This window comes from Danio rerio, chromosome 8, assembly GCF_049306965.1.
Source record: "Danio rerio strain Tuebingen ecotype United States chromosome 8, GRCz12tu, whole genome shotgun sequence".
NCBI lineage: Eukaryota > Metazoa > Chordata > Actinopteri > Cypriniformes > Danionidae > Danio > Danio rerio.
In genome coordinates this window covers 62267880-62339968 of record NC_133183.1, presented here as the reverse complement: position 1 = coordinate 62339968, position 72089 = coordinate 62267880, and the positions used below count along the sequence as shown (strand labels likewise).

The 72089-nt window shown below is 37.0% G+C and overlaps 3 protein-coding genes across 3 annotated transcripts; 1 reads left to right on the top strand and 2 right to left on the bottom strand.

The window, feature by feature from the left end:
- Window positions 1-14574: 14574 nt before the first annotated feature.
- polr3d (polymerase (RNA) III (DNA directed) polypeptide D) lies at window positions 14575-26691 on the bottom strand. Its single transcript, NM_200287.1, is given in 9 exon segments — window positions 14575-14915; window positions 16049-16201; window positions 17745-17995; window positions 18510-18666; window positions 19980-20101; window positions 21638-21792; window positions 23985-24028; window positions 25312-25469; window positions 26515-26691. Coding segments are annotated over 8 exon segments (1146 nt in total). The 5' UTR covers window positions 25459-25469; window positions 26515-26691; the 3' UTR covers window positions 14575-14798.
- Window positions 26692-35140: 8449 nt separating this feature from the next.
- On the top strand, window positions 35141-54460 carry phyhip (phytanoyl-CoA 2-hydroxylase interacting protein). Its single transcript, NM_001327968.1, has 5 exons — window positions 35141-35285; window positions 44246-44422; window positions 50683-50857; window positions 51923-52040; window positions 53739-54460. Exons 2-5 carry the CDS (start codon window positions 44249-44251, stop codon window positions 54271-54273), a joined length of 1002 nt encoding a protein of 333 aa, NP_001314897.1. The 5' UTR covers window positions 35141-35285; window positions 44246-44248; the 3' UTR covers window positions 54274-54460.
- Window positions 54461-61617: 7157 nt separating this feature from the next.
- On the bottom strand, window positions 61618-64984 carry ppp1r3c2b (protein phosphatase 1 regulatory subunit 3C2, duplicate b). The gene is given in 3 exon segments (NM_213180.1): window positions 61618-62958; window positions 64724-64821; window positions 64918-64984. Coding segments are annotated over 2 exon segments (762 nt in total). The 5' UTR covers window positions 64738-64821; window positions 64918-64984; the 3' UTR covers window positions 61618-62210.
- Window positions 64985-72089: the final 7105 nt, after the last annotated feature.

Here is a 72089-nt window from a genome sequence, read left to right as displayed (position 1 = left end):
TTTACACTGTATTTAAATGATGATGATGGTCCAGGATCAACAATAGTGAATTTACACTGTATTTAAATGATGATGATGGTCCAGGATCAACAATAGTGAATTTACACTGTATTTAAATGATGATGGTCCAGGATCAACAATAGTGAATTTACACTGTATTTAAATGATGATGATGGTCCAGGATCAACAGTAGTGAATTTACACTGTATTTAAATGATGATGGTCCAGGATCAACAATAGTGAATTTACACTGTATTTAAATGATGATGATGGTCCAGGATCAACAACAGTGAATTTACACTGTATTTAAATGATGATGGTCCAGGATCAACAATAGTGAATTTACTCTGTATTTAAATGATGATGATCCAGGATCAACAATAGTGAATTTACACTGTATTAAAATGATGATGGTCCAGGATCAACATTAGTGAATTTACACTGTATTTAAATGATGATGATCCAGGATCAACAATAGTGAATTTACTCTGTATTTAAATGATGATGATGGTCCAGGATCAACAATAGTGAATTTACACTGTATTTAAATGATGATGATGGTCCAGGATCATCAATAGTGAATTTACACTGTATTTAAATGATGATGATGGTCCAGGATCAACAATAGTGAATTTACACTGTATTTAAATGATGATGATCCAGGATCATCAATAGTGAATTTACACTGTATTTAAATGATGATGATGGTCCAGGATCAACAATAGTGAATTTACACTGTATTTAAATGATGATGATGGTCCAGGATCATCAATAGTGAATTTACACTGTATTTAAATGATGATGATCCAGGATCAACAATAGTGAATTTACACTGTATTTAAATGATGATGATCCAGGATCAACAATAGTGAATTTACACTGTATTTAAATGATGATGATGGTCCAGGATCAACTATAGTGAATTTACACTGTATATAAATGAGGATGATCCAGGATCAACAATAGTGAATATTCACTGTATTTAAATGATGATGATCCAGGATCAACAATAGTGAATTTACACTGTATATAAATGAGGATGATCCAGGATCAACAATAGTGAATATTCACTGTATTTAAATGATGATGATGATCCAGGATCAACAATAGTGAATATTCACTGTATTTAAATGATGATGATGGTCCAGGATCAACAATAGTGAATTTACACTGTATGTAAATGATGATGATGATCCAGGATCAACAATAGTGAATTTACACTGTATTTAAATGATGATGATCCAGGATCAACAATAGTGAATTTACACTGTATTTAAATGATGATGATGGTCCAGGATCAACAATAGTGAATTTACACTGTATTTAAATGATGATGATCCAGGATCAACAATAGTGAATTTACACTGTATATAAATGATGATGATCCAGGATCAACAATAGTGAATTTACACTGTATTTAAATGATGATGATGATCCAGGATCAACAATAGTGAATTTACACTGTATTTAAATGATGATGGTCCAGGATCAACATTAGTGAATTTACACTGTATTTAAATGATGATGATGGTCCAGGATCAACAATAGTGAATTTACTCTGTATTTAAATGATGATGATGGTCCAGGATCAACAATAGTGAATTTACACTGTATTTAAATGATGATGATCCAGGATCAACAATAGTGAATTTACACTGTATTAAAATGATGATGATGATCCAGGATCAACAATAGTGAATATTCACTGTATTTAAATGATGATGATGGTCCAGGATCAACAATAGTGAATTTACACTGTATGTAAATGATGATGATGATCCAGGATCAACAATAGTGAATTTACACTGTATTTAAATGATGATGATCCAGGATCAACAATAGTGAATTTACACTGTATTTAAATGATGATGATCCAGGATCAACAATAGTGAATTTGCACTGTATTTAAATGATGATGATGGTCCAGGATCAACAATAGTGAATTTACACTGTATTTAAATGATGATGATCCAGGATCAACAATAGTGAATTTACACTGTATGTAAATGATGATGATCCAGGATCAACAATAGTGAATTTACACTGTATTTAAATGATGATGATGGTCCAGGATCAACAGTAGTGAATTTACACTGTATTTAAATGATGATGATGATCCAGGATCAACAATAGTGAATTTACACTGTAATTAAATGATGATGATCCAGGATCAACAATAGTGAATTTACACTGTATTTAAATGATGATGATGGTCCAGGATCAACAATAGTGAATTTACACTGTATTTAAATGATGATGATCCAGGATCAACAATAGTGAATTTACACTGTATTTAAATGATGATGATCAAGGATCAACAATAGTGAATTTACACTGTATTTAAATGATGATGATCCAGGATCAACAATAGTGAATTTACACTGCATTTAAATGATGATGATGGTCCAGGATCAACAATAGTGAATATTCACTGTATTTAAATGATGATGATGGTCCAGGATCAACAATAGTGAATTTACACTGTATTTAAATGATGATGGTCCAGGATCAACAATAGTGAATTTACACTGTATTAAAATGATGATGATGGTCCAGGATCAACAATAGTGAATTTACACTGTAATTAAATGATGATGATGGTCCAGGATCAACATTAGTGAATTTACACTGTATTTAAATGATGATGATGGTCCAGGATCAACAATAGTGAATTTACTCTGTATTTAAATGATGATGATGGTCCAGGATCAACAATAGTGAATTTACACTGTATTTAAATGATGATGATGGTCCAGGATCAACAATAGTGAATTTACACTGTATTACATGATGATGATGGTCCAGGATCAACAATAGTGAATTTACACTGTATTTAAATGATGATGATGGTCCAGGATCAACAATAGTGAATTTACACTGTATTTAAATGATGATGATGGTCCAGCATCAACAATAGTGAATTTACACTGTATTTAAATGATGATGATGGTCCAGGATCAACAATAGTGAATTTACACTGTATTTAAATGATGATGATAGTCCAGGATCAACAATAGTGAATTTACACTGTATTTAAATGATGATGGTCCAGGATCAACAATAGTGAATTTACACTGTATTTAAATGATGATGGTCCAGGATCAACAATAGTGAATTTACACTGTATTTAAATAATGATGATCCAGGATCAACAATAGTGAATTTACACTGTATTAAAATGATGATGATGGTCCAGGATCAACAATAGTGAATTTACACTGTATTTAAATGATGATGATAGTCTAGGATCAACAATAGTGAATTTACACCGTATTTAAATGATGATGGTCCAGGATCAACAATAGTGAATTTACACTGTATTTAAATGATGATGGTCCAGGATCAACAATAGTGAATTTACACTGTATTTAAATGATGATGATCCAGGATCAACAATAGTGAATTTACACTGTAATTAAATGATGATGGTCCAGGATCAACAATAGTGAATTTACACTGTATTTAAATGATGATGATAGTCCAGGATCAACAATAGTGAATTTACACCGTATTTAAATGATGATGGTCCAGGATCAACAATAGTGAATTTACACTGTATTTAAATGATGATGATCCAGGATCAACAATAGTGAATTTACACTGTATTTAAATGATGATGATCCAGGATCAACAATAGTGAATTTACACCGTATTTAAATGATGATGGTCCAGGATCAACAATAGTGAATTTACACTGTATTTAAATGATGATGATGATCCAGGATCAACAATAGTGAATTTACACTGTATTTAAATGATGATGATCCAGGATCAACAATAGTGAATTTACACTGTATATAAATGATGATGATCCAGGATCAACAATAGTGAATTTACACTGTATTTAAATGATGATGATGATCCAGGATCAACAATAGTGAATTTACACTGTATTTAAATGATGATGGTCCAGGATCAACATTAGTGAATTTACACTGTATTTAAATGATGATGATGGTCCAGGATCAACAATAGTGAATTTACTCTGTATTTAAATGATGATGATGGTCCAGGATCAACAATAGTGAATTTACACTGTATTTAAATGATGATGATGGTCCAGGATCAACAATAGTGAATTTACTCTGTATTTAAATGATGATGATCCAGGATCAACAATAGTGAATTTACACTGTATTWAAATGATGATGATGGTCCAGGATCAACAATAGTGAATTTACACTGTATTTAAATGATGATGATGGTCCAGGATCAACAATAGTGAATTTACACTGTATTTAAATGATGATGATGGTCCAGGATCAACAATAGTGAATTTACACTGTATTTAAATGATGATGATGATGGTCCAGGATCAACAATAGTGAATTTACTCTGTATTTAAATGATGATGATGGTCCAGGATCAACAATAGTGAATTTACACTGTATTTAAATGATGATGATGGTCCAGGATCAACAATAGTGAATTTACACTGTATTTAAATGATGATGATGGTCCAGGATCAACAATAGTGAATTTACACTGTATTTAAATGATGATGATGGTCCAGGATCAACAATAGTGAATTTACACTGTATTTAAATGATGATGATGGTCCAGGATCAACAATAGTGAATTTACTCTGTATTTAAATGATGATGATCCAGGATCAACAATAGTGAATTTACACTGTATTTAAATGATGATGATCCAGGATCAACAATAGTGAATTTACACTGCATTTAAATGATGATGATGGTCCAGGATCAACAATAGTGAATTTACACTGCATTTAAATGATGATGATGGTCCAGGATCAACAATAGTGAATTTACACTGTATTTAAATGATGATGATGGTCCAGGATCAACAATAGTGAATTTACACTGTATTTAAATGATGATGATCCAGGATCAACAWTAGTGAATTTACACTGTATTTAAATGATGATGATGATCCAGGATCAACAATAGTGAATTTACACTGTATTTAAATGATGATGATCCAGGATCAACAATAGTGAATTTACACTGTATTTAAATGATGATGATCCAGGATCAACATTAGTGAATTTACACTGTATTTAAATGATGATGATGATCCAGGATCAACAATAGTGAATTTACACTGTATTTAAATGATGATGATCCAGGATCAACAATAGTGAATTTACACTGTATTTAAATGATGATGATCCAGGATCAACATTAGTGAATTTACACTGTATTTAAATGATGATGATGATCCAGGATCAACAATAGTGAATTTACACTGTATTTAAATGATGATGATGATCCAGGATCAACAATAGTGAATTTACACTGCATTTAAATGATGATGATGGTCCAGGATCAACAATAGTGAATTTACACTGTATTTAAATGATGATGATGATCCAGGATCAACAATAGTGAATTTACACTGCATTTAAATGATGATGATGGTCCAGGATCAACAATAGTGAATTTACACTGTATTTAAATGATGATGATCCAGGATCAACAATAGTGAATTTACACTGTATTTAAATGATGATGATCCAGGATCAACAATAGTGAATTTACACTGTATTTAAATGATGATGATCCAGGATCAACAATAGTGAATTTACACTGTATTTAAATGATGATGATCCAGGATCAACAATAGTGAATTTACACTGTATTTAAATGATGGTGATGATCCAGGATCAACAATAGTGAATTTACACTGTATATAAATGATGATGATCCAGGATCAACAATAGTGAATTTACACTGTATTTAAATGATGATGATCCAGGATCAACAATAGTGAATTTACACTGCATTTAAATGATGATGATGGTCCAGGATCAACAATAGTGAATTTACACTGTATTTAAATGATGATGATGATCCAGGATCAACAATAGTGAATTTACACTGTATTTAAATGATGATGGTCCAGGATCAACAATAGTGAATTTACACTGTATTTAAATGATGATGATGGTCCAGGATCAACAATAGTGAATTTACACTGTATTTAAATGATGATGATGGTCCAGGATCAACAATAGTGAATTTACACTGTATTTAAATGAGGATGATCCAGGATCAACAATAGTGAATATTCACTGTATTTAAATGATGATGATCCAGGATCAACAATAGTGAATTTACACTGTATATAAATGAGGATGATCCAGGATCAACAAAAGTGAATATTCACTGTATTTAAATGATGATGATGATCCAGGATCAACAATAGTGAATATTCACTGTATTTAAATGATGATGATGGTCCAGGATCAACAATAGTGAATTTACACTGTATGTAAATGATGATGATGATCCAGGATCAACAATAGTGAATTTACACTGTATTTAAATGATGATGATCCAGGATCAACAATAGTGAATTTACACTGTATTTAAATGATGATGATGGTCCAGGATCAACAATAGTGAATTTACACTGTATTCAAATGATGATGATGGTCCAGGATCAACAATAGTGAATTTACACTGTATTTAAATGATGATGATCCAGGATCAACAATAGTGAATTTACACTGTATGTAAATGATGATGATCCAGGATCAACAATAGTGAATTTACACTGTATTTAAATGATGATGATGGTCCAGGATCAACAGTAGTGAATTTACACTGTATTTAAATGATGATGATGATCCAGGATCAACAATAGTGAATTTACACTGTAATTAAATGATGATGATCCAGGATCAACAATAGTGAATTTACACTGTATTTAAATGATGATGATGGTCCAGGATCAACAATAGTGAATTTACACTGTATTTAAATGATGATGATCCAGGATCAACAATAGTGAATTTACACTGTATTTAAATGATGATGATCCAGGATCAACAATAGTGAATTTACACTGTATTTAAATGATGATGATCCAGGATCAACAATAGTGAATTTACACTGCATTTAAATGATGATGATGGTCCAGGATCAACAATAGTGAATATTCACTGTATTTAAATGATGATGATGGTCCAGGATCAACAATAGTGAATTTACACTGTATTTAAATGATGATGGTCCAGGATCAACAATAGTGAATTTACACTGTATTAAAATGATGATGATGGTCCAGGATCAACAATAGTGAATTTACACTGTAATTAAATGATGATGATGGTCCAGGATCAACATTAGTGAATTTACACTGTATTCAAATGATGATGATGGTCCAGGATCAACAATAGTGAATTTACACTGTATTAAAATGATGATGGTCCAGGATCAACATTAGTGAATTTACACTGTATTTAAATGATGATGATGGTCCAGGATCAACAATAGTGAATTTACTCTGTATTTAAATGATGATGATGGTCCAGGATCAACAATAGTGAATTTACTCTGTATTTAAATGATGATGATGGTCCAGGATCAACAATAGTGAATTTACACTGTATTTAAATGATGATGATGGTCCAGGATCAACAATAGTGAATTTACACTGTATTACATGATGATGATGGTCCAGGATCAACAATAGTGAATTTACACTGTATTTAAATGATGATGATGGTCCAGGATCAACAATAGTGAATTTACACTGTATTACATGATGATGATGGTCCAGGATCAACAATAGTGAATTTACACTGTATTTAAATGATGATGATGGTCCAGGATCAACAATAGTGAATTTACACTGTATTACATGATGATGATGGTCCAGGATCAACAATAGTGAATTTACACTGTATTTAAATGATGATGATGGTCCAGGATCAACAATAGTGAATTTACACTGTATTTAAATGATGATGATAGTCCAGGATCAACAATAGTGAATTTACACCGTATTTAAATGATGATGGTCCAGGATCAACAATAGTGAATTTACACTGTATTTAAATGATGATGATGGTCCAGGATCAACAATAGTGAATTTACACTGTATTTAAATGATGATGATGGTCCAGGATCAACAATAGTGAATTTACACTGTATTTAAATGATGATGATCCAGGATCAACAATAGTGAATTTACACTGTATATAAATGATGATGATCCAGGATCAACAATAGTGAATTTACACTGTATTTAAATGATGATGATGATCCAGGATCAACAATAGTGAATTTACACTGTATTTAAATGATGATGGTCCAGGATCAACATTAGTGAATTTACACTGTATTTAAATGATGATGATGGTCCAGGATCAACAATAGTGAATTTACTCTGTATTTAAATGATGATGATGGTCCAGGATCAACAATAGTGAATTTACACTGTATTTAAATGATGATGATCCAGGATCAACAATAGTGAATTTACACTGTATTAAAATGATGATGATGATCCAGGATCAACAATAGTGAATATTCACTGTATTTAAATGATGATGATGGTCCAGGATCAACAATAGTGAATTTACACTGTATGTAAATGATGATGATGATCCAGGATCAACAATAGTGAATTTACACTGTATTTAAATGATGATGATCCAGGATCAACAATAGTGAATTTACACTGTATTTAAATGATGATGATCCAGGATCAACAATAGTGAATTTACACTGTATTTAAATGATGATGATGGTCCAGGATCAACAATAGTGAATTTACACTGTATTTAAATGATGATGATCCAGGATCAACAATAGTGAATTTACACTGTATGTAAATGATGATGATCCAGGATCAACAATAGTGAATTTACACTGTATTTAAATGATGATGATGGTCCAGGATCAACAGTAGTGAATTTACACTGTATTTAAATGATGATGATGATCCAGGATCAACAATAGTGAATTTACACTGTAATTAAATGATGATGATCCAGGATCAACAATAGTGAATTTACACTGTATTTAAATGATGATGATGGTCCAGGATCAACAATAGTGAATTTACACTGTATTTAAATGATGATGATCCAGGATCAACAATAGTGAATTTACACTGTATTTAAATGATGATGATCAAGGATCAACAATAGTGAATTTACACTGTATTTAAATGATGATGATCCAGGATCAACAATAGTGAATTTACACTGCATTTAAATGATGATGATGGTCCAGGATCAACAATAGTGAATATTCACTGTATTTAAATGATGATGATGGTCCAGGATCAACAATAGTGAATTTACACTGTATTTAAATGATGATGGTCCAGGATCAACAATAGTGAATTTACACTGTATTAAAATGATGATGATGGTCCAGGATCAACAATAGTGAATTTACACTGTAATTAAATGATGATGATGGTCCAGGATCAACATTAGTGAATTTACACTGTATTTAAATGATGATGATGGTCCAGGATCAACAATAGTGAATTTACTCTGTATTTAAATGATGATGATGGTCCAGGATCAACAATAGTGAATTTACACTGTATTTAAATGATGATGATGGTCCAGGATCAACAATAGTGAATTTACACTGTATTACATGATGATGATGGTCCAGGATCAACAATAGTGAATTTACACTGTATTTAAATGATGATGATGGTCCAGGATCAACAATAGTGAATTTACACTGTATTTAAATGATGATGATGGTCCAGCATCAACAATAGTGAATTTACACTGTATTTAAATGATGATGATGGTCCAGGATCAACAATAGTGAATTTACACTGTATTTAAATGATGATGATAGTCCAGGATCAACAATAGTGAATTTACACCGTATTTAAATGATGATGGTCCAGGATCAACAATAGTGAATTTACACTGTATTTAAATGATGATGGTCCAGGATCAACAATAGTGAATTTACACTGTATTTAAATAATGATGATCCAGGATCAACAATAGTGAATTTACACTGTATTAAAATGATGATGATGGTCCAGGATCAACAATAGTGAATTTACACTGTATTTAAATGATGATGATAGTCTAGGATCAACAATAGTGAATTTACACCGTATTTAAATGATGATGGTCCAGGATCAACAATAGTGAATTTACACTGTATTTAAATGATGATGGTCCAGGATCAACAATAGTGAATTTACACTGTATTTAAATGATGATGATCCAGGATCAACAATAGTGAATTTACACTGTAATTAAATGATGATGGTCCAGGATCAACAATAGTGAATTTACACTGTATTTAAATGATGATGATAGTCCAGGATCAACAATAGTGAATTTACACCGTATTTAAATGATGATGGTCCAGGATCAACAATAGTGAATTTACACTGTATTTAAATGATGATGATCCAGGATCAACAATAGTGAATTTACACTGTATTTAAATGATGATGATCCAGGATCAACAATAGTGAATTTACACCGTATTTAAATGATGATGGTCCAGGATCAACAATAGTGAATTTACACTGTATTTAAATGATGATGATGATCCAGGATCAACAATAGTGAATTTACACTGTATTTAAATGATGATGATCCAGGATCAACAATAGTGAATTTACACTGTATATAAATGATGATGATCCAGGATCAACAATAGTGAATTTACACTGTATTTAAATGATGATGATGATCCAGGATCAACAATAGTGAATTTACACTGTATTTAAATGATGATGGTCCAGGATCAACATTAGTGAATTTACACTGTATTTAAATGATGATGATGGTCCAGGATCAACAATAGTGAATTTACTCTGTATTTAAATGATGATGATGGTCCAGGATCAACAATAGTGAATTTACACTGTATTTAAATGATGATGATGGTCCAGGATCAACAATAGTGAATTTACTCTGTATTTAAATGATGATGATCCAGGATCAACAATAGTGAATTTACACTGTATTAAAATGATGATGATGGTCCAGGATCAACAATAGTGAATTTACACTGTATTTAAATGATGATGATAGTCTAGGATCAACAATAGTGAATTTACACCGTATTTAAATGATGATGGTCCAGGATCAACATTAGTGAATTTACACTGTATTTAAATGATGATGATGGTCCAGGATCAACAATAGTGAATTTACTCTGTATTTAAATGATGATGATCCAGGATCAACAATAGTGAATTTACACTGTATTAAAATGATGATGGTCCAGGATCAACATTAGTGAATTTACACTGTATTTAAATGATGATGATGGTCCAGGATCAACAATAGTGAATTTACTCTGTATTTAAATGATGATGATCCAGGATCAACAATAGTGAATTTACACTGTATTAAAATGATGATGGTCCAGGATCAACATTAGTGAATTTACACTGTATTTAAATGATGATGATGGTCCAGGATCAACAATAGTGAATTTACACTGTATTTAAATGATGATGATGGTCCAGGATCAACAATAGTGAATTTACACTGTATTTAAATGATGATGATGATGGTCCAGGATCAACAATAGTGAATTTACTCTGTATTTAAATGATGATGATGGTCCAGGATCAACAATAGTGAATTTACACTGTATTTAAATGATGATGATGGTCCAGGATCAACAATAGTGAATTTACACTGTATTTAAATGATGATGATGGTCCAGGATCAACAATAGTGAATTTACACTGTATTTAAATGATGATGATGGTCCAGGATCAACAATAGTGAATTTACACTGTATTTAAATGATGATGATGGTCCAGGATCAACAATAGTGAATTTACTCTGTATTTAAATGATGATGATCCAGGATCAACAATAGTGAATTTACACTGTATTTAAATGATGATGATCCAGGATCAACAATAGTGAATTTACACTGCATTTAAATGATGATGATGGTCCAGGATCAACAATAGTGAATTTACACTGCATTTAAATGATGATGATGGTCCAGGATCAACAATAGTGAATTTACACTGTATTTAAATGATGATGATGGTCCAGGATCAACAATAGTGAATTTACACTGTATTTAAATGATGATGATCCAGGATCAACATTAGTGAATTTACACTGTATTTAAATGATGATGATGATCCAGGATCAACAATAGTGAATTTACACTGTATTTAAATGATGATGATCCAGGATCAACAATAGTGAATTTACACTGTATTTAAATGATGATGATCCAGGATCAACATTAGTGAATTTACACTGTATTTAAATGATGATGATGATCCAGGATCAACAATAGTGAATTTACACTGTATTTAAATGATGATGATCCAGGATCAACAATAGTGAATTTACACTGTATTTAAATGATGATGATCCAGGATCAACATTAGTGAATTTACACTGTATTTAAATGATGATGATGATCCAGGATCAACAATAGTGAATTTACACTGTATTTAAATGATGATGATGATCCAGGATCAACAATAGTGAATTTACACTGCATTTAAATGATGATGATGGTCCAGGATCAACAATAGTGAATTTACACTGTATTTAAATGATGATGATGATCCAGGATCAACAATAGTGAATTTACACTGCATTTAAATGATGATGATGGTCCAGGATCAACAATAGTGAATTTACACTGTATTTAAATGATGATGATCCAGGATCAACAATAGTGAATTTACACTGTATTTAAATGATGATGATCCAGGATCAACAATAGTGAATTTACACTGTATTTAAATGATGATGATCCAGGATCAACAATAGTGAATTTACACTGTATTTAAATGATGATGATCCAGGATCAACAATAGTGAATTTACACTGTATTTAAATGATGGTGATGATCCAGGATCAACAATAGTGAATTTACACTGTATATAAATGATGATGATCCAGGATCAACAATAGTGAATTTACACTGTATTTAAATGATGATGATCCAGGATCAACAATAGTGAATTTACACTGCATTTAAATGATGATGATGGTCCAGGATCAACAATAGTGAATTTACACTGTATTTAAATGATGATGATGATCCAGGATCAACAATAGTGAATTTACACTGTATTTAAATGATGATGGTCCAGGATCAACAATAGTGAATTTACACTGTATTTAAATGATGATGATGGTCCAGGATCAACAATAGTGAATTTACACTGTATTTAAATGATGATGATGGTCCAGGATCAACAATAGTGAATTTACACTGTATTTAAATGATGATGAATTTACACTGTATTTAAATGATGATGAAAGCTAAAAAATACCAAGGAAATAAGTGTAAAGTTTTGATTGTCAATAAATTAATAAAGAAAATCTCTCTTTATTCTGGCATTTAGCAAATGTAAATCATTTAGGTAATCCTAACTGACCTAAAATAGTAAACGTTTAGTGATTTACCATCAGACATTTAAAAAATGTTGTTCCTTTTTTACAGTGTATGTACACTTCTGGTTTTAACTGTATTAACAAACCTGAACACACAACTATAACAAAGTTCTAGATTAAATGAGGAATATTTTAGCTTATTTGTCAGAATGCTTTTCCATCATGTTCATGTGTATGCGACTCAACAGCTGGATCGTGGAAGTGACTTGTTGAATGCGTAAAGGATTGAGGCAGCCTTTAAATGTTGTCAACATGCCGCAGCTGCCATCGCACACACTTATACAGTGTGTAAATCTGCTGCAGACCTGGAGCTTTCAGCATGGAGAATGAAATATTCATTCATTCATTTTCCTTTCGGCTTAGTCCCTTTAATAATCAGGGATCACCACAGCGGAATGAACCGACAACTCATCCAGTACATGTTTTACACAGCTGATGCCCTTCCAGCTGCAACCCAACACTAGGAAACACCCATACACACTCTTTTACACTCATAAACTACAGCCAATTTAGTTCATCAATTCCCCTATAGCGCATGTGTTTGGACTGTGAGGGAAACCGGAGCACCCTGAGGAAACCCACGCCAACACGGAGAGAACATGCAAATCATGATGGGGCGAAAATGAATGAATAATCATGAGCTAACTCGGTCACAAGAGCTCACATGTGAATAAAAGACAGCTTAATTACTTGTTAGTACATTTTGAAATTAATGTATTCAATAATATTTGAATTTAGGCTAATGTTTAATTGTGTCATGACTTTACTTGCAGGGGCACATCATCAACTCATCCTTAACTACTCATCATCCCCTGCGTTTAAACTGTTGATGTTGACAGAACACTTCTCTATTGTTAATCAGTGTAAACTCACTGGATGGACGTGCATAAGGAGTTTAGAATGGCCACATTGAGAGAAGTCATCTGAGGTGGCTCGGGCATCTGTTTCGGATGCCTCCTGGATGCCTACCTAGGGAGGTGTTCCAGGCGTGTCCTGCCGGGAGAAGGCCTCAGGACTATGTCTCTCAGCTGGCCTAGGAATGCCTCGTGATCCCCCCGGAGGAGCTAAAGGAAGAGTCTAGGGACAGAGAAGTCTGGGGTTCTTTCCTAAGAATGCTGTCCCCACGACCCGGCCCCGGAAAAGCAGATGAAAATGAATGAATGAATGAATCAAACATATCATGAGTTCAAGAGGGTTAAAGCCTGAACAAATGTGTTAATTAATACATTAAATAACAAATAATCATGTACTAACAAGTAATTAAGGTAACAGTTATTCACACATGAACTCATGTTGTAGTTAAAGTTCATGATTAGCACATGCATTAACTCATCATTAGTCCATAATAAAGTAATGTTAAGTGTACATCATTATTCATGTACTGTTATTGTAAAGTGTTGTAATTAAAAATGAATTTAAAAGGCAGCATGTTCATGGCACTTGTTTATTAACGTACACTCTCAAACTCTAACCCAGGTTGTCATAATGACATTATTAACTCCAACCTATAATATTTACATGTGTGATAGCGTCTTGATTGACAGTTCATAAATTCTTCAAATAAATTTCTGAGCTTATAAATAATCTTTATCTTCATGCGTCAGTGACGGCACAGAAGGCAATCTTTCCTCATGAACAGACAGAGAAATGCTCCTCAAACTCTGTTCTCAAGAAGAGCCTGAAAGTCTGGAGAGCAAACCAGCTTGTGTTTGACGTGTCCGAGCACAGACATGTCTCCTCTCCTGCCTTCTGTGTTCACCGAGACCAGCTCCTGTGAAAACACACACCAAAACATCAGTCATAACAGAAAAATACACAGAAGAGAGTCTAAAACATCAATTGAACAGATTGGGTTTCATAAAAAAAGTGGGCGTGAGTTTTGCTGTAAATTCAAATGAGATTTTAATTATACAAAAAAGGGCGGAGCTTTAAATGTCTGTGTGTTGTGTATTTATGCTGTACCCATTGGATGTCTAAATAGGAAATTACTAAGATGACTGCTTATTTATTTATTTGTTCACAGTTTAACAAGCATTTTTTACTATGTTGTAATATTACATTAAACTTAGGTTATACACTAACCGGCCACTTTATTAGGTACACCTGTCCAACTGTTTGTTAACGCAAATTTCTAATCAGCCAATCACATGGCAGCAACACAATGCTTTTAGGCTTGTAGACATGGTCAACAAACTGGAAACTGAGGCTACAATTTACACAGGCTCACTCAAACCCAGTTCTGAAGGCAAAACGGGGTCCAGCCTGGTATTAGTAAGGTGTACCTAATAAAGTGGCCGGTGAGTGTATGTTAATTTCTACCTATTCACTTAATTTTTAGCACCCATGTCTATGTCATAATCTCTATAGAGGTAATACTTCTAAAAGGTGAATATTTAAAGCTGTCTTGTTTAATAATAAATGTATATCAATGTCATTACTGTGGCCTGTGAATGCTATAAATGCTGTCATAACATCTTCACTCCAGCAGCTGGCAGTAATTCCTCAGCAAACATTCAGATTTGCATCTAAATTAATCCAGACACTTTTGTTCTTCTATTTTGTCTATCCATCAGCTTTGAGAATGTTTTGGATTTTTTTTTTAAATGGTGAGGTCAATATTATTAGCCCCCTTAAGCAATATTAGTTTTGGATTGTCTCCAGAACAAACCACTGTTATACAATGACTTGCCTAATTACCCCTAACTTTACCCTAATTACCCTAGTGAAGCCTTTACATGTCACTGTAAGCTGAATACTAGTAACTTGAAGAATATCTAGTCTAATATTATGTGCTGTCATCATGACAGAGAAAACATTTGTTATTAGAAATGAGTGAAAAAGTGTTGATGCTTGATTTTTATTGTGAATTAAATGTCAAGGCTTAATGTAAGACGTAATAGTGACCTGAAGGAAAGCGCAGGGCGTTCCCAGAGCCACATCCAGGGTGACATTTCCCAGAACAAGCTGCACTCTGCCGGACTTTCTGACCAGCATCTTCCCCACCAAACCCTCCTGCAGATCCTTCAGACAACAGGTGTTCTCTTCTGGAGACTCCTCCTGACACATACACATGAGCGCGCGCGCACACACACACACACACACGCACACGCACGCACGCACGCACGCACACACACAAACACAGACGGACAGAAAGACACGTGCAGACACACGCACACACACAAACACACACACGCACGCACGCACGCACACACAGACAGACACGCGCAGACACAGATGCACATACGCACACACACGCACGCACGCGCGCACACACACGCAGACAGAAGTTAATGATCCTTATATTTTCTCAAAAAACAAACAAAAAAACAAACAAATAAAAAACGACACCAATACAAAAACTATACAAAAATAAAAAAAACTACAGAATATACAAAGATACAAAAATATATACAAATATAAAAAACTATACAAATATAAAAAAACTACACAAATATATAAACACCAATATAAAAAACTACGCAAATATAAAAACTATACAAATATATAAAAATACGCTGATATAAAAAAACTACACACATATAAAAACTATACAACTATAAAAAACTACGCAAATATAAAAAACTATGCAGATATAAAAAATTATGCAAATATAAAAAACAATGCAGATATAAAGATTACGCAAATATAAAAAACAACACAGATATAAAACATTACGCAAATATAAAAATAACTGCACAAAAACAAAAAAAATATGCAAATATAAAAAACAACGCATATATAAAAGTTACCCAAATATAAAAAACTATTCAAATATAAAAACTACACAAATAAAAAAACTACGCAAAAATAAAAAATCTACAGATATAAAAATTACGCAAATATAAAACATTACGCAAATATAAAATACCAAACAAATACAAAACATTACGCAAATATAAAAAACAACGCAGATATATAAAAACTATGCAAATATAAAGAATTACGCAAATATAAAAAACTATGCAAATATAAAAAACTACGCAAATATAAAGAAACTACAAATATAAAAAACTATGCAAATATAAAAAACTACGCAAATATAAAAAACTACAAATATAAAAAACTATGCAAATATAAAAAACTACGCAAATATAAAAAAAACTACAAATATAAAAAACTATGCAAATATAAACAACTACAAATATAAAAAACTATGCAAATATAAAATACTACGCAAATATAAACAACTACAAATATAAAAAACTATGCAAATATAAAAAACTACGCAAATATAAAAAACTACAAATATAAAAAACTATGCAAATATAAACAACTACAAATATAAAAATCTATGCAAATATAAAAAAACTACAAATATAAAAAACTATGCAAATATAAAAAACTACGCAAATATAAAAAAAACTACAAATATAAAAAACTATGCAAATATAAACAACTACAAATATAAAAAACTATGCAAATATAAAAAACTACGCAAATATAAAAAAAACTACAAATATAAAAAACTATGCAAATATAAACAACTACACAAATGTAAAAAGAACTATGCAAATATAGAAAACTATGCAAATATAAAGCCTCCTAAAAATAAAGTCTATTTGTCGACTCCCCATTTGGAAAAAACACAGTGAGTTCTGACCTGAGTCTCGGTCTTCTGCATCATGGTCTGCCCGTCGCTCGACTGCACCTCAGTCTTGGTGGGCCGGACGTCACTGGTGGGCGGCTGTCCTGGCAGCGAATCAGGAAGCTGCATGAAGAGAAGCTCCTCCTCCTTGCAGTGATTCCACACCTCCAATAAATCAGGCAGCAAATCAGCTTTGGGCATGGGTGGCAGCTTGAAAGCAGGCTCCACCTTCTTTGGCTCAGGAACATCCAGAGGCTCCTGCTTGACTGAAGGAAGACACTCTTTAATATGCTGTAACGAATGCTTGAGGAATGTCTGTTCATGTCTACAATAACAATAACAAATTTTCATTAGAAAAGTTTCTTTTAATAAAAGAAACAAACAAACAACATTGTCTCAGAATGTACAGTTCTGAGTCAGATATATTAACTTTAAAGCTAGATACCTCATCACCTGCCATACATGTGTGTTCAGCTGTTACAGCAATAGCAATGTAGTGTTACAGAGTATACAGCAGGGTTGGGTATCGTTTTGGGTTATTTTGATACCGGTGCTAAATTGATACTTTTAAAACGGTACTGGTGCCAAAATGGAGCTTGAACCGGTACTTTCGAGCCACAAAATGATGATGGACGACTCTAGATAAATCTTTTATTTGACAAAATCTTTTAAAAAATAATTTTAATAGAACTATATAATTAAAGATTAAAGTGGTCTGTACCCCCCCTCCTTTCTGTAATATGGTGCAGTCCTACTAGTGTGTGCTGAGGATTGTGGTACCCTTGACTCCAGTGCCGTCAGTGCTGATTGGTTGAGGATCTGAAGGGCTTTTGCTCTCCTCACTGAACTCCTCTTTAAAGACCCATCCGGACACGGCCAGCGGCAGCTGAACAGGACAGCTCCCCCTCTCGCCTCTCAGATGAGGATCATCTAGAAACTACAGCACACAAAAACAGAAGCAAGTTCTAAACAAAGCATATCTGACACATTAAAGGTCCTGTGAAATAAAAATAATTCTGTTGGTATCAGTAGTCTTACGCCCCATTCACACTGGGCTTCAGAGTCAACGCTTGACTGAAGGCGTGTCTGAAGTTGGGGCTGAAGCGATCGTCATCAAAGCGTCAGCCATTCAAATTCAGTCAGCAATAGGCCACTGTCTAGCTGGTGTATTTGCATACAGCGATCTGATTGGCTGACGCTTCCGTCTCCGCTTGAAAAGTTGAGCTAGTCCCAACTTCTGCAGCGGTCACGCCTCTGAAGTGGCGCCGACGGATCCACAATGCAGTTCGGCAACGCCTGACGTCACCCATTCAAAGTAAATGGGAAGCGTTGAAGCTGACGCCCCGTGTAAATGGTGCGTAACAGACTCTATATGAACAGGAGGTCATGAGAAGAGCCATAAATATTAGTGCTGTTAATAGTACTACAATAGCACCTGACTGGGTGCTGTGTTTTATATAGTTTATATTTAGATACAATCTTATTTTGTAAACAATGTACGTTCTTAATTGTTTTATTTGTTTTACTTACTTTACTGTCTGTTTAGAGCGATGTTGTAGCACCTTTTTGCCCAAGACAAATTTCCTCTCGGGGACAAATAAAGTTTATTATATCCTATCCTATAAGTGGGCCATTTTGGATTCTCGGAAGCTATAGAAATTAAAAAAGTAAAACAGGAAATATGCTTGGACTATTGTTATTATTTATATCTCTCAAAAGGGCGAAGCAGTGGCGCAGTAGGTAGTGCTGCCGCCTCACAGCAAGTAGGCCGCTGGGTCGAGCCTCGGCTCAGTTGGCATTTCTGTGTGGAGTTTGCATGTTCTCCCTGCGTTTGCGTGGGTTTCCTCCGGGTGCTCCGGTTTCCCCCACAGTCCAAAGACATGCGGTACAGGGAGGGAGGGACTGGGCCTATAATAATCGATCAAATTTTTCCAGGACATTTTTTCTATTACATTCCCTACCGTAGGTAGAGTCACATGACCCTGCTTTGTAAAGGCTAATTAATACTTATACTATTCTGATATTATAATTCTGCCAAGCGCACGTGTACAGTCCGGCGCACCCTCTGCATTCACAGTGTTGCCAGATAGCTGACTTTTTCCAGGCAAAAGCTGTCCAAAACTCAACAAAACGCACAAAACGATAAATAAAATAATCTTTCATTAATCTTAATAGAGTTAATTTATAATAATAACAATAGTAATGATAATAATAATAATGCCCTATAATAATATACTGATGAAAGCATACGTTGTCCTTCTCCAGTTTGCGCAGGATTTCTTTGGTCTCCTCTTCAGTCTCTCTCTCCTTCTTGATGTTGATGATGGGTGTAGGGCCGGAGTTTGCTGTTTCTCTGGCGTCGTCATACACACCTAACAATCACCATGGAAAACACCAATTATTATAACATTAAACTGCAGTTTTTTTAATGCCAAAATACAAACAAACTGTTGGTGGAGTTGTAAACCCTTTGGAGTGAGCAGGGCACAGTGATGTGCCAAAGCACTTGATGTGGGCACCTTTGGCCCGTTTCCACTGAGCAACACTGAGTTGCACGTCCACCGGTTCCTGCTTCTGAATGAGTGAGTTTTAGCTACTTGTGCATGAAGGTAGCATTTAGGGAAAACAAAACACCAGCGAAGAAACCGTATCCGAAGATCCTGATACTACAATACCGAAAGTGTTATAAGAGCTGTTGATTAAGCATGGATGGAGGGCACGTGTGCCCAACAATATCCACCAACTATTGAAAAGTCCCCATCAAGAATTCAATTTACTTAAAAAAATAATAATAAAATTTGCACTATCAATATTAACCTAGACATGCATATCACATTCATAATATGAAAATAAAGGTAGCAGCTTCCAGTTCATGCAGACTTTAAATGCAGCTAATGTCCCGTTTACACTGTCGGGTCTTGATGCCCAATTCCAATTTGTTGCCTATATCTGATTTGTTTGTCTGTTTGTTTACACGTTGTTTTAATTGTGACCCATATCCAATTCATGCGTTTACACTTGTCATACAATTTACGATGTCGCGCATGCATAAAGGTGGATTCTAGCATCTGTGCCATAATGATATGTATAATCCAGCCACGATGGAAGAAATTGTCTTGTTTTTAGCTCTGCGAAATATCCGAAGTGTAGTCAAAGCAGTGAATTGTTCAGTCCAGATTTACCCCTACGCAGTTTATGTAATAGTATGGCCCTGGTGTATGTGTGTGTGCAGTTGAAGACGTAGCTTTTGCCTGTGTGCGCACTGCTGTTGGAGAGAATAAAGTTGTTCTATGTGAAGCCGCAGTGCGTGTATTAATAGCGACAAAAAGCAAAAGTTACAACACGAAGTTCGCCCAACTTTAAAATGATTTTGAGGCGGAGGTGGGAAAGGGCCGTCATCGGAACTTGCACTTATGGTTTATGTGCTGTATGATATCCTCCACCATTCAGGGGAATGTCTGTGTACGAGAGAGGTCTCAGGTCTGGCGGGAGCAAATTGGGGCGACTGACCACTTTCCTCCTCTGTGTTTCCTCTGATGTTGTTTACCGCGTCGTCATCTCCACACACGCTCTTCTTTCTGTCATTAAACCGCGGAGAAGCACCACATTGTTGCAAGTTTAATGATGTACAGAACGAAATGCCTCAATAAATCCGATCTGCCTGTTTACATGACAGTCGCATTGTCACATATCCGATCTATATCTGATTTATTCCCACATATGAAGGAGGCCTGAAACCGATCTCTGAATATCCGAATGCATGCGTTTTTTTTGTGTTTACACGGTCATAAAACAGATCCGATCTGTGTCACAAATGAGCAAAAAATCTGAATTGGGTCACATTTAACGGGGCCTAATAGACATGCTCAGGCTTAAATCTCATACTGATTACTAGGATCAGGCTTTACCTCTCCTCTTGGCCATCGTGTCTGCTGGACCCTGCTCAAAAATGGAGTGTGACTGGATGACCTCTGGGCGACCTCTGCCCCGGCCCCGCCCGTCCCGCTGCCGCCCTCGATCCACATCCCTCTTGTCCCGCCTTTTCTCCTCATCAACCTTCAATCTGCATTAGCGGTCAACAAGATCAGAGCATTGGTCAAAATACAGGGGATGAATACGACTTTCTAAAGGTTCAAGACACCCTGGAGTACTTTTTTTTTGAGATTTTAACAGATCTGTGTGTGTTGAGCATCAGTTAAGACATCATTAGCACCTGTCAGCCTTAATTGTGGGGAAAACTGGATTATTTTGAGCTTTTGTCAGATAATTTCAATCATTTTTTGGGCGAGATCAAAATCTATATAGCAAAGCTGTTGGTTTGCAGCAAGCATTTTTGTCGAGAGAGCTGTAGGAGAATTGGAGAATGCCAGACTTTGTCTTTTATCAGTTGAGTTCGTTACCATTCAGACACATCGCCTGTATCCTTGCTGCTGTGTTCGCCATGTTTGAAATCCTCCAATTACCAGCAGGGCTAAAGGTTGGAATAGACAGGGCAAGAGACCTGCTGCACTGCTGTCCACTGCTGATTCAGGAGGAGAGAAGTCCTACTCATTTATAGCGTTTACACGATTATCTTTATAATAATATAAATTGTGGTTGTGTGTGTATGAAATTACAAATAACAAACCTAGCAGGACATTAATTTACTGTTTATTTCTTTGCATTGTAACTTGGAAACTATAAAATCACGGGTCTCCTAACAGTTGTGTCTCATTTTGGGAGCCGACTGACAACAGTTGTTCACTCCCCTCTTTCTCCACTGCTCTGCTGGTCACGCCCACTCCTCCCTCTGCCCGCAGAGCTCCACGCCCACCTCAGAGCATTTTTTTTTAATTCTGAGGTAGACACTTGAACCGAAAGAGTAGGGTTTCATGGCCCTTCAATGCTTTTAAAAGAAGGCTTTTCTGCTCACCAATCTGCATTTACTTAATCAAAAACACATTTAAAATCTGAAATGTTATTTGCATTTTTGATTTTACATCGAATTAGATTTTAGATGTAATTTATTAAATGCATGATTACTAATGCTTTACTGTTACATGATCCTCTAGAGACCATTCTAATATGATGATTTGATGATCAATAAATATTTATAATTATCAGTGCTGAAAGCTGTCCACAATGACAAAAGAATAATTTTTTTTAAATAATATAAATTATATATAAAGTATAAAATATTATATATACAGTAGCTGATAAGGAAACTATTTTAACTAACAATAATAATAATAATGATAATAATAAAATTGTGATTGTCACATTTTAATCAATTAATCAATGCTGTTATTTTAAATAAATAAACATGAAAAAATCAAATGTATCAAATTTTCCACAAAACTATGAGGAAGGGAAATTCATCCGATTGATAATTATTGTAATTATCAATTTCAGCTTTAAATCACAGTGGAGTAAATTTATTTTAAACCACTATCAATAATTTTATATTGTAATAATATTCAACAATTTTACAGTTTTTACAAAGATAAAAGATGACAGTACATAATATTTTACTACTTATAATGCAAGACACTGGTATTCAGCAAAAAGAGTGAATATTTCTTAAGAGGGCGAATAATATTGAGCATAAAAATCTTTCAAACTGCTTTTCTTCCAGCCAAACAAACAAACAAACAAATAAAAAAGACTTTCTCCAGAAGTAAAATGAAAATAAATGAGAAAATCTGTGAAATTGTCCTTAGTCTGTTAAACAGAACTTGGTGATGATGATAAGTTCCTTAATGAATATACAATTAAATACAACAAAGAAATGAATACAGAAATTAGAGAAGAGTGTTAATGCAAAAAAAAAACTATTTCCTAGTAACACTTTGTTGAATAAACAGCACTTGATAAATATATACATATTTTTTTAAATTCACAGAAGTGTGAATAATTTTGACTTCAACTATATGTCTTGTCAAGCATTAGTAAACTAATTACTAGGCCCACACGGAATCTGCGCGCGCAGAATTCCGCAGATATGCTGCAGATTTTTAGCCCATCATTAATTCTGTTTATTTACTTGAGTAAATGTGTAAATGTGAGTTTATTCAGTTTTTATTCAGTAATTAATACATTTTTATTTCATATGTTAAGGTTTCAGTTTTGATATTCCGCTGGATACTCCCAAAAAAATTCAGCAGAAATCCGCAGATTTTTACGAAAATTCTCAGCAGAAATAGCAAAAAACGTCCACAGATTCCGTCTGGCCCTGCTAATTACTGATGAATAGTGTACAGAGACTCTGTCACTTACTCCTCTTTGGATTTTCGACCAATAATGTTGGGGGTGAAGGTTTTCTGCAGGACGAAGGACAAGAAGAGATTTTAATTAGTGGGAAAACACATCTGATACTGCAGTTAGTGGCGTCCATTAGGGCTGCACAATACATGATTTCAGCATCGATATCGCAATGTGTGTATACTGTATGCGCAATAGTCACATAGCAAAAAGAAATTAAGTTTATATGTTGGGATTATGGGTGCAACGATTATAGATTTTGGTTGTGCGATTATAGTCTGAGGAATAATCATGGTTATCACGATTATTGTGCAGTCATTAATTTCAAAACACTGCTAGTTTAGAAAATTCACAAAAAAAGTCCTTATTGTTTATTGCTGCTCAGTAATCAAATAATATGACACAAAAGAATAATAAAAAAAACAAACAATAGTCCATTTTTCTTTAAACTTAATTGAAAAAAGTTTTGGCATTTAAAGATAAGTAATAATTTTACACAAAAAATAAATGTCAATAAATACAATTTAAAAAAATAAAAATTAATTAATTAAATGTAAATACATTAAAAATATATAAATAAAAAATTGTAAGTAAATGAACTTAAAATAAATGATTATATTAATTTAAATAATTTTTTTAAATAAATTTAATTATTTAATTTTATTTATTTATTTTAATCTATTAAAAATAATTTTAAATTTATTTCATAATTTATTTTAAATTCATTTATTTACAATTTTTTATTTCGATATTTTCATTTATTTTTAATGTATTTACATTTAATTAATTTATTTTAATTAATTAAAATGTATAATAATTTATTTACATTTTATTTATTGTAATTATTTGTATGTAATTTATTTAAAATGTATAATTTTTTTTATTTTAAATATATTTATTTAAATTTTATTTATTGACATTTATTTTCAGTGTAAAATTGTTACTTATGTTTAAATGACAAAACTTTTTTTCCCTATTAAGTCCAAAGGGAAATGGACGATTGTTTGTTTTTATTATTATTTTGTGTCATATTATTTGGTTACAGAGCAGCAATAAACAACACTTAAAAATATAATGTCATTTGGGGGATTTTTCTAAACTAGCAGTGTTTAGAAATTAATGAATGCATAATAATCGTGATAACCGTGATTATCTCTCAGACTATAATCGCACAACCAAAATCCATAATCATTGCATCCACAATTAACATCAAAAATATAACAAGATTCAGGCCAAACCATATGTTTTTGAACCACTATCATTGTTGTGCTGTCGCATATAGCCACTTGTGGTTTTTTCCAATATCGTGCAATCCTAGTGTCCATGTTCATCTGCGTTTTACCTTTTTGACTCCTCCGAGCGTCAGGTCTCTGGAGCGCATGGCGGGCAGGCGTCCCGCAGAGATGGAGGAGGGCAGACGGCGACCCATCGGCAGACCCCCGACATTAGGCGTCCGTGGAGGAGCCCTGGAGTCACCGGAGCCGTCCATTGACAATGACACTTAAACAAATAACCATAAGGAAAGCAGCTAAAATCGAAGATCTTCATTAAATACATATATAACATGGCTCTGGACAATATTTCAGGAACCTTAGGGTATATTTATTCTTAGTAATATGAAGTGATTTTAGGAGGGAGCTCAATTCTATTCTAAAACGAGCAAAGGATGGGTAGTTATTAGCGAATTTGGAAATATAAGATATAAGAAAAAATGTATGTTTTCCGGGCTGCACGGTGGCACAGTGGGTAGTACGTTCCCCTCACAGCCAAAAGGTTGCTGGTTCAAGTCTCATCTTGTGCTGGTTCAAGCACTCTTTTGGTGCTCCGGTTTCCCCCACGAGTCCAAAGATTTGCAGTACGGGTGAATTGGGTAAGTGTATGAGTGTGAATGAGTGTGTATGGGTGTTTCCCAGTGATGGATTGCAGCTGGAAGAGCATCCGCTGTGTAAAACATATGCTGGATAAGTTGGCGGTTATTCCGCTGTGGCGACCCGAGATTAATAAAGGGACTAAGCTGAAAAGACAATGAATGAATGTTATATATATATATATATATATATATATATATATATATATATATATATATATATATATATATAAAATGTGTTGTGTTACCATAGCAACTTTAAAATCACCACAACATATAAATTCAAGTAGTTTACTATAGTAAAGTTCAAAAACACTATAGTATTTACTGCAGTATTTTAATTATGTGGGTTTTATTTATTAAAACAGACGTGATTACATTAATTAACAGGGTAATCTCTCATTAAATTGCTCCTGGTAACCTGTAGAGGCGGAGTTTTAGCTCCTAATATTAGAGTACTGCAGAAATTCCCATCTCTCCGGAGTGTTTCCATGTTATGACAATTCTGAACAGCGGTGTATTATATTTAACTGCGATGCTGACAGAACACTCTGGTCGTTTAATCGTATATACTAATAATATAGATGTTAAATAAATGGTTTATTCACCGGTACTCGAGTCTCCTGCACGCTTCTGAACACATGGCGACACAAACACACACACTGACTCAACACTCACCAGTGCGTCCCTCAAGTGCAGATTCCTCAACACAGCGGCTTACAGAACTCTTCAAAATATCGAGAAGTTAGAATTAAAGCTGTAGTTTACGTATAACAATGATGATGATATCTCGTGTAAGTTTGTACAGGGCGGAGTTTTGTGCGCAGTGTGGCACTTTGACCCGAGTGACGATGTGCTTGGTGAACGTCAACTCTGCACCAGTCTGCGCAGACATTAAAGGCACAACACTGAAGATGTTCATTTCGACAAACATGGGATGAAGTTTCATGTAACGTGTATGAAGTGTTAGTTTGGATACTACAAAATATATCCCTGCTGAAAAATCCAGATTAAACCAGATTAATCCAGATGGTTTTAGCTGGTCAGACTGGAAAATGACCAGCTAAATCCAGCTAAAACCAGCTTGACCAGCCTGGTTTAAGCTGGACATAGCTGGTTTTGGCTGGTCAAGCTGGTTTTAGCTGGTCATCTCCCAGCCTGACCAGCTAAGACCAGGCTGGAAATGGCCAAAACCCCTCTAAAACCAGCCTGGTCGACCAGCCTAGGCTGGTTTTAGCTGTTTTTTCAGCAAGACTTATCTTCTCATGGAAAATTATTCAGTTTGGCGTAATACTTCAGGGCAGGAAGATATCTTCTAATGAATAATTTTTTGCTATTATTAAAATTTTTGATTCATAAATATACATTTTTCTAAATTCCCCCAAGACTAGTGGTGTTTAAAGAAGAATTTGTGATATATTTGAAGACATTAAGAGAAATGAAAAACATGTAAAGACATTCATTCTTAGAGGATTTTGTTATTTGTTATTTTATTTATTTATATATGATGTTTTATTAATGCGGATGGAAAGATTGTTAGTGTGAATTGATTGTTATCTCAGTCTTTTGTGTAATTTTAAATAGTATTAATGCCTTTCTGTTATTGTTTAATCATTAATTTAAAAAAGAAACATTCTTTCGTTTATTTTTGACCAAATTTGGAAATAAACCTAATAATTTATTTTAATGATAATATCCAGCAAGAAGTCTCAATTACTTTTAAACAGATTATTTTTGGACATTATGAGTCTGTCTCTAGTAAAAAGGAATGCTTGTTTTGTTGTAGATTACATTCAATTTAATTACTGTGTCAATTCTATATACACAAATGTGGAATGACTAATTTTACCAATTGTATATTTATTTATTCACTAAATAAAATGCACTATTTAGTTGTCAGAAAACTTTTATTTTGAAATTATTTGAATACAAATTCATTTGTTCATTTTCTTTTCGACTTAGTTCCTTTATTCGTCAGAACTCGCCACAGCGGAATGAACCACCAACTTCTCCAGCATATATTTTTCATAGCAGGTGCCCTTCCAGCCAATCGTCTGTGGACTGTGGGGTAAACCGGAACACCCGGAGGAAACCCAAGCCAACACGGGAAGGAACATGCAAACTCCACACAGAACTGCCAATTTAGCCAGCTGAGGCTCGAACCAGCAACCTTTTTGAAAGGCTACATTAAACAGATGCTGGATAAGTTGGCGGTTCATTCCACTGTAGTGACCCCTGATGAATAAAGGGACTAAGCCAAAAATAAATTTTGAATAATAATAATAATAAAACAGACATTATAATAGACATAAAAATTTTTGATTAGGCTACATGCTAACTTAATTGAGTAGCCTAAATGATTGATCAGTTGTATGATACGATATTTCTCCTGCACATGCGTGAGCAAATAAATATCAGTCACGTCTGCTAATCAGAAGAGCAGCTCCACAGACAGATATCCCAATGCGTGCACCTTGAAGGATTTTTGTCCTTGCACGGCTGTCAGGGTCTATTGAGTTTTAATCATCCGCTGTCCTTTAATTACACTCCATCCAGAGAGGACAGGCCATCTTCAGAAGCAGCCGAGTGTAGAGAGGAGTCCCGGTGTCGGTAATAATTCACAGACATCCGCATCACATCAGTCACATCGAGCTCCAGCACCCATAAAAATATCCCATCACTCTACAAAACACCACATTTATCTCTAATCAGATTCAACCCAGTGTATGATTTAACCCAGCGGGCATCTTGATGTTAAAATTACATTATATTGACAAGACACCAAAATACGCATCAACAATGCAAATCGATTTGATGTCAAGACCTGTTGTATTAAGTTGGGTTCCTCTTATGTTATTTTATGTTATGAAATGTTATTTTGTTGGGTTGTTGTGTCATGTTGTTATGTTATGTTATGTTATGAAATGTTATGTTGTTGGGTTGTTGTGTCATGTTGTTATGTTATGTTATGTTATGAAATGTTATGTTGTTGGGTTGTTGTGTCATGTTGTTATGTTATGTTATGTTATGAAATGTTATGTTGTTGGGTTGTTGTGTCATGTTGTTATGTTATGTTATGAAATGTTATGTTGTTGGGTTGTTGTGTCATGTTGTTATGTTATGTTATGTTATGTTATGAAATGTTATGTTGTTGGGTTGTTGTGTCATGTTGTTATGTTATGAAATGTTATGTTGTTGGGTTGTTGTGTCATGATGTTATGTTATGTTATGTTATGAAAAGTTATGTTGTTGGGTTGTTGTGTCATGTTGTTATGTTATGTTATGTTATGAAAAGTTATGTTGTTGGGTTGTTGTGTCATGTTGTTATGTTATGTTATGAAATGTTATGTTGTTGGGTTGTTGTGTCATGTTGTTATGTTATGTTATGTTATGAAATGTTATGTTGTTGGGTTGTTGTGTCATGTTGTTATGTTATGTTATGTTATGAAATGTTATGTTGTTGGGTTGTTGTGTCATGTTGTTATGTTATGTTATGAAATGTTATGTTGTTGGGTTGTTGTGTCATGTTGTTATGTTATGTTATGTTATGTTATGAAATGTTATGTTGTTGGGTTGTTGTGTCATGTTGTTATGTTATGAAATGTTATGTTGTTGGGTTGTTGTGTCATGATGTTATGTTATGTTATGAAATGTTATGTTGTTGGGTTGTTGTGTCATGTTGTTATGTTATGTTATGTTATGAAAAGTTATGTTGTTGGGTTGTTGTGTCATGTTGTTATGTTATGTTATGAAATGTTATGTTGTTGGGTTGTTGTGTCATGTTGTTATGTTATGTTATGTTATGTTATGTTATGAAATGTTATGTTGTTGGGTTGTTGTGTCATGTTGTTATGTTATGTTATGAAATGTTATGTTGTTGGGTTGTTGTGTCATGTTGTTATGTTATGTTATGTTATGAAATGTTATGTTGTTGGGTTGTTGTGTCATGTTGTTATGTTATGTTATGTTATGTTATGAAATGTTATGTTGTTGGGTTGTTGTGTCATGTTGTTATGTTATGTTATGTTATGAAATGTTATGTTGTTGGGTTGTTGTGTCATGATGTTATGTTATGTTATGAAATGTTATGTTGTTGGGTTGTTGTGTCATGTTGTTATGTTATGTTATGTTATGAAATGTTATGTTGTTGGGTTGTTGTGTCATGTTGTTGTGTCATGTTGTTATGTTATGTTATGTTATGTTGTTGGGTTGTTGTGTCATGTTGTTATGTTATGTTAGAAAATGTTATGTTGTTGGGTTGATGTGTCATGTTGTTATGTTATGTTATGAAATGTCATGTTGTTGGGTTGTTGTGTCATGTTGTTATGTTATGTTATGTTATGAAATGTTATGTTGTTGGGTTGTTGTGTCATGTTGTTATGTTATGTTAGAAAATGTTATGTTGTTGGGTTGATGTGTCATGTTGTTATGTTATGTTACGCTATGTAACATAACATGTATGTTATGTTATGGTGATGGGTTGTTGTGTCATGTTGTTATGGTTAGTTATGTTGTGTTATGAAATGTTGTGATATGTTATGTTGTTGGGTTGTTGTGTCATGTTGTTGTGTTGTGTTAGAAAATGTTATGTTGTTGGGTTGTGTCATGTTATGTTACGCTATGAAATGTTATGTTATGGGGATGGGTTGTTGTGTCATGTTGTTATGTTAAGTTATGTTGTGTTATGAAATGTTGTGATATGTTATTGGGTTGTTGTGTCATGTTGTTATGTTGTGTTATGTTATGAAATGTTTTGCTATGTTGCTGGGTTGTTTGTTGATGTTCTCGTTGTGTTGTGCAATGTTGTTGTGTTATGTGGTGTCATGTTATGTTATGAAATGTTATATCTTATGTTGTTGGGTTGTTGTGTTATGCTATTTTATGTTATGTTATGCTGGGTTGTTGTGCTGGGTTATTGTGTCATGTTATGTTGTGTTATGAAATGTTATAATACTGTATGTTATGTTGCTGTGTTGGGTTATTGTGTCATGTTATGTTGTGTTATGAAATGTTATAATACTGTATGTTATGTTGCTGTGTTGGGTTATTGTGTCATGTTATGTTGTGTTATGAAATGTTATAATACTGTATGTTATGTTGCTGTGTTGGGTTATTGTGTCATGTTATGTTGTGTTATGAAATTTTATAATACTGTATGTTATGTTGCTGTGTTGGGTTGTTGTGTCATGTTATGTTGTGTTATGACATTTTATAATACTGTATGTTATGTTGTTGGGTTGGTGTGTTATGTTATGAAATGTTATGAAATGTTATGTTATGAAATGTTATAATATGTTATGTTGTTGGGTTGTTGTGTTGGGTTGTTGTGCCATGTTATTAAAGGTTATGATATCTTATGTTGTTGGGTTGTTGGTTTGGGTTGTTGTGTCATGTTATGTTATGAAATGTTATGATATGTTATGTTGTTGTGTTGGGCTGTTATGTTATGAAATTTAATGATATGCTATGTTGTTGGGTTGTTGTTTCATGTTATGAAATCTTATGATATCTTATGTTGTTGTGGCATGTTATTATGTTATGTTAAGTTATGTTGTGTTATGAAATGTTATAATATGTTATCTTGTTGGGTTGTTGTGTCATGTTGTTATGTTATTTCAGGTTATAATATATTATGTTGGGTTGTTGTGTTGGGTTGTTGTGTCATGTTATGTTATGAAATGGTATGATATCTTAGGTTGTTGGGTTGTTATCTTGGGTTATTGTGTTATGTTATGAAATGTTATGATATCTTATGTTGTTGGGTTGGGTTGTTGTGTAATGTTGTTATGTTATGTTAAGTTATGTTGTGTTATGAAATGTTATAATATGTTATCTTGTTGGGCTGTTGTGTCATGTTATGTTATGAAATTTCATAATACTGTATGTTATGTTGTTGGGTTGGGTTGTGATGTCTTGTTGTTATGTTATTTTATTTTATGAAATGTTATAATATGTTATGTTGTTGGGTTGTTTTTTGGGTTGTTGCGTTGTGTTATGTTGTGTTATGTTATGATATCTTATGTTGCTGGGTAGTTGTGTTAGGTTGTTATATTATGTTATGCAATCTTATAATATGTTGTGTTGTTGGGTTGTTGTGTCATGGTATGTTGTGTTATGTTATGAAATGTTATGATATCCTATGTTGTTGGGTTGTTGTTGATGTTCTTGTTGTGTTGTGTTATGTTGTTGTGTTAAATGGTAGTTGTGTTATGTTATGTTGTTGTTGTGTAATGTTATTTGTTGTGTTGGGCTGTTGTTCTTGTTGTGTTTTTGTTGTCTTGTGTTGTGCCATGTTGTGTTGCCGTTGTGTTGTATGATGTTGTGTTGTTCTTGTTGTTGTGTTTTGTTATATTGTGTTGAGTTCTTGTTCTTGGGTTGGTTTGTTGTGTCATGTTATGTAGTGTTATATGTTATGTTGGGTTGTTGTGTCATGTTGTTATGTCATGAAATGTTATGTTGTTGGGTTGTCGTTTCATGTTGGGTTATTTTATGTTATGCTGGGTTGTTGTGTTGGGTTATTGTGTCATGTTATTTTATGAAATGTTATGAAGTGTTATGATATGTTATGTTGCTAAGTTGGGTTGTTGAGTCATGTTATGTTATATTGGGTTGTTGAGTTGGGTTATTGTGTCATGTTGTTATGTTATAAAATGTTATAATATGTTATGTTGTTCGTTGTTTTGTTGGGTTGTTGTGTCATGTTGTTATGTTGTGTTACGCTATGAAATGTTATGGTGATAGGTTGTTGTGTCATGTTGTTATGTTATGTTGTGTTATGAAATGTTGTGGTATGTTATGTTGTTGGTTGTTTTGTTAGGTTGTTTTGTCATGTTGTAATGTTGTGTTATGTTATAAAATGTTTTGCTATGTTGTTGGGTTGTTTGTTGATGTTCTTGTTGTGTTGTGCAATGTTGTTGTGTTATGTGGTGGTTGTGTTATGTTGTTGTTGTGTTATGTTGTTGTGTTGTTGTTGTTTTGTCTTGTGATCTGCTGGCTCTGCTCTACTTAATGACCATATGGTGCAGCATTGAAGCATCTGAACGTGCTGTTCATTATGCACGAGTGGACCTGATATCAGATCCAGGGAAGCATTGAGTTATTGTGCCATCAGTGGTGTCTCGCTTATAATCTCCAGTCATTTCACTGTAGTCAGCTTCATTTCTGTGTGCATGTGGATTTTCCTGCAGAGTCGATCTCACTGTTAGGTTTGGAAACCCAACATTGAGTCTGACTGTGACAATTCTGCTACTTTGGTCTTGTTTATTCTTGGTTTTGTGACACTCATTTGCGCTTGTCTTTCTGTGTGCGTTTGTTTTTGTTGTCTATTTATGTTGTATGTACAAAACTTATTGCTTGGATTTCATTGCATGAAACTAGCTGAACAAATTCCTTGCAAAGAGGGTTTAAAATCGACAAAACTAAACAAATTAAAGCTAGTTAAGATCGAGTCTGTTTTATAAGCTGATTAACCAGGTAATTTTCAGTTTAGTTTGAACCAGTCATTTAGGTACCACGGAGGTAGCTAAGCTTTAATAATCACTCGTTGTTGCCATGGTAACTTACCCTTCATGGCTAACCTGCTTTGAACTAAGTTGTGTTCTGGTTTAGAGATCACAAACACACTTTGACCATAGTGACAAAGCTCTAATTTTTTTAAACTAATCCTGAGTTTTGTTCAGCCACCATCATGGTACAGGGTCAAGGTTATATAACTTGATATAATTGTTGATGAGAAGCCTGACAAGAGGTTGATCCATTGATTCCACCATGTTTCTCTTTGACACACACCAACTCAGAAACTCTTTAGTTGTTTCCCTATTAACAATAATACATTTGTGTTGGTGTTTATGTGCATTCGAATAGGATTTATCAATCATAACCTGAACTCCCATTAGTTAACTGGTGTAACAAGCCATGTTACTACTAATGTTACAACTAACTCACAAGTCATGTTAAGTCAGGTCACATCAAGTCAAGTCAAGTCAAGTCAAGTCAGGTGATTTGAGGTGAGGTGAGGTAAGGTCAAGTCAAAGTCAAGAGCAGATCAGGTCAGGTCAGGTCAGGTCAAGTCAAGTCAAGTCAAGTCAAGTCAAGTCAAGTCCAAGTCAGGTGAAGTCAAGTCCAAGTTCAAGTCAGGTGATTTGAGGTGAGGTGAGGTGAGGTCAAGTCCAAGTCCAAGTCACGTAACATCAAGTCAAGTCAAGTCAAGTCAAGACAAGTCAAGTACAAGTACAATTCCAAGTCAGGTCAGGTCAGGTCAATTCAAGTCAAGTCAAGTCAAGTCATGTAACGTCACAAGTCAAGTTAAGCCACAAGTCAAGTTAAATCAAAGTCACAAGACAAGTCAAGTCAAAATGTCAAGTCAAGTACAATTCCAAGTCAGATCAGGTCAGGTCAGGTCAGTTCAGGTCAAGTCACAAGTCAGGTCAAGTCAAGACAAGACAAGGCAAGACAAGACAAGACAAGACAAGACAAGACAAGACAAGTCACAAGTCAAGTCAAGTCAAAGTCACAAGTCAAGACAAGACAAATCAAGGCAAGTCAAGACAAGACAAGACAAGACGACAAGACAAGCAAAGTCAAGTCAAAGTCACAAGTCAAGTAAAGTTACAAGTCACAAGTCATAAGTCACAAGTCAAGTCAAGTCAAGTCAAGTCAAGTCAAATTAGGACAACCCAAGTCAGGTCAAAGTCACAAGTCTAGTCAAGTCAAGTCACAAGTCAAGTCACAAGTCAAGTCACAAGTCAAGTCACAAGTCAAGTCAAATCATGTCATGTCAAGTCAAGTCAAGTCAAGTCAAGTCAAGTCAAGTCACAAGTCAAGTCAAGTCAAGTCACAAGTCACAAGTCACAAGTCAAGTCAAGTCAAGTCAAGTCAAGTCAAGTCAAGTCAAGTCAAGTCAAGACAAGACAAGACAAAGCCAAGTCAAAATCAATAAAAAAATAAAGGATTTTAAAGTTGTATTGATTCAATGCTTGATAACTGATAATTTTTTTTATCAGCTTTGTTGTAACTGATCGCAGTTACACTTCCATAGCTTGTTTGTGCCCAAAGAAATCTCTCTTAATTTGCAGTTTAGTTGTAAAATTGAAACTCCTATTTGTCTGTCAGAGCAAGAGTCGTGGTCTTCCTTGATTGTCTGTGTGTGCGCACGCGTGTGTGTGTGATCTGGATCAGGCACGAGTGGGCAGCTTATATCACTTTTATGGTTGGTTGATGCTGCACTTTCTCATGGCTGTTCATTCCCCTTTGGCATCCAGCTGTAGAAAACAGAGAGAGAAAGAGAGTGAGAGAGAGAGAGAAGCGAGAATCCTTGGCTCTCAGTTTTCCTCCTCATTTAAGGAATTGGCAGCAGTGAAGGAGAGAAAAGACGGAGCCGCAGAGCCGCGTTCATTCACTCATCGTCTGAACACTGTTTTCCTCCAGCAGAGACACTGCTGAACACTGAGGTACGACTCTCTGCTTTACCATTCAAACACGTGTAGAGCTAACATTAAATACCAAAATACGTTTTCCTGCCTTAATGAGAACAAGTTGAAATAATAGAAATTATATTACAATCATTGCATGAACAATGACAATTGCATTAATAATATTAATATTAACATTAATATATATTAATAATACTAATATATTAATAAAATTGCATGTAAAATGTCTGAATGCCTTGTGATAATGATACAAATAATGCCACTATGCAAAAACAATTGATAGTGCTTGAATATGTTTTATTTCCTCTATGCAAACGGCTTACAATGTGACCCGAGCACTTCTTTGGATTATTCACCTGCCTCTTGTAAAGAATTAATTTCTACAGATTGCATTGTTTTTTATTAATCACAACTATAATATAAAACAATTTAGATTGCCCACTTCACAATAACATCCATCTACATATTACATAACAATACACCACTTGCTTTATTAATAGAACAAGCACTTTTTTTTGCATTGCTCATCATATTTAAAGGATGCTTCTCAATGTTTTGTCAGTGATGCAGTTGTCATTTTCATTCAATAGCTGCATACATATCCTTGTTGTTATTTTGTTGGTCATAGAGGGCATGAATGTGTGGATGCATTTGTTCTCCAAATCTCTTGGCTTACAGAATGTGTTGTTGTGGTATAATAGACTGTTCCTCAGATAGCTGTTTTTCTGTCAAACGCAATGGATTCAGGTCGGGACTGACTTGTAGAGTTTTACTATTCAGAGAGAGAAACACAGCGCCGGATCTCACGAGGAACGTAACTATTTGACATTTTTGTCAGTTTGTATAGAGCCAGATCAGTATTAAAAATAATACATTCACAGTTCACATTTACAAAATTTAATTAGTAAATTCCAAACGCAATTTATAAATGCGCAAATCCATTTTGTAAATTAAAAACACAATTCATAAATGTGCAAAAACAATTCGGGAATTTGAAACAATATATAAATGCCCACATTCAATTCGTAAATTCAAAACACGATTCTTAAATGCGCAAATCCAATTGGTGAATTCAAAACGCAAATGGTAAATACAGGTATTGAATTCGAAAGTTTAAAACACAATTCATAATTGGCAAACCCAAATGATAAATGCGCAAATCCAATTTGTAAATTAAAAACGCAGTTCACAAATGCGCAAATCCAATTCGTAAATTAAAATGCAATTCATAAATACACAAATCAAATTCGTAAATTCAAAACTCAATTCATGAATGGGCAAATCCAATTCGTAAATTCAAAACACAATTCATAAATGTGCAAATTAAATTCCTGAATTCAAAATGCAGTTAGTAAATACACAAATCAAATTTGTAAATTCAAAACGTAATTCATAAATGTGCAATTTTAATTAATAAATTCAAAATGCAAATCATAAATGGGCAATTCCAATTCGTAAATTTAAAATGAAATTCATAAATACACAAATTGAATTCGTAAATTCAAAACACAATTCACATATGGGCAAATCCAATTCGTAAATTTAAAACGCAATGCATAAATGCGCAAATCCAATTCGTAAAATTAAAAACACAATTCATAAATGCACAAATCTAGTTTGTAAAATTCGAAACGCAATTCATAAATGTGCAAATTTAATTTGGTAATTCAAAATGCAATTAATATATGGGCAAATTCAATTTGTAACTTTAAAACGAAACATAAATTCGCAAATCCAATTTATAAATTCAAAACACAATTCATAAATGGGCAAATCCAATTCGTTAATTTGAAACACAACACATAAATGCGCAAATCCAATTAATAAAATTCATAAATGTGCAAATCCATTTTGTGAATTCAAAATGCAATTGGTAAATACACAAATTGAATTCGTAAATTTACAACACAATTCATACATTTGCAAATCGCAGTAACGTTTTCCACAAATGAATGAGAGTAGATTAATCGGCATTTCTTTTCATGCTTACCAGCTGACCACTTACCTTCGTATGTACAACTTTCCCACCGTTACCAATTTGTCCAGTGGTGTGTCCGGCGATGTACGTCTGCGGACTTGAGACACAGAGAAGAGCTGATGGGATGCAATGATGGGGTTCGAGTCTAGCAAAAAACAATTCCATAAGCAGAAAAAGAGAAAAACAGAAGCCAAAAATTTAAATAAACAAGGAAACAACAGGGTGAGAATGTGGCAAAATCTAAAAACATGGTAAAAATCAGGCAAGGGCATTTCTTTTTCTGGATTGGTCAATCTATGCTTTTGAAAACACTATTGGTTTGGTTTAGGGAAGGTCAATCGGTCATTCAGCCAGTCAGTCGACAACGGCCTCTGGTGGATTTACGCGTGAACAGCAGCCATGAATAGAACTCGCTAGACAAATTTGAGATCTGATAAAGGATACACAGCGGCCTCTGGTGTTGATGACAAAAATTCCCCAAAAAATGTAGCTCCTGGGATGTATTTGGCGCTCTCTAGAAATATATACAGCAGTACATATCCAGAATGAGCCTGGGTTGGAAATAAATATGAAAATTAGACTTAAGTAATTCATGATAATTAAAGCTGAATGTATAATTAGGAAGGCAGAGACAGTCAAACTAGATATAATGGGGAGTCTTTAAGTGAATATGTCCAAGACAAAATCTCCCTAAATACACATACACAAACATCATCTTTAGAGAGAGCCTATTAGAATTTGTGTTACTATTCAAAGCTGTTTTATTAAAAGGTGTGTGTGTTTTTGAAAAATATTAAAGGGTTTTTCTTGGAGATGCAAAATGCTCCCGCAGATCCAGAATCAGCCAGCGAAATGTGGAGTTTCTTTATATAGTTTCACTGCCACCGACCTCAGCAGAGCTGCATTGCAGATCAATTGAAGATGAGAAATCTGAACCATGACAAACTCATTAATACTGTGAGGATCTGTGTGTGTGTGCCAGTGTTTGAGCATTAATCATGTGCAAATGTGTGTCGGTTTTGACCCAGTGAAGTGTGCTGGATGTTTATTTTTGTGCATGTGGGTCACTGAATACACTCACTGAGGTTTCATCAGAGCGCAGAAATAGAGCTGCTTCAGGTGTTTCTATTGTCAGATGCTAATTTTAAAATGTGCATGTGATTTTGGGTTTCTGTAACAATAGTTTGTTGTTGTTGCATATCTATCTCTCTGTCTCTGTTTAAACAAACATGCTCTGTGACTCCTGTCCGGGATACCCCAGAATCAATTATAATTTTTTTAACTGCCAGGTTCTGCAGGTTGCAATGTCCCGAATTTTCATTGACAATCTTAAGCCAATTGCAATGCTTTGTCTTAGTTGAAATTGGAATTTCTCCAACCAACGCAGAGCCGGGGGATCAGAGTGGGTACTCCGACATGCCGGCCCCCCCAAATTAGCATTGTGATATCTTAATGAAGGGATGACCTGGTAGCTCAGTGTTTAGCACCGTGGCCTTACAGCAAAAAGGAGTCTTGGCTGGGTCAGGTGTCATTTCTGTGTGGAGTTTGCATGTTCTCCCTCTTGGGTGCTCCGGTTTCCCCCACAGTCCAAACACATGCGCTATAGGTGAACAGATGTACTAACTTGGCTGTAGGGCATGAGTGTGTTTGGGAATAAGTGTGTATGGGTGTTTCCCAGTACTGGGTTGCAGCTGGAAAGGCATCCGCTGTGTAAAACATATGCTGGAATAGTTGGCGGTTCATTGCGACCCCTGATGAATAAAGAGATGAACGAAAAATGAACGAATAATAAATAAAACATTTACTATAATATATATATATATATATATATATATATATATATATATATATATATATATATATATATATACAACAGTTCTGAATCTGATTGGCTGATAGCTGAGTGATATTCTGCCAGTAACCGCACTCATTCCACCTCTTCACCCTTCACCCTTGTGTATTACTCCGCCCACATACAGCAACAAGTAGAGAACACTCTACAGTTTGACAAATATTGCTGATGTTGGACAACTTAATGCACTTTAGAGGCATTTTTTTGCAACAGAGAAATACTGGAAAATCTCTGAAGACTGATGGCATTTCATGCTGTTCAGCCTTACAATTTTAAAACGTGAGCAAAAAAAAACTGTTTTGTCATCACTTTAGACATTACACTAGAAAATCATTCAAACACTAGCTCTACAGTAACGTTTTGAAGTAGCAGCAGTTTCTACTGTTCTGACGTCAGCTGCAGATGTGAATGAATGGTGGAAGAAAGTAGTTCCTAATACAAAAGGGTTTTAAGACTCTCTGTGTTTGATTTTCTTTTTATACACACGAATATGCAGTTGAACGGTTGTGTAAACGCAATATCACACAAGTAGCAGTGCGATACGGCTGTATAATGGCACTGGTGGGGGGCACTAAGGCACTCGGCCAGCAGCCTCGAGTCAACGCAAGCCTTCCACCAGTGCAGATATAAATTTTTATATATATATAAAAAATTATAAAAATGTCTAGGTAAATTATGTCAATAAGATCTAGAAAAAAATTGTTTTAATAAAATATTAAGGTAAAATATTGCTAATAAAATGCAAACAAATTATGGCACTTTGATTTTTCACGCAAAAGTCTTTTGACTAAAGGATTAATGATATTCTTATTTCTTATTCTTATAATTATTTTTAACAATTGTTTCAACTTTAATTTGGACAGAGCAGTTGACGTAACTGGAATCAGACTCAGGTCATCGTGAGCCAGGCCCGTGCAGACACCTTCAAAGGGTCATGTGCAGGATAAAATTTTTTGAAGAGCTGGGGGGGGGGGGGTTGTTGTCGTGCTCTAACTGAATAAGGGGGGGGGTAAATATGTCGCGCTCGAACTGAAGAGTGAGGGGGGGGCTGGGAGGGATATGTCGCATGAAACCTGAAGGGGGGTGGGGGCTGGGAGGGATATATCGCACGAAAAATGAAGGGGTGGTGTCGCGGGAAATCTGAAGACCGTGAGCACCATGGTGCTATATGTCGTCGCATTTGATGACTACACTGTCGGCACTGACATAAAATTCCAACGCAATCTCACGGCAATACGAAACATTTTGATTTAGTGGCTAATTTGTATGAATTCGTTCAATCTAATTCGTACAATTTAGTACGATTTGCTCATCACCCAATGACGGTTGGGATTAGGGGCGTGGTTGGGTGCCACGCCTCCTTTTTAAAATCGTACAACTTTGTACGACTGAACTCGTACGAATTCGTATGAATTAGCCACTTAACTGACAAAACGTAAAATACTTACATTTTCTAATGAGATCAGGCTGAATATTTTTGTTTCTTAGTCTTTTTTGTTTGTGGCATTTTATGGTGCCACATTACAGTAAATCTCAGTTCAAAATGTTCAAAGGCTTTGCTAAAATAGTCAGAAGCAGTGCTGTGTGTGTGTGTGTGTGTATGAGTTTTGCAGCTTTGATGCGGGGTCCTGTGGGATGTTTATGATGTCCTACATTGTGAGTGAATGAGAGGCAGCAGTGGTGTGTTTTCATGGCAGTATTAGAGAGCTGCAGTTCAGCGCTGTGTGATTTCTGCAGACAAACACGCGCACAGAACGAGGAGCTGAAAACTCACAGGCTCGACATCTTCACTTAATGTGCTACACTATATGCCGACATGAGGCGAAACAGATGATCACTTCAGGCCAAACACACACTCCCACACACAAATACACATACATATACACAGACTCACACACACATACGTTGAAACAGTAAAGCATTTACCTCATTGTAATGTTGCTGTAAGACAGCAAGTGATGAAGTGTTTCAGGTGTCATTTTGTCCCATTCTTCCTGCAAACAAATTTTAAGGTGGGCAACAGTACAGGGTCTTCGTTGTCATATTTTGCACTTCAAAATGTGCCACACATTCTCTATTGGAGACAGGTCAGGGCTGCAGGCAGTCCAGTCTAGTTTCTGTATCCTCTTACTTCGCAGGAGGACTCTGTAATGTGTGCAGAATGTATTGCATTGTCTTGTTGAAATATGCATGGGAGTCCCTGAAAAATAAGGCAGAATATTATACTCCAAAATCTCTCTGTACTCTTCAGCATTAATGCAGCATCACAGAAGAGCAAGTTCTGACACAACCCCATACCATGGCAGAGCCTGGCTTTTGGATTTGTTGCTGGTAACAGTCCGGATGATCCTCTTCTTCTTTTGTCCGGAGAACACGGCGTCCATTTCTCCCCCAAATATACCTGTAATACTGATTCATCTGACTTTTAATTTTAAAAATCATATTATGTTTGGTTTGTCACATATAGTTAATTATTTATGTGCTGTGGGTCAAAGGTGTGTTTTAATCGGCCACCACCGCAAGTATATTTCAAACCTGTGGGAAGCACTGGACGGAGTTGTCTTTTTGTGTGTGTGAACTGTTTCTTTTTGTCAGCGTTCACTTCACACTTCAGTTTATTCTATCAAAGTGTATCATATCTATATGAAGTGCGCGCTCCTTTAATTAAATTGTAGTTGTTTTCCGCAAGGGATGCCATCTGTCAGAGCCAGAGCAGTCATGTGTGAAGTACTTGCTGTAAAGCATATTCTCATTTTCTGGCAAACACACACACACACACACACACACACACAGCGTTTTTCGATGCCAGTCTACTGTTGGCACTGCGCTGTCTCAGCATATGAAGGATTTATCCCAGAACAGGACACAATCGTGTCACATACAGTTGAAGTCAGAATTATTAGCCCCCCTGTTTATTTCTTTCCCCAATTTCTGTTTAACAGAGAGCAGATTTCTTCAACACATTTCTAATCATAATAGTTTTAATAACTCATTTCTAATAACTGATTTATTTTATCTTTGTCATGATGACAGAAAATAATATTTGACTAGATATTCTTCAAGACACTTCTATACAGCTTAAAGTGACATTTAAAGGCTTAACTAGGTTAATTAGGTTAACTAGGCAGGTTAGGATAATTAGGCAAGCTATTGTATAATTATGGTTTGTATTTATGACCACTGAAAAAATATATAGCTTAAAGGGGCTAATAATATTGTCCTTAAAATGGTGTTTAAAAAATTAACAACTGCTTTTATTCTATCAGAAATAAAACAAATAAGACTTTCTCCAGAAGAAAAAATATTATCAGACATACTGTGAATATTTCCTTGCTCTGTTAAACATCATTTAAAAATAATTTTAAAAAGAAAAGAAATTCAAAGAGGGGCTAATAATTCTGACTTCAACTGTATTTGACCCCTACAAGTATATGGAAACTTAAAAATAAGACGTGTATAAACTAAGAAATACAGGTCACACTTTAAATAATATGGCTTTAACTGATATGTGCATACACTGAAATTATTTGTTCGTTACAATGTACTTAATGTGTAAACACACGTTTTTACTTTGTACTTATGATTGATTAAATACAGCAGGGGAAATAAGTATTGAACGTGCCCCATTTTCCTCAGAAAACATATTTATGAAGGTGCTGTTGACATGAAATTGTCCCCAGATGTTGGTAACAACTAAATCCATATATGCAAAGAAAACTAATTAGTTTACAAAGGAAGTTATGTATAATAAAAAAACACAAGGAAAACGAATTGAACACATGATGAAAGAGAAAGGCAGTGAAAGCCCAGACAGTAATATTTATCACAATACCAATTTAAAATAAGTTATTATGCAAATTAAATTGTTACATTTGCATTTTGAATATACAATTAAGAATAAAATAAGATAGTAAAAGGATATTGTCCCAAAGAGGTATTGCATCTATAGGCTACTGCGTAATATTGATGTTGGTTGCACATATGACATGAAAGAGTGGGAGTGCATTATGAACAGAATGCAGACTACTTTAATATGCACTAAACATAGACAAATACATTTTAATATATTGCACTGGACATATTATTCTCTAAAAAAAACGTCATATGTTTAATTCTAATACATAATATATATATGAATATATATATATATATATATATATATATATATATATATATATATATATGTGTGTGTGTGTGTGTGTGTGTGTGTGTGTGTGTGTGTGTATTTATATATTATAATTAATTTATTCATTCATTCAATTTCTTTTCGGCTTAGTCCCTTTATTAATCTGGGGTCGCCACAGTGGAATGAACCGCCAACTTATCCAAAATATGTTTTACGCAGCGGATGCCCCTTCCAGCTGCAACCCATTACTGAAAAACATCCATACACACTCAATCACACACATATGCTACAGACAAATTAGCTTAACCAATTCCCCTATAGCACATCTCTTTGGACTGTGGGGGAAACCGGAGCACCCAGAGGAAGCCCACGGCAACACAGGATGAGAACATGCAAACTCCACACAGAAATGCCAACTGACCCAACCGAGGCTCGAACCAGTGACCTTCTTGTTGTGACCTTTTGCCCACTGCGCCACCGCATCACCCAATATTAATCTTGATCACGTCCCTTTTTAAAGAACCACATATTAGTTCAATTAAAAATATACACTAAATACAAATGTTGCTGTTCCAAATATATCAAAGTGCACGTATCCCTTTGGCTGCAGGTACAGTGAAGTGTGTCCAAACTCAATATACTGGGCATACAATTTATTATTCTCCACTGTGGCTGTGAGTAATGTGAGGGCAGTGAAAAGGGGAACGAGAGAGAAAGGAGCTCATAAATCACACACACACACACACACACACACACACACACACACACACACAGAGACACCCTCATTCACTGTTATGGCCGTTTCTCTGAGCACAAGGACAGATTAGAGATGGCTTGAATTCACTTTACTGAGGGGTCAGAGGTCGCAGGACAGATAAATCAAACACAGGGCTTCACTAACAAACATGTGTAGAGTGATATCAGTGTTCTCCAACTGAAGAATCCTCCATTCACAGCTTGATTAGACGTCAGCGGGTTGTTTTTTCCTCTTATTCACACGTCCCTCATTGTGTTTTCTGCAGGTAATGGCTGAGATGGAGCTGCTCTCCACACCCTGTAACATCCAGATCAGCGACGTGACCTGCGACTCTTTCCGGATCACCTGGGAAATGAACCGGGACGAGTCGGCTCGCATCACACACTACTTCATCGATCTGAGCCGGAAAGAGGGCAGTGAACAAAACCGCTTCAAGCACAGGGTCAGTACTGGTGCGACTATACATCAGTAGTATGGATCAATAAATCCATCAGATGACTATTGAGAGGATGTATTGATTAGATATCGCCATAAAGACTTTTATTTTGACACTCTCCATATTGACGCAACAACAAAACAGCAGTTCCTTAAGACACATTAAGATTATTAGGCTGGCTTGTCAAAGCCAGACTACTGAAATGCTATTTAAACTTATTATTATTTTTCTTCTGAGACTAAAAATTTTAATCTATCTCCTCCTAGAGCTTTCGAGCTATGACCACCAAACTCACACCAGACCTCCAAACTATTCTGACTCGGGTTGCTATATCTCCTCAGACTGATCCGACTTACGGTTTTCCGAAAAACATCCTGGGACTGTCGGAAAAATCCCGTAGACTTAACATTGGACCAAACTTTGTGACCTTGTAACTCTGCGTCAGACTGTCTCACAGAACTCTAACTGAGCTCATTTAACTCAGACTATCAAGCTGCCAATAACTGATCACCTTTAAACTTTCTAGCCACGCCCTAGCAACCACTTTTGGACCCTAGAGACTGTCCCGTAGACTTCCATTCAAAAGACTCTCATTGACTTAACATGGGATTAAACTTTATGAGCTCATAACTCTGCATCAGACTGTCCTACAGACTAATGGCTGAGCTCATTTAACTCCGACTACCAAACTACCAATAACTGATGAGCTTTTAACTTTCTAGCCACACCCCTAACTACCACATACTGCACCCTAGCAACTCTCCTATAGGCTGTAATTAGCTGTGCAATAAAATGCTAATAATTCTAACATGCTAATGACATGCCAATCATGCTTGCAACATGCTACTTATATGCTAATCATGCTAATGACATGCTAATTCATACTGGAAACATGCTAATAACATGCTAATTCATGCTAGAATCATGCTAATAACATGCTAATTCATACTAGAATAATGCTAGTAACATGCTAATTCATACTAAAATCATGCTAATAACATGCTGAATCATGCTAGTAACATGCTAATTCAGACTAGATTCATGCTAATAACATGCTAATTCATGCTAGAATCATGCTAGTAACAAACTAATTCATACTAGAATCATGCTAATAACATGCTAATTCATACTAGAATCATGCTAATACCATGCTAATTCATACTGGAATCATGCTAATAACATGCTAATTCTTGCTAGAATCATGCTAATAGCATGCTAATTCCTACTGGAATCATGCTAGTAACATGCTAATTCATGCTAGAATCATGCTAGTAACAAACTAATTCATACTAGAATCATGCTAATAACATGCTAATTCATACTAGAATCATGCTAATAACATGCTAATTCTTGCTGGAATCATGCTAGTAACATGCTAATTCAGACTAGATTCATGCTAATAACATGCTAATTCATGCTAGAATCATTCTAGTAACATGCTATTTATACTTTTTCAAACTGTTCTTAAACTAAATAAACTATTACCAACAGGCTTTGTCAAGCCAGCCTTAAAGTTTGTCTCGACGAACTTTACTGTCTAGTTGTCATGTGCTACTTTACAAAAACTCCTTTTATTATGGAAAATATTTCGTCTATCACGTGACAATGCTTTAATTTAGTACACGACTTAATTAAATCAGCCTTTAGGCTTGATAGTCAGGCACATCGCTGTTGATGTCCTCAATCTGGCAACCTGCACCTGCGTTTGTTTTGAACCAGGAGTGCAATACCTAGTCCAACCACTGGGTGTCACACTTAAAATACTGCACCTTTAACCATCAAAAAAGTGTGTCAGATTGATGCAAAATCTTTCAATCATAATTTTATTTGTGTTCGTGGCGTACTTCTGGGCATCCCTGCTTTTTGTGAAGGGCGAATGAAGGGCAGGTGTGGAGGCAGATGGTGTACAGTAATGCAGGGTGAGAGGTGGCTGTAGGTGTGTTGGTAATGAGCACATCTGACAGGCCAGGAGCTGAACAGAGCCTTCAGGCCCTCCGTGATGCTCACGTCACATCTAATACTGAAGCTGGAAAAACTCCAGCAAAACGGCCGCGAGCGGATCATGACTCACCAGGACACACTTCCTCCCGAATACACACTCTAAGATCACAAGCCGAAAACTATCCTTACTAAAGCATACACTCTGAAAAATGCTGGATTTTTATGGATAAACCCAACCATTGGGGTAAAAAGTGTTATTTAGGGTGCTTTCACACCTTCCCTGTTTAGTTGGGTTGAATTGCACTAGAGTTGGTTTTCCCCCTTGGTGCGGTTGGTTTGGGCAGGTGAGAATGCAGCAGTTGTACTCGAGTGCGCACCAAAGGCGGACCAAATAGGTGTACCGAGACCTGCGTGAAGTGGTGGTCTCGGTACGCTTTCAAACAAACCCTGGAGTGGTTCGTTTGTGGTGAGAATATGATCTGTGCTAAAACAGGTCCAACCGCAAAAAGTACTGCGCCTTTTTGGACTAATCCAGCTGCTGTAGGCTGATGCGATGTGCATTATGGGATATGGAGGAAAAATATTTGTTGACAGCGCTTTACCAACAGAGAGAGAGAGGGGCAGGGACGCACTGGGATAAAAATTCAGCCCACATTACCCCACCGACACAGCCCCACCCACAGACACACACATTCACTATACTATACTATACTATACTATACTATACTATACTGTAACATTCTAGCCAGGTTTTGATTATGTCCGGGTAACCTTGGATTGGGTCGACCCATCTTGAAACCAGGCGGCAGTTGCCGATTGGACCAAATGCTTAACATTTATTATTATTATTTTTATTATCATCATCATAATATCACATCTAGCAAGAGATAAAAGCTGTCTGCACTTAAAAACAATACATATTTAAAAAAAACTGACCGGGCCACATTTAAAAATTGGTCCGGCCCTTCTGGCATTGGCCAGAATTGCCAGATGGCCAGTCCGCCCCTGGAGAGGAAAACATTACCTGATGGATCGTTGGTAATATTTCCGCAAGATGAGCATGTCGCAGTTTAGCTAAATTAATTCACGCCTCCTCCTGAAGTGACGAGCGATGCATTAAACACTGTTTTCCAGCCGCGGCTCATTCTCGAAATGTAGAGTTTGTCTAAAGCAGGGATACAATCAGTCAGCGCAGTCGTCCCTTCATAGTAAAAAGCAACATTTTGTGTCTGCCAGTTTTGTTTACTTGTGGGAGTTCATTGGCATTTTCCCATACGTGAATTCTGACCAATCAATAAGCAGTTTAGGAACTATGTTCAACAACATCTGGCCAATGAGAGATGTGGATTTTGTCAGATGACTGCATTTTGGTTCGTTTCAACTGGTTCGGACCAAAGCCAGCAGTGTGCCCTGCTAAAAAATCCTGCTTAAACCAGCCTAGGCTGGTTGGCTGGTTTTAGCTGGTCGACCAGGCTGGTTTTAGAGGGGTTTTGGCCACTTCCAGTCTGGTTTCCAGCTATTTCCAGCCTGGTCTTAGCTGGTCAGACTGAAAGATGACCAGCTAAAACCAGCTTGACCAGCCTAGCCAAGCTGGGAGTCCAGCCAAAACCAGCTATATCCAGCTTAATCCAGGCTGGTCAAGCTGGTTTTAGCTGGATTAGGCTGGTCATTTTCCAGCTTGACCAGCTAAGACCAGGCTGGAAATGGCTGGAAACCAGCCTGGAAATGGCCAAAACCCCTCTAAAACCAGGCTGATCAACCAGCTAAAACCAGCCAACCAGCCTAGGCTGGTTTAAGCTGGATTTTTCCGCAGTGTGGTGTGAAAGCGACCCAAAGACGGCAGAAAATGCAACAATGTATCATTTACTAACATTGGTGCGGACCAAATGAAGCGAACTACAGATGTGAAAGCACCCTTAAATTCAAATAAACTAAATCCGTTGGATGAATTTGTTGGGTTTGTCAATGTTTGATTCAACATTAGTGTACATTATAAAAAATATTCATTGGATTTAGTAACTTTATGTCACATAACCAGCGATCGCTTCCCAGAGACTATGAAATTTAAAGGCTTTACGCTTATTTTTTTTTTCTTAAAATCTCTCTCATATATGCGAGTACAATGGTTCTTGAGATAATAAAGGCAATATTTTACAGGATCGCTGTGTATTTCGACAACAAAACGCAAGAACTGAAGCAAATAATGCTTATGTTTTGAGAAAATCTGTCAGAAAATCAATCATTTTAGACCTCAGATTAGGGATTATAAGGTGTCATAGTGGCGCACCATTGTCTCTTAGAAAGAAGGTTGCTGGTTTAAGTCTTGGCTAGGTCAGTTGGCATTTCTGTGTGGAGTTTGCATGTTCTCCCTGTATTGGTGTGGGTTTTCTCCGGGTGCTCCGATTTCCCCCACAGCCCAAACACATGCGCTATAGGGGAATTGGGTAAGCTAAATTATCCTTAGTGTATTTGTGTGCATAAGTGTGTATGGGTGTTTTCCAGTGATGGGTTGCAGCTGGAAGGGCATCCACTGTGTTAAACATGTGCTGGATAAGTTGGCGGTTCATTCAGCAACTAAATAAATAAATAAATAAAACCTAAATGAGTTAAACGGTAAAGATGGCTAAGCGAGAGTGTCTCCTCAGCTCAGCTTTGTCTCCGTCATCTTGACAGGTTCAGCTGTGTGTGAGTTACAGCTCTGCTGGCGCAGGAGGACAAACGTTTCAGTCACTTCTGGACCATACGACTGCGGTTTCTGCACCTCTTATTCTCAGCGTGCTATTTAAAACATGCTGACTCATAACCAAGCTCATTTTCACACTACTGTGCATTTTTAAAGGAATTAGGATGGACAGAGCTGAGCACTTCAGATATTTTTAAATTGGTGAATTTGATCAGAATATTAGATCTAAATGACTGTAAAAGCTGAACTTGGCTACTAATATCAAAACACTAGACGATTTCATTAGTTAATGTTAGTTAACACAGGCCCGTAGCCAGGGGGGTTCGGGTGGTTCGAAAGAACTACCTCCCTACTGATAAAGGTCCAGAATTTGCCATTGGTCTAAAATTTTTGCTACTCCCTGCTGAAAGAACCAGCTTAAACCAGCCTAGGCTGGTTGGCTGGTTTTAGCTGGTCGACCAGGCTGGTTTTAGAGGAGTTTTGGCCATTTCCAGGTTGGTTTCAAGCCATTTCCAGCCTGGTCTTAGCTGGTCAGGCTGGAAAATGACCAGCTAAAACCAGCTTAACCAGCCTGGTTTAAGCTGGACATAGCTGGTTTTGGCTGGGCTCCCAGCCAGGCTAAGCTAGTAAAGCTGGTATTAGCTGACCAGCTAAAACCAGCCAACCAGCCTAGGCTGGTTTAAGCTGTATTTTTCAGCAGGGCTATGTTCTCATTTGACCTATTTTTACTGCCATGTCATCATAAATTGTGGAAATAACCCGTCGAAGGTTTTAAGAAAACACACAATATGACAAAAGTGAAGTCAGCTTTCACTATTGACCGACTGTTGTTAAAAAAACAAAAACATTTTACCAGTAGCCTAACTTTTATTATAAATCTTGAACCTCATTCTTGAGAGAGTGAACAATTATTGAACAATAAAAAGGTCTGAAGCACCAAAAGCAGCCTATTAAAGTCCAAAATCAAACAAAAGTTTTCAGAGGTAGCTTAAATAATGTGCTCTTTGTCTAAGGGAATCATCAGAATAAACATCAAAATCAGTCCAAGGCACTCAAAAAATGTGGAAAAAATATTAAAAAGCCTTTATTGACATGACTGTACCTTAAAACTGCAGCTACATCAGGTTTCCCTGATGAAGTTGTGTTCTCAAAACGTGTGAGCACAGTTTTAGGAAATAGCCATGTCAGTAAAGGCTTTTTATTATTATTTTTCCACATTTTTCGAGTGCCTAAGACTGATTTTTGCTGTTTATACAAATTAGACTGTTGCTGTTGTTAGATGAATTTTCAAGAGAGGCTAGAAAAAAAAATCGTGAAGCTCTTTTCTTTATATTTGTTTATTATAAATATTTAGGAAATATTTTGGTGCATCAAAATTGGAGTATACAACAAGCTAATCCAGCCAAAAAATAGTGCTTAAAACGCCACTTATTGGAGTATTAAACATCATAATTAAATAGAAAATAAAGCTAACAACTGCAAAAAAAGTTTACATTTTTAGTAAAAAGAACCACCCCTTTCACCAGGCTGGCTACGGGCCTGTAACATCAACTAATAATAAACAAAATCATTTAGTAATCATAGTTCAACACTTACAAATGCATTTTTAAAATCCAAATTGATTGCATTTGTTTGTTTTCAGGATGTCCCCACTAAACTAGTGGCAAAAGCAGGACCGTTGCCGATGGCTGTGAGAGGCCACTGGTTCCTGAGTGCTCGAACTGAGTACTGTGTGGCGGTGCAGATCGCCATAAAACAGCCCGACGGAGACTATCAGGTGTCTGAATGGAGCCCGGTGGTGGAGTTCTGCACTGGGGGTGAGCGGAGACCGACCTGTGGAATGTTCTCACTGTACTCATTATGTTGCACCAAGCCCCTGAGATCATCAGAACTCAAATTAAAGGGGTAGTTCACCCAAAAATGAAAATCCGGTCATCATTTGCTGATCATCCACATAGTTCACTTTCTGCTGAGCACAAAAGAAGATATTTTGAAAAATGCTGAAAACCTGTAACCATTGACTTCCATAATAGGAACCACAAATACTATGAAAGTCATGGGTTACAGGTTTTCAGCATTTTTCATAGTAAATTCGTTCATGAGCACTGTGCACACTCAAAAAAATATGTTTGCTTTTAGTTCAAACTAATTATCTAAAGCAGGGCCATTCAATTAGTTTGTCATGGGGGCCGGAGAGATATAACTTGCAATATGAGTGATGACACAACAGCATATACGAGTCCATATGCTGTATTTGTGCTCATTAAGACACCCACGTTGACTTATTCTACATTAAAATGTTGATATTTGTATTTTGACACTACATAACATCACTGCATTGTACAATGTGGCTTTATTAGATTTTGGCTGTACGATTATATAGTCTGAAGAATAATCATGGTTATCACGTCTAATGTAAATTTAAGCTTTATATTAGGTAAGTATTTAAATTAACTGTTGTTATCATCTGTGTTCATACATACATTATCACTTTATTCATCTGTAATAATTCATCTAACATATCTTTTGCTTAAAAAAGCAAACGCACAACTCACATCTCGTCTTCAGTTTTGGGATCAGGCACGCTTTGCACTCACATTATAAGCCCAAGTGAACCGCGCTCTGGCACACCTCTTCCAACCGGGCCAGGGCTGGCCAACTGAACCGTGCCTGAGCCTGATTCAGAGAACTCACACTTCTCAAACAATCCGGGAATCGCGCCCGGACACGATTCAGAAAGCATAGTGTGAGTAGGCCCTCAGTGTCAGTATATTGAGCACAGTGCAGTAACGTACACCACTCCAGATGTTATTCATTAATGTTTTCATCTGAGATCCACCTTTTACTCTTGAATAATGGTTTAAATGTGTTGTTTTGGGCAGATTATGCGATGGAGCATCTCCAGCAGCTCTTGGATAAAGCTCAGGGCGCCGCAGGGAGGCTGCTCAGGTTCTCTGTCTTCTACCGCAATCAGACATCGGAATACTTCCACTATGTGAGGTTAGTCTCAACACATAAACAATACTATAGTCATTTACTAATAGTGTTTCGGAAATACCATACCCAGCTAGCAAAATTCATGTGGCTCAAATCCGGTCCACACCAGGCACCTACATCCGGCCCACATACCGTATGGAATGATGGCACTTGGGTGGTCCGCTTTTGTTTGCCAGATCTGGGCCACAATTAAGCCACAGCAACATCACATATCAGCCAGAATTCAACCAAATGAACCAGAACTGACCCTATTTTGGGCCACAGTTTGCTTTTATTCTGGCCCACAACAGACACTTACATCTGGACCACATACTGAATGGAATGATGGCTCTAGGGTGGTCCGCTCCTGTTTGTCAGATCTGGGTCACAAATGACCCAAAGCAATACCACATATCAGCCAGATCAACCAAATGAACCAGAACTGACCCTATTCTGGGCCAGTTTGCTTTTATTCTGGCCCAGATCTAGCCTATTACTTCTAATAATGAATTAAACATTGGTAAACATCAGTGAATTATATTATTTCATCACAGGTTGTGCCTCACTTCATTTTGTTTGCTGTAATGAACAAACTTTTCAAGCAAAGTTCTTGAAAAGAACATTTATAATAAGAGGTTCAGTGCTATGAGCCCAACTAAAGCAAACACTTTTCTCCATGATGTTGACTTTAGTCTCTGTTGTCGATATGTTTTAAGATAACTGGGCCACATTTTCCATATCTTCTCTGGGCCACTATAGGCTCAAATCCACATTAGCCATAGCTAACTGTGCCGAATATTTGCCAAAAGTGGCCCACATATGTCCTAAGATAACTGGGCCACATTTGCCATATATCCTCTGGGCCACATTATGCTCACAGCCGCAATAGCCTAAAGATAACTGGGCCACATTTGCATCTACACATGTGACCGACTTTAGGTTTAGACCCTGATTACCCTTAAATGACTATGCCACTATTTTGCCAACTGTGGCCCACATTTGTCCTCCGTCATTTATACCAAGTTTATCATTCTCCACATGGGCCACATTAGACTCACATTCAGATTACATTCTGCCATAAGTGCCAAATCATTGCCTTAAGTGGCTCATAAATGAACTTGAATCTTTGGCCCTCCTTTGCTATTGTACAGGTGGGCCACTCCAGGCTCACTTTCATTTTGTCTGGGCCGAAGGGAGACTACCAGCATAACTGCCAAAAGTGGCCCACATTCATACGCGATCTGAGTATTGTTTTTGAAAAACCCTTTAAGGGAAGTCAATTTACCTGGCGGCCATCGTTGAAACATCTCTCAGGCGGTATGCTCAGGCATTCTGTCTGAATGGGGAAACATCAAATTCTCCGAAACTCCTAGCCAAGCTCACGATTACATTACATATTTGGAATCACCAATAAAATTAAACCATGTCTTTAGTTTAGTTTCTGAACATTCGAATCAAACAAGATTTTAGGTGCCCGAGCTAATGCGCATGCACACCCGAAAGGAACGAGATCACGACACCAACCTCAATTATGGCAGTGTTACACATGATCATCCTCTGGATAATGATCATCAGATCGCGCAGCTCTTCTGAAGTAATCCACAGCTTGGTCTTGATGGTGAATCTCCACCAGAACTGACAGCCACTTTTTGTTTACAAGCTTGTGGGCGATTGAGTACAAAAGGGCAGATTATTGATTGTGTCTTCATCTCTCATGCACAGATCAGAGTGTGGCGGTGCGATGCTCCCATCCTTCAAAGACACCAGCGGCAGTCACGGCTCCCCCATCAACGGAAAGCTCCGCGGCGTCTTCCTCAGCTGCAACACCGAATTCGACACCGGCCTTCCACCCAGAGACTCTCCATACGGCCCTCTGCGCTTCCAGATCCCAGCCGAGCGCCTCCTGAACCCCAGCACGAACCTCTACTTCGCCGACTTCTACTGCATGTACACGGCCTACCATTACGTGGTGCTGGTGCTGGCCCCTGCTGGATCGGAGGGGGATCATTTTTGCAAGAGCCGCCTGCCACGACTAGACCTGGCGACCAATAACTTCCTGACCTACACAGATGGAGATGCTCCGCTATTCAGTCATGCAAGCGATGTGATTTTGGAGGTGTTGTTCACCGAGCCTTTGCTTCTGGAGGAGGGAAGCCTTGCTCAGATTAGTGGCCGGCACCAGCTCATGAGTCTCTCCACTGCTAACGCTAAGAAAGACCCCAGCTGTAAAGTGTGCAATATCAGTGTGGGCCGCTGAGCTGATGTTGAAGGTACTTCATCTGGAGAATCGGCCATTGAAATTCACTAGTCCTGCAACTGGAAGTGAATTCACATTCATATCAGACGCTCAAGTATGGTTTAGCCTTTGTGTGCTGCTGTTGGGGATGTTTTCATCCACTCTGGGGTGTTTTTAGGCCACAACCTTCTCTGTGTTTCAGCAAATGGAATGATTTTTGCTGACAAATCTTATTTTGACACATATTTTGGAAGTATGCTTTGAAAATTAAAAAATAAAACTCAAAAATACACGGTGGGCAAATTGACTACCCTTTCGTTATGTTGGGGACTGTTTTAGCCCCATTGACTTCCATTATAATTACATTTATTGATTGCAAAGCCATGACAGCATATAATCATGCATTCTTCAATGTTGCTGATTTTCCCGGTTGGCAAATGTGTCAACTTTATTGTTAATAACAATTTAGTCCTATTTGATAAACTATTACTAAGTACAGTGCATCCGGAAAGTATTCATAGCGTGTCACTTTTTCCACATTCTTTATGTTACAGCCTTTTTAAAAATGGATTAAATTTATTTATTTCCTCAACATTCTACACACAATCCCCCATAATGACAATGTGAACAAACATCAATATTTACAAACTTTGCTCAATACTTAGTTGATGCACCTTTGGCAGCGATTACAGCCTCAAGTTCTTTTGAATATGATGCCACAAGCTTGGCACACCTGTCTTTGGGAATCCCATTCCTTATTGCAGTTCCTCTCAAGCTCTATCAGGTTGGATGGAAAGCGGTGGTGTACAGCCATTTTCAGATCTCTCTAGAGATGTTCAATAGGATTTAGGTCTGGGCTCTAGCTGGGCCACTACAGGACATTCACCGAGTTGTTGTGAAGCCACTGCATTGATATTTTGGTGGTGTGCTTTGTGTCATTGACTAGTCTTCCAGTTCCTGCTGCTGAAGAACATCCCAACAGCATGATGCCAACACCACCATGCTTCACTGTAGGGATGCTGTTAGCCTGGTGATGAGCGCTGCCTGCTTTTCTCCAAACGTAACGCCTGGCGTTCACTCCAAAGAGTTCAAGTTTAGTCTCATCAGAGCAGAGAATTTAGTTTCTTATGGTCTGAGACTCCTTCAGATGCCAAATTTAAGGCGGGGAGTGTCTTGCGTCTGGCCACTCTACCACACAGGCCTGATTGGTGGATTGCTGCACAGATGGTTGTCCTTCTGTAAGGTTCTCCTCTCTCCACAGAAGAACGCTGGAGCTCAGACAGAGTGACCATCGGGTTATTGATCACCTCCCTGACTAAGACCCGTCTCCCCCGATCACTTAGCTTAGATGTCCGGCCAGCTCAAGGAAGAGTCCTGGTGGTTCAACATCTTCCACTTACGGATGATGGAGGCCGCTGTGCTCATTGGAACTTTCAGAGCTGCAGAAATGTTTAACCTTCCTCAGCCTTGTGCCTCCAGACAATCCTGTCTCGGAGGTCTACAGACAATTCCTTTGTCTTCATGCTTGGTTTGTGCTTTGACATGCACTGTCAACCCTGGGAGCTTATATAGACAGGTGTAGCCTTTTCAGATCATGTCCAATCAGCTGAATTGACCACAGGTGAACTCCAATGAAGCTGAAACATCTCAAGAATGATCAGTGGAGACAGAATGTACCTGAGCTCAGTTTAGAGCTTCACGGCAAAGGCTTTGTTCATGTTGTCATTATGGGGGATTGTGTGAAGAATGTTGAGGAAATTAATGACTTTAATCCATTTTGGAATAAGGCTGTAGCATAAAAAAGTGGAAAAAGTGAAGCGCGATCAATACTTTTCTGGATGCACTGTGTATGTGCTTGATTTTTCTAGTAATTCAACAGCCCATATACTGTATTGTGCACTGAAATGCCATTTTAATGAAACACATTAAAGTCCATTTTGCAGGTCAATCATAATCAAATCAAATGTGTGAAGACATGAGAGAAACATACAGAACGAGCAACTGAACCTGACTTCATCTGTCTTAAAGGGACAGTTCAGGCAAAAATACTTCATTGTTAATTATGCCATAAAAGTGAAGCCACATATAACTGCATCTCAACATGTTCATAATCACATGCAAATCATATTTAATGATATCATTACTAAATCATATCAGTAATTCTGTTTATTTTTGCATTTTGTTGTTTATCAGAGTCCAATACATGGTTGTTTTTGTGTCTATATGTGTGTGTGTGTGTGTGTGTGTGTGTGTATCTATGTGGGTCAAAGACAAGATTTATTCCTTCATTTTCTTTTCGGCTTAGTCCCTTTATTAATCAGGGGTCGCCACAGTGAAATGAACCGCCAACTTATTCAGCATATGTTTACACAGCGGATGCTCTTCCAGCTGCAACCCATCACTGGGAAACACTTACACACACACACATACACTACACTTACCCAATTCCCCAAAGGCACATGTGTTTGGACTGTGGGGGAACCGGAGCACCTGGAAAACCCACGCCAACACTAGGAGAACATGCGAACTCCACACAGAAATGCCAAATGACCCAGCCGGGGCTCGAACCAGCAACCTTCTTGATGTGAGATGATTGTGCTACCCTCTGCGTCACTGTATTGTGTTTAATATGTGTACTGCTTGTATAAATTCACTCATGTAAATCTCATTTTTATGCAAACACTTGTCTTTGACCCGTTTATATTATACTTTAACAAACAAAAATAAAACCCTTCAGACACTTTATGCACCTGATTTCTTTCTGAGAATGATTGCATTGTATAAACACAAGCTTTAGCCATTTTGGCACATACAGTAAAACATTGCTAAATACACTCAGCGGCCACTTTATTAGGTACACCATAGTAGTACCGAGTTGGACCTCATTTTTTCTTCAGAACTGCCTCAATCCTTCGTGGCATAGATTCAACAAGCTACTGGAAATATTCCTCAGACATGTTGCTCCATATTGACTTGATAGCATCACGCAGTTGCTGCAGATTTGTCGGCTGCGCATCCATGATGCCAATCTCCCGTTCATCCCAAAGGTGCTCTTTTGGATTGAGATCTGGTGACTGTGGAGGCCATTTGAGTACAGTGAACTCATTGTCATGTTCAAGAAAGTAGTCTGAGATGATTCACTCTTTATGACATGGTGTGTTATCCTGCAGGAAGTAGCCATCAGAAGATGGAGACACTGTGCTCATAAAGGGATGGACATGGTCAGCAGCAATACTCAGGTAGGCTGTGGCGTTGACATGTTATTTGAGATCCTGGAACCAATCTGGCCATTCTCCTCTGACCATCAACAAGACATTTGCGCCCACAGGACTGCCGCTCACTGGATATTTCCTCTTTGTCAGACCATTCTCTGTAAACCCTAGAGATGGTTGTGCGTGAAAATCCCAGTAGATCAGCAGTTTCTGAAATACTCAGAGCAGCCCGTCTGGCACCAACAACCATGCCACATTTAAAGTCACTTTAATCCTCTTTCTTCCCCATTCTGATGCTCAGTATGAACTGCAGCAGATCATATTGACCATGTCTACATGCCTAAATGCATTGAGCTGCTCCCATATGATTGGCTGATTTGAAATTTGCATTAACGAGCAGTTGGACAGGTGTACCTAATAAAGTGGCCGGTTGGTGTATGTTACATGAGATATTATAAAGATTGTGATAATGAGAATTCAAGCTTCACAACCTGAACAAGGCTTCATCATCATTTTAAAGATAAATCCAGTACAGTCACATATTTCCCAAACGTGCCGTCAATCCACTGGTAAAGATTACAAAAGCTCTTGAAGACTGAAAGTGGCCACTGTCTGCAGGTCCATAATCTGATTAAGACTGATTACAGAAAGGCCACTGATCATCAGACCGAGCAAGCGCTGATCTTTCTCTCTGTCTGAGGAGGAATTATATGTGGCGCCCTTTACACTCTCGCATGAATGAGATCAATTACAACACAGCCTCTCCATTTCACTGCATGCGGGGAAGATTTCTTCATGTCTTCTTTAAACCATTTTAAATGCCAATTGAGGTCTAAGCACAAAGATCTGACTTTGGTACAGTTTTTCATATCTAAATATTGCAATAGTATCTGGATGCCGCCTTTATGATGCAAGCTGAGACTGCATCACTCAGCGATGCAATGTCAGACTCAATAGAGTGAGTGACGTCACTGTGACGGGTAGGGTTAGGGGTGGGGATAGGTGAGTGCATTAAAAAGCATTGGATGCAGCTCAGTTTGCACAGCACCGAGTCTGCAGCCAGACCCCTCTCTAATATTGTAGTATTAAAACTCAAATGCATTTAAAACAAAAACACCACATTATCAGTCAGAACAGCAGTGTCTCAGTTTAAAAAGCATCTTTGTTTTCTAATCAAGGCTTCTCAAATGTCAACCGAAAGGCCCGTCAGGCACCAATCCAAAGAATTAATGGATTTAAATAAGTGGATTATCCTTAAAAGACAACGTCCTGAGACTTAAATGCCCCTTCTTAGAGGAGAGAGTGTGTTCATCTTTGTGAAAAAGCCAGACAAGCGAAGAAATAAAAATAAATTAAACCTAAAAACGTGAAGTCTGCATGAAACCCACATTTCTATGCTTTGTTAGCGCACATTGCTTGCTTTAGATTGACGTTATCCATGCCAGTTTATTTACTCAAGTAAAAATAAATTAGGTAAAGTTCTCTGATGACGTCAGTTTGACTGCTTGAGCGAAATACGCTTAACCACACCTTAACTACATTCATGATTTAGGGCTCTATTTTAATGATCTAGGGCAGGGTTTTTCAGACAGTGGGCCTCCCTTTAGACACAACTTATCCATTGGCGCCCCCCTCCTCCCAAACACGCACGAACACACACACACACACACAAAATTCTAGAGGTTTTCCTGCTACCTCATCATGCTTGGTTTCAAGGTGTCGCCGAAGTTTAGCGGTTCTCATGCTGTCATTAGCCAAAATATCTTGACAAACCACACATAAAGGTCGTGGTTCATCAGCTGGTCCTGTCCACGTAAATCCTAAACTCAAATACTGATCATCATATAGTCGTCTTTTGGGTTTAAGCCCCAAACTTGAAGGCTTTGAATCGGGGGGTCTCAGAAACCGATCCATTGTATTAGCAGGCATATACCTGTATTGGCGGGCTTGCCAAACAGAAGCGAATTCACAGCTATGGCCTTCTGGGTAAAAAAGGTTTTCTTATTTTTGATGTCTACTTTTTTTTTTAGCTTTGTTTAATTAAAACGTTTAAAAATATTTTAAAATACATATAATAATTAAACTTAATAATTATATTTTTATTATATAATATTTTTTGCAGCGTCTTCCCTGACATGCTCTGGCGCCCCCCAGAGGAGGCGCACCTCACACTTTGAAAACCCCTGATCTAGGCGCAAAGTCTAAAGCGGATGTTGCAAAAGCATTAAGGGCGTGTCTGAATTTGCTACTTTAAGGATGTAAAAATACGCTCTGCGCCCCGGCGCATGGTCTAAAAGGGTTGTGCTTATTCTCTTACTGAGTTCTGGGTGTGTTTTGAGCATAACCTGCATTAAACCAATCAGTCTCGTCTCTCATTCCCTTTAAGAGTGAGTGGTGTCGTGCCATTGTGCATTTGCTATTTACATGGCAAACCCATCCTAATCTCACGAGAAAATGTAAGTATTTTACGTTTTGCCAGTTTAGTGGCTAATTCGTACGAAATGGTACGATTTTAAAAAGGAGGCGTGGCACCTGACCCCACCCCTAACCCCAATCGTCATTGGAGGATAAGCAAATCGTACTAAATTGTACGAATTAGATCGTACGAATTCATACGAATTAGCCACTAAATGAAAAAGTTTCGAATTGCTGTGAAATTGTGTTGGGCAAACCATACATTTACTTTTCATAAAGTAACAGCAGGACTTCATACAGCAGATAACTCGCACTCGAACACATTCTTTTTGGAATTATTGCACAAATATTAAGTCAAAGCATTAGTTAGATAGTGGTTCCTGCTTTTTATTAGTCCTAATTGATGTTTTCAAATACAATAAATCCCTTAAAATACAATTTGCAATAGTGCTCATTCACTTTTGATGGGTGCTCCTAAATTTTCTGGTGCTCCTAATTATTTAAAGTTGGGAGCACCGGCGCTACCAAGTAAAAAAGTTAATTTCGAGCCCTGTACATTAAGAATTGCCTTCTGAAGTGCAAGTAATTTATTAAATGATGAAAGGATTCACGCAGCGGTCATCACAGCAAATTCAGTTTTTATGGTTGATGTTTGGCAGCAGTTAATGAGGAAGTGATGATTTTGTTCGCTTGGACTCGTTGGATGAAAGCGCTGCTTTAGGGTGCTTTCACACCTGTGAATCGATTCAGTTGTTCCGAAACAGAGATTACAATTGTTACATTGTTGCTCTTTGCTCTTGGAGCGGTTCGCTTACACATTGCAAAGTTTCTAAACGGACCAAAATAGCTAAAACAAGTCACGTGCGAGTAAACTCTCCTCACATTGGTCAGAGTGTCAGGGTTTATTTTGCAGAGTCCCGCTCAGCTGTCAGGAGAGGTGGTGGTTTGGTGGTGATTGACAGGGTGCGCGCGATGTGTCTGAGGAGAGATGCGGTGGAGAGGGGTGAGAAGGGTGCGGGACGATGCCTATTTGAGGACTGGGAAAGAGACGCGAGATTACCGGGAGATCATCACTCGTTTGCGAGCATCCGGAGACTCGCGAAACTTCCCGCCATACTCATAATTCTCTCTTCATATAGCCGTAAGCCTATTACATATCCATAAAACACTGTGATATAACCGCGCTCGGATCGCTTTCTCACTGCAATCGAACCGCTCCAGGGTTCGTTTCAATCGAGCCGAGACCACCTCATTCAAGCGATCTCGGAGCGATTACTTTGGCGCGGAACAGAGCGCGATTGCCCTGTTCACATATGCCAATCGAACCGCGCTAACTGGGCAAACGAGACACGTTCCGAAACAAAAGTGTAGGTGTGAAAGCACCCTTAGTTGAACGTCTTTTATGCGATAATCCAGTTGAGCCTAGTTAATTCACATTTTCGGATGGAAATATAGCTTGTGGAGGTTGCAGGGTGTTTGCCAGTGATGGCTTGGACATCCACCGTGTAAAACATATGCTGTAATATTTGGCGGTTCAATCCGCTGTGGCGACCTCTGAAATGGAGACCAAGCTGAAGAAAAACGAATTAGCTTAATTTCCCCCTGAATTATGCAGCAACAATCCCTAAATAGATGGGATGAAACATTTTCCACATTCTGGGGCACCAATACCCTCACTTCCCAAACCAAAAGTTACACTCTTGTAAGAAATCCTTGACAAAATGACAAACAGCAGAAGCCAAGTAAATATTAAACTTTATTTTATATAAAAATATTCACTATAAAACTTAAATTACCCACAGTATGAAAGTTCAAGAAACATGTTAAAGTGCTTACAGGTCGATCATCTAAAAATTCATTTCTCTAAAAATAGAAAAACGCACCTGATATAAACATTGGTCATTATAAAATACTGCATTACCCATAACATGCATTTCATCAGCAAGCAAGGTCTTTTTTCCCCCCAACAAAACGTTCATGGCACCACATTTCAGTCAGTTCTGTGCTAATAAACGGGAGAGTAGCAAGCAGGTGACAAAAGTAAAGGAGCCACCAAGCAATTTTGTGTTTAACTTGGACATTAGACGTCTAGCATGGATGTTGACTAGAAATCTAAATTTGGGCTGTCAGTGAAATATCCAAATCATGTCTAAGAATAGCACAAAGTTTTACTAATCATCAGTCATAAACGGACCTCACATTTATTCCAGTGTATTTGCTGACTAGTCTATTTTTATTTGTCCGTTAGATGTTCACTGACAGCCCAAATTTAGCTTTGTTTTAGCCCAGGCGTCTATTACACATGTATTGATCTATGTCTGTTGTGCAGATTCAGTCACACACCTGTATGCAGTAGTTTTTGCCGTTATTATTGTCCCATTCAGCAGCGGCGAACGTCGCCGGGAAGTAAGAAACGCAGAACTCGACGCGTTCACGCGGGTCTATCTCTTCAGGGACGCTGATGTTGAACTCAAACACGTCGGTTCCAGGTTCCCCGTAACACCGATCCAGGTACGTGCACGGAACGTCCAGGTAAGTTTTCCAGCTGTCGAAAGTGATACGGACGTGCACCGCTTTCTCAAAGCACACGTTTTTGACGCGAACGGTGCCGAGAACGGAGCGTTTGGTGACGTTGCAGCTCTCTAACAGCACCGCGTGTTCCTGCAGCCGGTTTCTGAACGCCTGGTAATCACAACACGGCTGCTCGAACCCGAGCTTCAGCCTCGAAGTCGCTTTAGCGGGCTCTTTAGCACAGCCCAGCTTCTTCAGCCTCGGGATTTTAAGCGGTTCGCGCGGGATGTTGTCCTCTTTCTCGGTGAACAGGCGCACTGTGATGAGCGCCAGGCCTTTAGCGTCCGCAAACGCGACGCGTTTTTCACGGCGGCCATTTTTGGTAAGGAGGCCCGTGGAAGGGGAATGTCGGTACTCAAACACCGGCTGATGGGAGATGCAGGGCCGCAGTGGTTTGGGTGAAGACATGAGCAGGTGATGGTTGATGTGTGGAGAGCCTCTGCACCGGAAACCCACCGCCATATCCACCGACCGCACGGACACCGGCGGCCCAAACCGCGACATCACACTGGAGGACGACAGAAATGTGTGGAAAAAAAAGATTTGTTATTACATCTAATATATATTCAATAATATATAACCTTGATTAAAACATTGAGGTAACGTTGGTTTTACATTCGCAGTCAGTTTCTCATAAAAATATAATCTCAGAAAAAAGTATTAATTGTAAATTCTAAATACAGAAATCATATTAGCAGCCAACAACCATAAAAAAAAGTGTTCATTTAATTAAATAGTGTTAATGTTGTTTTGAAGGCATACTTGCATGTGATTTCAGTCCAAATATAAGTACCATGGTGAATGTATGGAGCGGTCACTAAAACCAACTTTACCTCTATGCTAAACACCTTTAACCATCAACTTTTATTGTGAGTGAAACAAATACTAAAGTCAATGCACTCTAACAAATGCCACGCCATTTCAATCCAATTCTGGTGGTAATAGAGACTACCTCAACTGATAGAGGTAAAGTTGGTTTTATATTCGCACATTCGTTCTTTAAGCAGTCTATTGTTTACCATGTTACTTTGAATATTTGATCAGAATTGGCATACCAGTATGACTTCTAAACAGCATTAACACTATCTAATTGAGTGAATAATGCTGTATTTTGATAGTCATTTGCTGCTAATATGGATTTCCCCATTTAGAATTTGCAGTACTTTTCGGAAACTACATTAAGGAGAAATGTCTAAATATCCCAATATGAAACCAATTGTACTTCTATCCTCAACTGCTGGGTTAATAATTTGTTTTTAATTAAATAAATAGGACCAAATTGACTCCAATTTGAATAAAATGGGAACCAACCCAAACATGCAGTTAAATAATCCAGCATTTCTTATAGTGTGGTTACAGGATTTCAGCTTTCTTCAAAATATCTTGCTTTGTTTTCAAAACAAGAACTAAAAATGTAAAAAAAAATAATAATAAAAATAAATAAACTAATTAATAAATAATTAAAAGATTGGGGTGAATTGATCCTTTAAGCCAGGGGTGTCGAAACACTGTCCTGGAGGGCTGATGTACTGCATATTTAGTTCCAACCCCAATTAAACACACCTGAACCAGCTAATCAAGCTCTTTCTAGGTATACTAGAAACTTCCATGGAGGCGTGTTGAAGTAAGTTGGAGCTATGCAGGACACCGGCCCTCCAGGACCAAGTTTGGACACCCCTGCTTTAAGCAATGCTTTAAACTCAGTTTTTTTTTTTAAACAACATCTCAAATGTTAATGAATTTTTAAAATTAACAAAATATTTACGGTCCACTTCCGTAGGAGCAAAACAACCGCAATGTTTTGCAAACTTAAAAGGATAGTTCATCCAAAAATTAAAGGATCTCACTGTTTTCTAATACGAATAGTTTCTAAACCTTTAAAATTTCCTTCTGTTTAACACATAAGATATTACTTTGAATAAAAGCTGGGAATATTTTACGATCACTTGCATAGTATTAGTCTTCCCAAAGTAAATGGTTTAAGGTTTTCAGCTTTTCCAAAATACCTTTTATGTTCAACAGAAGAAAAACGACCACCTGAGGGAGAGCAATCTCTCATTATGTGTGAAATCCCTTTTGAAATAAAACTATTAAGTATGTTTTACAAAAACAAACAAAAAAAGTACAAGCATTTACCATTTAAAGGTTTTAGTTGTACTTTCTTCTGCTAGTTGCTTATTTCACTCTTGATTTCATAGTAAAAAGCATCCATGCCACATCTTCAGAGTGTAAACCCTGGTGTTTAGTAGTTATCATTCAAAACCCAAACTTACTTTGCACAACTCATCTTGCAGGATGCAACAAAACCCAAAACTGTCTTTCAAAACTTCCTTCTCCAAAGTGGCCACAAACACTTTAAACAGAGCCAATGCTGTAGAAAAACACACATTAAACTCAAGTTAGTCATTTAACATCAACCACCTTCACCCAAACCTCCAATACACAATGATTAAATCAAAACGCTTACTGTGCTTTCATTTTATCATTGGATTATCCGCTGAAAGGCTATCTGGTGTATGTCATCTACCTGCTCGCTTGAGCTTCAGGAAGCATTATGTGAAGGCTTGCGTCACGCCCTGTTTTATAGTCGCTTGATCCCTCCTCCAAACTCAGGCCAATGAGATTTGCAAGGGCCGGATAGGGCTTAACCAGCTATTTACAACCTGATCTGAGAGCTGAAGAGTCGCTGGGAGGACAAAGAAATTAGGAGAGCTGGCAGATATCAAGTTAGAACAATGAAAACACTTTTGAGCTTACTTTAATTTTTGTGCAACAATGAACATCAGTTGATCCACTTTGCAACTTGATCCCTTAAAGCAATGTTGATGTATTTTTATTCAAGAGATTTTTAATTGTTGTGCGTTTTCTGTGTTAATCTGTTCACTGTGTGTACAACATCACTTTTGTACTGCAAACAATTGTCTTTGACCCATTTACATTTAAATATGTGATAAATTAATTGTACATTATACTTTAACACACACACACAAACAAAACACTTCAGAGACTTTATCCACTGGATTTCTTTGTTTGACTGCATTGAATATAGGTTAGTTTTTGTGAAAGCAATGATCATCAATACATCCGCCTTCCTTGCAACTTCATCTTTTTAAACAATGTTGTAGATGTATTCTATTCGAAAGATTTTTAATTGTTTTGCATATTTAATCTGTTTACTGTGTGCATAAAACCACTTTTGTAATGCAAACAATTGTCTTTGACCCATTTACATTTAAATATGTGATAAATTAATTGGACGTTATACTTTAACACACACAAAAATAAAAGACTTTATGCACTGTATTTTTTGTATGATTGTATTGCATATAGTTTAGTTTTTGTAAAGCAATGAACAGCAGTGCATCTGCCTTCCTTGCAACTTCATTTAGTATTTTTAGAAAACAAATATGCAATTTTAAGAGATCCAAATTAAAAAAATAATTAAAACAAAATACATGTTCCAGTTTACATTTCAGATAAAACACGCAAAACATGGAAGGACCAATTTATTAGGAGACTTGACAAGTGAAAGGGACATAGCAAAAAATAAATAATAAACTTTTGAGGTTAATTTTAGGCTAAATTAGTTTAAGTGAACATCAATTAGAAAAGTTCCCTTTCCACTAACATTCATGGCATGCAAAATACTCTAAATCAGACATATATGCAATAAATCACAGATATCAAACAACAGAAAAACACCCTAAAGTCCTCATGAAACTCAAATGTATAATGTTTAGTTTGCTATCGCACACAGTCTTAAATTTAATAGGTAATCTGGCCATTTTTAATCAATCTAACCCTTTGCTTCTGCTCTTTTTAAAAAAAAGAAATAAGAAATATACAATTCATTCAAATAATAACCAAAGTATACAAGTACTGATCCACCCCCCATGCCCCACACTCTGAGCATGCAGCAGTCTGGGTGGGACGCTTCTTTCGGGCTTCTCCACACTGTAACTCTCCCATGTGTGGGAAAGACAGTGAAGGTGGACTCGTCAAAGAACAATGCATGTTTCACATTGTCCACAACCCAAGATTCGCTGCTGGCACCCTTGAAACTGACGTTTAGCATTGGCACGAGTGACCAAAGCTTTGGCTGTAGCAGACAGCCATGTATAGACCCTGTGGAGCTCCCGATGAACAGTTTCGGTGGAAACAGAAGAGTTGAGCTGTGCATTTAATTCTGACACTCATTTCATTTGATTAAGTTGACTGTTGGCTTTTACAGTCTAGCATTATGTTTAAATTATTGCTGTGAAAATACCCCATAATCTTGCAAAATTGAATTAATGTTGATATTAAGAACATTGATCTCTGGACCTTTAAAATCCAGAGGGTTGCAATCCCATATGCACAGCAAAAAATCCATACTAGGGGAACATATTAGTTTTTTTTTCCATCTCGTGCTGAATTAGACAAATCTATTCCTGTATGGCACATTGTCTTTCCATAATTATTCTTACAGTTTCCAACAAATCTGGAAAGCCGTGATGATATTTCACATTTGATGCCTTTTATATAACAGCCGAATTTACCATAATTCTGCCTCAGGACAAAGCATGAAAACTCTGCAGGCCCTTAAAACAAAGCAGCGAGTGTGATTTTTAACCTCATTAGGCTTTCATTCATAACGCTTGAGCTTGTCTTTTGAAGAGACGCAGAGCAGGAGAGAAAATTACCATTGCTGCCATATCAGACCTGTCATTCGGCACGTAGCAGGCAAGAATGTGGTTTGAACTCTTGCCAATCAATAGTCTTGAATAGAGCAATGCAAACTGACTGCCTGTTTGCATGACTAAATGTACACTGAAACAAAATGATTAACTGGATTTACTCATTTTGTTTAATGTAAGGGGTTGCAACCAATTAATATGGGCTGAATATAAACAAACAAATGAAGTTGAACATTACTGCATCTAATATGTTTATATTCAGCCCACATGAATTGTTTGCAACCCCTTACATTAAACAAGATGACTAAATCCAATGAATCATTTTGTTTCAATAATGTTTTGAATATTTTTTTCAGTGCAGTTAAATCCAAGGCCAGACATGATCTGCGGACATTTTTAGCTATTTCTGCACAAAATTTGGACCAAAATCTGTGAATTTATGCAGATTTTTTTCTGTTTATTTCCCTTTTTGATGCATAAAGGAGTTCCAAAATGTTTTCAGTTTTTAGCCGACAACACTGATTTAAATGCTAAATCCACAGGGGCAAAAGATAAAGACATTTAAAGAAAAGCAGAATAAAAACAACTCATCTGAAAGACGGCACTGACTGAGCAGTATAGCGTCCCCGTCACTATACTGGGGCATTAGGGCCCTCACAGACCACAGGTTGGGCGCCCCCTACTGGCCTTACTAACACCACTTCCGCAGCAACCTAGCTTTCCCATCTGGTCTACCATTCAGTTACTGACCGGGGGCAGCCCTGCTTAGCTTTAGTGGGCGACCATGTGAGTTGCAGAGAGCTAGCTGCCGACTATCTTAATGCAGCTACTATGCAGGTCGAGTAGTTGAAACAGTAGGCTATAAGTATTAATTAACTTATACTTATTAATAAAGTAGTTATTCATAAATAACTAATTCAACATGCAATTGCCCTTCGCAATGTTTTAAAGTAGACATCGTACGATGCCAAATTGGTCGACATCGCCCAACCCTACAGCAAAGTCATGTTTTGGGTGTACTTTAGATGAAAATAACCGCACACCATAGAACGTTTATCAGCCAATCAGAATCAAGCATTCAACAGCCACGTAGTATAAACACAATTAATATGAATACATGTATACAAACGGTACATTTCTGCAGGTGTCTGCCTGGGAATCGGAGTATTTCATACTGAAAAATCGTGGAGAAATGATCAAGCGTGTTCATTTTGGGGGGAAGCATCAGCATGAAAGCAGCACTCAAGACGTGACACGTCTGCCGGGGTTTTCCTGGATGGAAATGTGTCGTAATGACAGCGCTCTGCAGCTGGGATGCTGCTGCTGCTGTCTGTGGGTGTCAGAAAGACAAAACACCCATGATCAGTGTTTGCAGACGGCTTTTATTATTATTTTACACTCAGCGAGACTCCAGAAGATCCTCATCAGCAGCAAACGTGTGCATATGAACTCATACTGGGTCTCATTTAGTGTTACGAGTAACATTACTATCAGGGTCGGGGGGGGGAAATTGACATACAGATCAACTTCAAAATAAAATATGTTCATTTTGGCAGCTCGATGGCTCAGTGGTTAGCACTGTGGCCTCACAGCAAGAAGGTCGCTGGTTCGAGCCTCGGCTGGGTGAGTTGGTGTTTCTATGTGGAGTTTGCATGTTCTCCCCATGTTGGCGTGGGTTTCCTCCAGGTGCTCCGGTTTCCCCCACAGCCCAAACACATGCGCTGTGTGAAGTTTCACAAACTAATATCAAGAGGAGCATGTGATGTGATTGGCCGCTGCTGGTCTCTCGTCTACAATCATTAGTTAGCCAATCAGATTCATCCAAACTCACTATAAGTGGCCCAGCAAAAATGACTCCCGCATCCACCCCTTCTCCCCCTTTCTTCCTTTACCATGAGGAGAACCGCCTGATCTTGTACTCTCCTTACATGCTCTATCGACCTGGCGGGAGCCCTGGGCTCAATTATCTCCAAGCTCAGGGTTCTCTCCCAGGACAGCATGCCAAACCTGCTAATAGTGTCAAGCAATATCTAAGTGTGAACTTTTGAATAGGATGAACTAAATTGTCTGTGGTGAGCGTGTGAATGAGTGTGTATGGGTGTTTCCCAGTAATTGTAATTGGTTTACAGCAAGCTATTGGTGAATGCCCTAAAGCTACTGTACATACTAACTTTTAAGCAAGTCTTGTACAGTGTATATTTGAAATACATCATATCCATACACTATAAATACTGGCCATGAGTGGCGCAACAACACATTTACTGAGGGGTATGCGAGGTCTGACAAAATGTTATGGGCAAACCTTTTTTTGTAACTAAATTGAAATTGAGTTTTGAGCAAAAAATGTTACCAAAAGACCTAATGTATCATTTTAAAACATAATAAATGTATAAAAACATCTATATGGGAAAAAATAGATCTTGATATAAGGATTAATAAACATCTCAGTTCTAAATAAATGTAATATTCTGACTCTTTGTTCATGTGTCAGTTTTAACAGAGTTAAGAATCATTCTAATCAAGTATATAAAATTTACATAGGGGAATTTCTAATCCAAATATTTTTTTATGCTATCTGAAATATTTTGAGGTCTGTACTTACATAAACATACATTTTGTGTGACCTCTCTTTTGGCAAATTAATTAATTAATAATAGATAATAATAAATAAAGATAAGTTTATTTGGAAAAAAATTGAAAAAATCAAAACATTTACATCTACTGTACATGAACACCTTACACTTGGCTGTGTACTGAATGTTATTGTGTTAAATGATTTTGAATTAAAACGTGTGTGCCAACTGATGCAACTCATAGTAAAAATAAATTAATAAAATACAATATTATAGTAAAAAATGCAAAATACATTTTTTTTAACAAAACGCATTTATTTATTTGTATTAATTGAAACTTTTTATAAGGATCATTTCAAAAATAGTGTTGGCACAATAGCGCCCCCCATGTGTTGCGCCCCTATGCGCTGCATATACTGCATACCCCCTTTTTGCGCCCCTGAGCCTATCCCTGATTACAAGTTATTGCAATGATTCACTTCAAACCGAACAGAATCAGCTTTCATGACTGCATTCAGGAAAGCCGGAGCGCTGTGTTTATATGCCTGAGGTGGCTTTATGATTTCAGATGTCTGGTCGATGTTTGGACTTCCTATGCCTCACAACAAAAGACTTCACTATTCATTCCTGGATTTGCACAGCGCATTAGCCAATAGCTGGACTGTGACCCAGTTTTGCATCGTCCTTTCTTGATGATCTATATGCCTGAAATGGTGATGGACGGTGTGGGTTTCCTGTCACTCAAGGGCTGAAGGAAACCATGATGTGAAATCGGAAGTTGACATAGACGCCAATACTGCTTTATAAAACTCCACTCTTAGCCAAGAATTGCCATTACTGATGTCAACAAACACTGTAGTTTTTGGCTGTATATAACCACACCCAAAGTTAAAAAATAAATAAATAAATAAACATTTACTGTACAGAAAAAAAAATCAGAAAAAGTATGGACACCGCAAATAAAAAATAGAAATAAGCGATTTACAAACTGACTTTGACTTGTATTTCATTGTAGACACTATGATGAACACAAAGTATATGATGTTTTGTCTGCTCAACCTCATTTTATTTGTAAATCTACATCCTTTCCTGTCATTCAGACCTGCAACACACTCCAAAAAAGTTGGAAGAGGAGCAGTTTAGAGCTACTAATCAGGTGATGTCAACAGGTGAATGTAATTATTATTTGGTACAAAAGCAGCATCCAAGAAGGGTCTAGATCAGGGGTGTCAAACTCAATTCCTGGAGGGCCGAAGCCCTGCACAGTTTAGTTCCAACCCTGCTCCAACACACTTACCTGTAGGTTTCAAACAAGCCTGAAGGACTCAATTAGTTTACTAAAACTAAACTGTGCAGAGCTGCGGCCCTTTTGGAACTGCGTTTGACACCTGTGGTCTAGACCTTTAGGAGCAAAGATGGGGCGAGGATCGTCAGTTTGCCAACAAATACATGAAAAAAATGATTACATTTATAAATTATTAATTGTTTCTCAAGGAAAGGAGGAAGACATTAATTTCACCTTCAGCAGTGCAGAACATTATTAAAAGATTCAAGGAATCTGGAGGAATTTCAGTGTGTACAGGACAAGGGCACGAGCCTAAGCTGAACAACCTCCGATCCCTTAGGTGGCGCTGCATCAAGAATCCTCAGTCGTCTATAAGGGATATCACCACATGGGCTCAGGACTACTCTAAAGTTCCACAATACATAGTTACAACCACAAATGCATGTTCAAACTGCAGTGTGCCAAAAGGAAGCCCTATGTTAACAGTGTCCAGAAGCGCCGACGACTTCCTGAGATCTGAGGCATCTGGGCTGGACCATCCCACAGTGGAAACGTGTAGTGTGGTCAGATGAATCAGTAATTCCGGTGTTTTGGGGGAGAAATGGATGTTGTGCGCTCCGGACCAAGGAAGAAATGGATCATCCGGACTGTTACCAGCAACAAGTTCAAAAGCCAGGCTCTGTCATGGTATGGGGTTGTGTCAGAGCCTGGCAAAGGTAGCTTACTCTGCTGTGATGCTCCATTAATGCTGAAAGTACAGAGAGATTTTGGAACACAATATGCTGCCTGCTTTTCCAGAGACGCCTATTTCAACAAGACAATGCAAAACCACATTCTGCACACATTACAGAGTCCTGCTGCGGAGGAAGAGGATACAGGAACTAGACTGGCCTGGCTGCAGTCCTGACCTGTCTCCAACAGAGAATGTGTGGCGCATTTTGAATCGAAATGCGTACTGTTGCCCACCTTAAGACTTGTTTGCAAGAAGAATGAGACAAAATTACCCCTGAAACACTTCATCACTTGGCGTCTTCAGTCCCTAAACGTCTTTTATGGGCCTACTCACACTATGCCATCCGTACCGTGCCCAGGCCCGTTTCCTGGA

Excerpts from the sequence above, each read along its gene's own strand:
- phyhip (NM_001327968.1), top strand. The coding sequence starts at position 44,249 with ATGGCTGAGATGGAGCTGCTCTCCACACCCTGTAACATCCAGATCAGC. Across the intron at positions 44,423-50,682 it reads AAAACCGCTTCAAGCACAGG|GATGTCCCCACTAAACTAGT; the intron begins GTCAGTACTGGT and ends GTTTGTTTTCAG. Across the intron at positions 52,041-53,738 it reads GAATACTTCCACTATGTGAG|ATCAGAGTGTGGCGGTGCGA; the intron begins GTTAGTCTCAAC and ends TCTCATGCACAG.